The sequence below is a fragment of the Natrix helvetica genome (assembly GCF_964273705.1).
Source record: "Natrix helvetica genome assembly, chromosome: 1".
Taxonomy (NCBI): domain Eukaryota; kingdom Metazoa; phylum Chordata; class Lepidosauria; order Squamata; family Natricidae; genus Natrix; species Natrix helvetica.
Genome location: NC_138548.1, coordinates 349,044,323 through 349,102,754, shown reverse-complemented (window position 1 = coordinate 349,102,754; position 58,432 = coordinate 349,044,323). Strand labels below are relative to the sequence as shown.

General features: G+C 42.3%; 1 protein-coding gene across 1 annotated transcript; it reads right to left on the bottom strand.

Moving 5' to 3' along the window:
* Positions 1 to 3,187: 3,187 nt before the first annotated feature.
* Positions 3,188 to 39,734, bottom strand: LOC309401502 (uncharacterized protein; the record flags this gene model as incomplete). Its single annotated transcript, XM_081970564.1, has 9 exons — positions 3,188 to 4,089; positions 4,530 to 4,656; positions 10,557 to 10,657; positions 11,135 to 11,393; positions 17,390 to 17,656; positions 21,098 to 21,383; positions 36,454 to 36,574; positions 38,958 to 39,147; positions 39,696 to 39,734. The coding sequence occupies 9 exons, from the start codon at positions 39,732 to 39,734 to the stop codon at positions 3,188 to 3,190; spliced, it is 2,292 nt and encodes a 763-aa protein (XP_081826690.1).
* Positions 39,735 to 58,432: the final 18,698 nt, after the last annotated feature.

Below are 58,432 nucleotides of genomic sequence, written 5' to 3'. Positions count from 1 at the left end.
AGGCAATGGGCCATTATAGTTCCTTCTTACTCTGTCTGATGTGGATGAGAGGGCATCTTTCTCTATGGTTAGATCAGAGGTGGTATTCAACCAGTTCAGACCGGTTCAGGCAAACCATTAATTGTGTCCTGCCCACACACCCCGGCTCTATGCCATCCTATTAAGCCACATTTTTTAAGCCATGTGCATGAGCAAAACGCAAGTGTGGAAGTTCGCACACACGTGTGGAAGGCGCACATGCTCACAAAGCGGGCATGCACAAGTGGGGCAAACGGGTGGTAAACTTATGTGAAACTCACCTCTGAGTTATATACTCCAGAATGGTTAACTCCAGATCATGATATATTGAACAACCTATTGGAGACCCCTGTTAAATGTCTTGTGTCTTTCAAAATGCAGAAGACTATCAGTCTTCATGGCTACAAAGAAGATCTAGTGAAAATTCCCTCGGGAATTAAACTGAAAAATAGCTTGTTACTGACTTTTTCATGATGTGGTGATATTTGCTGCCTTTTACATAGGTAATCTAATAGGGAACCAAGAGATGATGCTATAGCAATAAAATACCAAGTTTTCCATCTTGAGAAAGGTAACTCTCTTCTAATTTTCTATTAGCCTGTGGTAGCTTTTGGTCCACTTCGTCCATTCCGCCCCCCCCCTTCATGTGGTTTTTCCAATGTACCCACCATACTTTTTTTGTCTCGTCAGCAGTGACGTGCGGTGAGGTTTATGGCTGGTGAGGCTAGTGACATCATCAGGAAGGCGGAGAATGAGAACACGTGTGCAAGAGGCTGAGGCAGCCTCAGCCTCCTGCACCCGTGGTCCCATTCTCCGCCTTCCTGAGTCAACATGAAGGGGACCGCGGAATGTGAGCTGGCGGAGCGTGCTCCGCAGTCCCCTTCATGTTGACTCAGGAAGGCAGGAAATCGGACCACGTATTGCCTTTTCCTTTTTTTTTCTTTTCATGATGAGAGCAGTGCAGTCGTCAGTTAACCAGAATTCCTTCTGGTATCAGCCAACTGAACATCACATTATATTTAATCAGTTGTGCTGTCAAGAATTGATACTGTCTCCACTGCTCTCCTCTCCTGTCTAACTCTCCTAGGTATTTGTTTTAAAGTCAGAATTTCTCTCCCTTTGTAGTCCATAAGCTCATCTCTTGTTCTTTTCTATAGTTCATCTCTCAGCATCTTCTTGGTAAACCTCACATACACCTCTTTTGGTAATGTTTGCCTTCTTGCATAGTTCGTATGGATTCTGAATATTTTATCTATTTCTCATTGTACTTCTTTTTCTGCAATACTCCAGCCAGCAGATGTATCACCACCTCAACCAGGTCTTCCTTTTTCTCTTCTACAATAATAAGCTGTCTTTTCATCTCAAGAAATATAATTTTCTCTTCTAATTTTCTAATAGCCTGTGGTAGCTTTTGGTCCATTTCTTCCATTTTGTTCTCTGTTTGCTCAGCCCTTATTTCTATTTTCTGTACCTCTGTTCATTCTTCGCTATCATTTGCTGGAAGTTCCCTATCTTTTCATCCATCTTACATACATCCCCTTTCATCTCTCCCATTTAATTTTTGATCTCATCCTGGTTTTTTGACCTAACTTTCTCACTTTTGGTCATTGCTTCTTGGATCGATAGTAGCATCACTTGCATACTCTGCATGGAGCTTGACTTCTTCAGGCCTAACGTGCTTGCTATCAATTGTTGATTAGACTGGCTTGATGCCGCCAATGATGTTGCTGATGAGGATGTACAGTATATATATTTACAAAGTTAACAATTAATATTTAATAATTTGATTAATAAATATTAATAATTAATAATTAATTGTTCATAAATATTAAGAGCAAGCTGTTCCTCCATTTCTTTTTCCTTCAGCAGTCAAATTTATAGTCCACGTTAAATTTATCCACACTGTTACTATTGTGGTACTTTGGAAGTCTTTTTGCAAATTAAACTTCATAATTCACCAAGGCCCCAAAATCCATCAAGTCACTAAGCTTTTCCCAAAATAATATCTAGATAGATGTATAGTTTCCAAGTTCACCAAGATTATTTCTCTTCTTTTTTCACTTTTCCACATTCAAATTGGTTAATATCTTCTCTGAATATCACAAGAGTCTTTATGGAGTATTTATAAATATTGCATCAGTAAGCAATATTAATAAATATTAATAGTAAGCATATTCCTAGTAGTCTTTGCTTTTTAAAAAAGTTCTTTCAAAATAGTTAGTCTAGGCTTTCTTCTAGTTCAATCTCTGTTGTTGTTGTTTTACAGTTGCTCTGTTAATTATTTCTGGATATGTCAATAGCTCGGAAAGCTTAGTTGCTGCTACTCTCGTTGAGTGAAAATCCTGCTCCACCCCTTTTTTGAGTCCCACTTTCAAAGTTTTCTAGTGTTATATCAGGGTTAATTCATTTGCAGAAGATTAGAAAGTTCTCACTTAGTTCTCATTTGCTCTTTGATTTTTATCTTCCTGTCTCTCACCAAGCTGTCACAGCTTCTGATCAGCCATGATGACCATCTTATCTCCAGTTGGCTCCAAGGGGCTTCCCTATGTTCTAGCAGGAGATTATCTTAATCCATGAAGTCTTTGGGGCTTCCCCTCTACCTTTGCTATCACCCCCAGAATTAAAGCTGCTCTATAGTTCATGTTTCATATTTTATCTATTCTTAGTATATGGAATGTAATCTATTTCTCTGTTTTTCTCTTTCTTGATCTCTCTCATTTATCTAACTATGAGTGATCTTACATTATCCAGCCAGAAGAGATCAATCAAATATATACAGTATTTGAAATTAACTATTTTTTAAAACAAAGTCAGAACATCAGCCAGAAAATAATATATAACACCAGCACACCAATCTATATAGTAACAAAAAGCACACACCATCATTAGCCATAGTCTTTGATTTAATATAAAACCTTGTTATAACATCTCTGGTAATTGTTTATCTGGCCTGGTTTCAGAAATTTTTATTAATGTCATTGATGATTGTTATTATGACAATTTAAGGATATGGTATTTCAAATAGATTGAGTTGTTTTACCAATTATTATAATTCAAAATTGACATGGAATGAAGAGAGGTAAACGACAACACATAACACATTACTTCAAAGTATGTGATTTTATGCTGCATGTAAACTGAACAAAAATAAACACCAACATAAGGAGCCTTAATGAGTTTTCATCATCAGATGTTCTTTGGTGTTCAGGGCAGGTCTCAGGATAATAATGTAGCATTTGGGGATAAAGATGCAGCCCAGTAAACCCAGGCTGGAGGCCACAATGGAGAAAATCTGCACAGCTACCATGTATTTCCCTTTAGTGCTCAGGTAGGTGGGGACAAATGAGATCCAAACACTGCAAAAAACCAACATGCTGAAGGTGATCAGTTTGGCTTCATTGAAGGAACCAGGCAGCTTTCGAGCCAGAAATGCCACCAAGAAGCAAATGGCAGCCAGAAAACCCATGTAGCCAAGGGCAGAGTAGAACATGGTGACAGAGCCTTCATTGCATTGCAGCAGGATGTGTTCTGGTTGGGAATGAAAGTCTGAATCTGGGAATGGGGAAAAGATTCCCAGCCATATGATACAGATGCATACTTGAATACCAGAGCAGGATAAAACAATAGAGTTGGCCAGACTCTTCCCCAGCCATTTCCTCATGCTGCTGCCTGGCTTCGTGGCCAAAAATGCAACTACCACCATTACAGTCTTGGCCAACAAGGAAGACACAGCAATTGAGAAAACAATACTGAAAATGGTTTGTCGAAGGAGACAGGTCATTTTCACGGGGCGACCGATGAATAGAAGTGGGGTCAAGAAAGCAAGCAAGAGGGAGATCTGAAGAATGTAGGTGAGGTCCCGGTTGTTAGCTTTGACTATGGGAGTTTGTTGGTATTTAATGAAGATTCCCAGAATAAAGGTTGTGGTTAGGGACAAAGCAATAGCAAAGAAAGCCAGGATGAGTCCCAACCACTCTTCATAGGATAAGAAACTTATATTTTTGGGAACACACTGATCTCGCTTCTTATTGGAATACTGGTCATCTGGACACCTTTCACAATGGGCTGCATCTGGAAAAAATGGTTAGCATGTATCTATTTCTGCAACTATAGGAGCATAAAAACTACATCAGAAATCAATTACTTCATTTTGAAGGAATAACATAACAATTCTGCCCAGGGATATTCATATGACACAACATTAGTTGTATTTATCAACACTCTTTTGAAAGACTGCAGATGAACGTGATTATCAGCTCTCAAAACTTCTTTCCTTAAACCAAGCAAACAAGTCAATAGATATCAGCAATCTTTCATTATTTATTTTAATGCTCACATCAGCATCCAAATTTGCTCATAGTGCCCAATCTTTGAAAAGTTTATGGATGCCTTCAAGAAATGTAATGTTTATCTTGCTTCTTGATTTAATGCCCCTAAGAAACAATAGAGAATTTTAATTGAATCCTGAGTTTGTTTGTTTTTTTTGTTATTTTTGGAGCTACCTACTGTACCTTTTTGCCCAGAGTATGTTCCTTCCATACACAGAGAACAGTCGTAGCAGCAAACTGGGGCTCCCTCTCTCACAAGCTTGGTGTAACCTGGAGAGCAACTTTCTGTACATCTTGAATAAGGCACCATCTAAACATAAATAGAAAGATTATTTTCAGAAGTTCAGGAGCACATTTAGCAAAATCAGTCAAGATGTAGTGGCATGAACTTTAATTAGTCTACTTGCAGGGGGGGAAATGAAAGGCCATTCTCTTTCTCAATCAATCTCCATTGTAGATCCCAAAAGAGACTCATTGCCTTATTCTTTTTTCCAAAGGAAAGTAGCTCCATAGCAAAAGATGTTTCTCCTTAGGGCATGTATGAGAATGCTATAATACCCAGAAATCCATCCCATGGGCAAATCTTCCACTGTCATGCTGGCAGTCCCACCCATCTAGTTCTGGTCAGGTGCAGAGGTGTAGAGAGAAAGGCTGACCTTGGGTTCTAGAAAGGAATTTTATTTTGACAACATCACATTCTACTCCTTACTATTTCCCCTCCCAATTCCCCACTAATGAAATAGCATAGTAGAATAGAATATTACTGTGGCAGGCCAAAGATCCCAAAAGGAACCAGCATACATACATACATACATACATACATACATACATACATACATACACACACACAAACACACACACACACACACACACACCATTTACAGGTATGCAGGTCTTGGTGTATTCGGGTATTTTTCTGTGTAAGATTGAGAGTACCTTGGCAATGTTTCGACGATGTTCCAGCCGTCATTTTCAGGCTGGTGCCTTCAGCTTCGTGCTTGTGCAAGCAAAGCATGATCGGAGCTGTCGTCTTTCTATAAATATTGGTCTGTGTGTGTGGAGTGCTGGCTTTGTTGCTGTAAGTGGATTGGTTGGCTGAGTTGTAACATCTTGATTAGTTGATGGAGTCGATGTTTGCAGATTAGTCGGCTGTTTCATAACATCCTTTGTGGCTGAGGTACTGGCGGTACTCTAACCAAATTAATCTCCAAAACTGAACACTTCAACAAGAGAATAATTATGGAAGCCATCAAAATAGAGAAACACCCCCACAACATGAATAAACGTGACGATACCTCTCACCTACCAGACATCTGGAAACTAGCCGTAGTCAACAAACGAGTCCCAACCACGAAAACCGACACTGGACCCATAACAACACAGGACGCAACCACCAATCACCCTCACCAGATTCAAACCCAAACCCATCCCATAGACCAAATGCAACCACCATCCAGAAGCCAAACCATGGTGGCATCACCAACTGCTGCACCCCCCTTCAACCCCCACAAAAAGCAAACTGACACACACCATGAACATATGGCCAGACCGCAAATTCGGAGCAAACCAAAGCCTGGGATGTTAGACCACAGCCATCTGCTCAGGACATTACATCACAGAACTCAGGAGGTTACAACGCAAAGGCTCAGGATGTTACAATGCAGCAAACCCCCCAGGAGGATGCAGCACAGGACTCAGGATATCACTACAATAGAGCTCAGGATGTCATCACACAGCCCATTATCCAGGTTGTTACAACACAAAAGAACAATAGGCACACAGCCAGTACCTCAGCCACACAGGATGTTATGAAACAGCTGACTAATCTGCAGATATCGACTCCATCAACTAATCAAGATGTTACAACACAGCCAAACAATCCGCTTACAGCAACAAAGCCAGCACTCCACACCCACCCCACCAATAAAGAAAGACGATAGCTCCAATTATGCTTTGTTTGCACAAGCACAAAGACGAAGGCACCAGCCTGAAGATGAGTGGGACCTCTTCGAAACATAGCCAAGATACTCTCAATCTTACATGGGAAAAGAACCGAATACGCCAAGACTTGCATATATATATGGTGTGTTCTAGGGAACCATTGGATTTTTGTAGATTAGGATGTCCAGAAAGAGAAGTTGGTTGTTTGCTTCTATTTCCATAGTGAGTTGTATTTTGGGATGTAGGCTGTTGAAATGTGTGAGGAAGTTGTCCAGTTTTCCTTTCCTGTGTGGCCAAATCACGAAAGAAAACACATCATATGCGGAGTTGAAGTTACACTCACCAAAATCAACCCAGATGAAGCCAATAAAATCAGACTTGCAATCATCAACATCCTTTGTTCCAGTAATCCACCCAGAAGCAACTTACAACAACAAGAAGAAAAAGCACTCACCAACCTGAGGAAAGACAACAAGATAATCATTCTCCCAGGAGACAAAGGTAACGCCACAGTGGTGATGAACACGTCTGACTACCAAGCCAAACTATCTAACCTACTCCAAGACCCCACTTACAAACCTCTAAACACAGACCCCACCACCTACTTGGAGAAAACCACTAAATCCAAAATAAAAGCCTCTCCCATCAGTGAAGAGATCCAGCAAAGAATCATCCCCAGACATAAATCTTCCAGATGCCCCAAACTCTATGGCCTCCCCAAGATACACAAAGAAGGAACACCACTCAGACCCATAGTCAGCTCCATAGGCTCACCTCTACAGAATCTTACCAAATTCCTCGCCAAACAACTCAAAACCTACGCAGAATCCATCACCTCACATGTACAAAACTCATTCCACTTCATAGAAACAATAAAGAAACAAAACCTACAACCCAGTGACCTACTCATGAGTTTTGATGTCATATCCCTCTTCACCCAAGTGCCTATAAAAGAAGCCTTGACAGCTATCCAGAACAAACACAACCCCCCTAAACACATCCTGGACCTGACCAATCACTGCCTAACCAACACATACTTCATCCATAATTGACAAAGATACAAACAGGTAGAAGGAGCACCCATGGGATCACCCCTATCACCCGTCATCGCAAACTTATACATTGTACATTTTGAAACTAACACCTTAGATAAATCTGAACACAAACCCAAACTCTGGCTTAGATATGTTGATGACACTTTCATGATTTGGCTACATGGGAAAGAAAAACTGGACAACTTCCTCACATATCTCAACAGCCTACACCCCAAAATACAATCCACCAAGGAAATAGAAGCAAACAACCAACTTCCCTTTCTGGACGTCCTAATCTAGGACACACCATCTAATGGAAAAAACCACCAACCGCTACTTAAACGCACAATCCCATCACCACCCTGCACAGATCACCTCTGTAGCCAAGACACTTATCTCCAGAATCAAACACCTAGCCGACAAAGACCACTGAAAACTGAATTACACACTCTCACAAACGTATTAATCTCCAACGGATTCCAAAGAAACACAATTGCCAACCTAATCTAAAAGGAGACACCCCCCAAGAACTGAGACACAAAACAGGACAACAGCATCGCCCTCCTCCCTTACATCAAAGGCACCACAGATAAAATCAGCAAAATTCTCCACAAACACAATATCAAGACAGCCTTCAACACTGACCAAAAAATAGCCAACATCTTAAGAAACCCAAAAGACAAAATCCAGCTAGAAAACCAAGGAGTACAAAATACCATGCAAAATCTGCCCAGCCACATACATTGGACAAACTAATAGGAGAATAAATGCACACATCACAGAACACAAGAACACAGTAAAAAAAACACTTCCTAATTTTTCCAGCACCTTAAAGCAACAGGACATGAAATTGATTTTGAAGGAACCAAATTAATCTCAAAAACTGAACACTTCAACAAGAGAATAATTATGGAATCCATCAAAATAGAGAAACACCCCCACAACCAATGTTCCCTCTAATTTTTTTTCAATGTGAGCAGAAAAGTATAGTGTTTGAGCGGCACATTTTCATGCCTGAGCACCTGAATTTTTTTTCACAGATGTCACCTAAGACAACAACGAAATCAGTATTATTTGAAACTCAAAGTTATGTTTCTTCAAGGTACCCGCTTAATTAAAAGTGTTATTTAATATCAGTATCACTTAACAACGCTCCTGCTTAGCAACCAAAATGTTGGCTCAGAAACTCTGGCATTTGAAGCACGCAAGTCTTAAAGCTGTCAAGTTACAAGACTCTTGCACCCCAACCCTTTGGGGGTCTTCAAACCTGACAGCTTTAAGACTTGTGGACTTCAACTCCCAGAATTCCTCCTCCAGTCATGTTGGCTCAGAAACTGGCATTTGAAGTGTGCAAGTCTTAAAGCTGTCAAGTTACAAGACCCTTGCACCCCTAACCCTTTAGAAAAAAACGCAGAGGTCTTCAAACCTGACAGCTTTAAGACTTGTGGACTTCAACTCCCAGAATTCCTCCTCCAGTCATGTTGCAGCGACGTTATCTGCGTGGATCTGCTCCATCTTTGGTTTCTTCATCGTGGGCAGGGCTGCTGCTGAAGATGCTGATGAGCTGCCACCAGAATAACTGCTGCTACCTCCTCCTCCTCCAACAGCACCACCACATTTGTACCTGAGCTCAGCGCCACATTACCCCTGCCCCTCCTCCTCCACCGTGATTTTGAGGAGCCATGAGGCTTTTTTCCCCCTGCTACCCCCCGCCTTACTACTGGCTCCCGCAGCCTCATGGCTCCTCAAAAGCACGGCGGCGAAGGAGGAGGGGGCAGGGGTAACGCGGCGCTGAGCTCAGGTGCTCCGAGTGGGGGGGAGGCACAGCTGCCACGCGCGGGGATGCCGGCTGGAGCTTTGGCGGCTTCACCTCAGCCGCAGCGCCGGGCAGCAAATCCGGCAGTGCTGTTAGAGGAAGAGGAGGTGGTAGCAGTTATTCCAGTGGTGGCGGGGGCTTTGGTGCTTCACAACTACCCTCAGTCACCCCGTGCTCATCAAAGCAAGTCCGGGGAGGTCCTTTGCGGGCAGCCCGTTCTAGCTGCCTGCAAAGTACCTCCCCAGCTTCTGGAGCCTGTGGCAATAGAAATCACTGTGTGGCAGTTGGAAAATGCTGCACGGTGTTTTCTTGCCACGTGCGCGGCCGCGCAGCCGCACACCTTAGAGGGAACATTGCCCACAACATGAATAAATGTGATGATACCTCCCACCTACCAGACATCTGGAAACCAGCCCTAATCCACAAACGAGGCCCACCCACCACCCAGGCCGTTACAACACGAAATAACAATGGACACACAGCCAGTACCAATCAGCACCAATCTACAAATCATGATACAACCACACAACCAATCATTCCACTTACTGAAACAAAGCCAGCCAGCACTACAGCCAGCCCTCTGAGTCTGTGCAAAGAATTGGAAACAGAAATTTAAGTAAGAAATCTGGGCGTGGCTTAGCAGTATTAACAATCTGCTGCTCTGTGAAGTAAACTATCAGTCTGTCTGGGCCTGTCTGCTGATATGAAACTAACTGCTTTTGTTTGCCTGTAACTCTCCTGCCTTGTGTTTACTTGGAAGAACCTCCTGTTGGTATTGTACATTTATTCATCTAGTTTTATGTATATAAAGAAGTTAATGAATCCAGCTGAATCGGTTATCTGTGTGTGCTTTCTGGATTTGAATTTATGCAACAAACTCTGACAATATTAATAAATTAATGAGGCTTTAAGTTCTCTTATTTCGAAGTTATCTCAATTGGCCGCAATAAGAATTATTTCTGAGGAGAAAAAATTCTACATATGGAGAAAAGTAGAAGAGCAAAATCCAAGCAGCTTCAACTACTTTGTTAAATAATGTTGGCCATTGGATGGTATTTTGATTGACAGAAATCTTGACTTCCAAGGAGGCTTGTCTTTCTACATTTTCAATTTTCACGCCTGCATCTGATTTGTTCAAAAGTGATATCCACTGCATGATATCAAAGTCACCAACAGGAACTCCATTTTCTTCAAAAGAAATTCCATCTCTGGAAATATTGTGATGTTGGAAGTCTCTCAGGAACCTATGAAACTGCAGAAACATAGAAAAAAAACATGACAATTTCAGCCTTTATTCAGTATTTTCTTGCTATTATTCTGGATTGGTGGTTCTCTGAATAACTCAACCTCTTCAAATCACTATTACCATCTGAAACAGATTGATTCAGCATCAATTGAACCTCAAAGGAGAAGACTTACCTGCCATGGCTGTACAATCTGGGCTGACTGATGGTATCCAGCCCGCATTCTCCTTTTACTCCATTGGGAGGAAGAGGCAGCATTGAGGACCCAGGCCACAACTTGAATTATTTGGAAGATACTGGAGGAATCCTGAGACAGGATTCTTGCAATCACATCATGGGGTGGGAATTCCCAGTTCTCTTTTTCTCTGCATTTTTTCCAAACCTTCTTAGATAACAGAGGACTTGAATAGGAACATTGGAATGCTTCCTTTCCATATGATATGACCATAGATGCATAAGAATTAAAGTCATAATACTGAGCCCTTCTCTTTGTCTGGATGAGGAAGGAAAACAAAGCATATTTATTTTGGAGATCAACCGAGAGGTCTAAAATACCTACACTTAAAGCTGTCAAAGTTGTTGCAATCCACACCCTTCCCACAGTGGATGTATTAGTCATATCAATTGTTTGTATTATTACTGCTAACATTACTGAGGCTTGAAAGTCCAGTTGACATACTATAATTTTTATTTGACTCTTGATAAGAGAAAAGAACATTGTCCTTTTTTCTTGCATGACAGTTTCTCCAGTACTTGTCTTCATATTTGCTTCTAGGACGGTTCCTGAGAGGACAACGCAAATCCCATTTTTAAGAGCGAGAACTTCGAAGCGTCTTTTGACTTTTTCTCCTCTGTCATTGTCCTGAGAAAGGAGGCCGATCCACGTCCATCGGAAATGCAGGAGAAGCTGGACAATGGCAGAGTAAGGGGGTTCTTGGTTTGGGGTCAGCCGATATGAAAAAGGCAAATGATTATTTTGCTCAGCCATCTGGTTGATGACACTGTAGTTGATCTAAAAATAAAAGAGAAGTAATTGGTAGTTTGTGCCAGTTTTAATGATAAAAGTCAGATGGTAAATCTAAGGGCCTTTCCCCACGGCTGAGAGACGTTTCAAACAATAACTGCATGAATTTTGCTAGTTCCCTTGACATTATGTCCTGTTGTCTTGTATGCTCCCTTTGAAACCATGGAGCTCTGAATTATCTATGGGTAAGTTTCATGGGTGGTCCTCATAGAGCACACCCTCCTGGTCACATTATAATTCACCCATTCACTCCGTCCATTACTCAATCAGAATAGAGCTGGGAAGTCTTATAATAATAATAATAATAATAATAATAATAATAATAATAATAATAATAATAATAATAATAATAATAATAATAATAATAATAAAAAATATTTATTTCTTAGCCGCACTCTCTCCCGAAGGACTCGGGCGGCATACAATAAAACATATGAAATACATATATAGACAAGACATACATATAACAAAGACGTATACCAAGACATGTACAAGGAGGAGGTCAGCTAATGAGTAAAAACAATTAAAATCACAATGTTTAAAAAACCCCTAAATAATTGAATACAATTAAAATACCCAAATAAAAAACCCATCAGGAGCGATATAGTTAGATCAACGTTGAGCCAGGCAAGCTACTTGGAATAGGTGGGTCTTGAGCTTTATACGAAAGGAGCGGAGGTCAGAGGTATTCCTAATATCCGGAGGGAGGTCATTCCACAGGGCTGGGCCCGCCACAGAGAAGGCTCTACTCCTAGGCGCCGCCCCCCGACACTGTCTGGTGGACGGCACCTGGAGGAGGCCCTCTCTGTGCGAGCGGATTGGTCGCAGAGATGTATGGGACAGAATACGATCCCGCAAGTAACTAGGTCCGGAGCCATGGAGCGCTTTAAAGATTGTTATCAAAATCTTGAAACGCACCCGATAGACCACAGGAAGCCAGTGCAGCTCGCGCAGGAACGGTGTCACATGGGAGTACCTAGTACTCCCCATAATTACCCGCGCGGCTGCGTTCTGGACCAACTGTAGCCTCCGGGTGCATTTCAAGGGAAGCCCCATGTAGAGTCAAGCAGGAGACCCTAATCCAAGGGTCTCAACCTCAAGGCCCGGGGGCTGGATCTGACCTGCAGGGTGCTTAGATCTGGCTCGCAGGGCCATCCTGTAAATAACAAAAGACCGGCGCATGGTGCCTCTGCCAGCAAAGAGGGAGCTACAGCATGCCCCCTCAAATTCCATTTTGGCTGGGAAAGTGTTGCAGGAGACCATCGCAGCGGAAAACCAAGTTCCGGAGCCTGGTTTTGCTGGCAGAGCATTTGCGCTACCACAGGTGCCCCCTGACACAAGTGATGACATGCTGGCCACACCCACCTTGGCCACATCTCCCCCCAAGGTCAAACACAACCCTGATGCGGCCCTCAATGAAATCGAGTGACACTTCTGCCCTAGTCCAACCCCCTGCTCAAGGAGACCCAATACCATTTCAGACAAGTGACTCTCCAGTCTCTTCTTAGAAAAACCCAGTGATGAAGCAACCACAACTTCTGGAGGGAAGCTGTTCCACTGGTTAATTGTCCTCAAAGCCTTATTTCCAGGTTTCTTCCCTCCTTGCTTAGTTTCCATCTTTTGTTTCTTGTTCTACCATCTGCTGCTTTGGAAAATAAATTGACCTCCTCCTCCTCTTTGTGGCGGCCTCTCAAACACTAGAATACTACTATACACTCATGGAATATCTTTTTAAACTGACAAACACATTAATTTCTCATAGATTATTCTCATAGACATTGCTTATTTGATTCTTTCATATGTTGGGCTTAAAATATTGTTTGTTATATCCCACCCAGCAATTGTTTAATAATGGTATATTATTTCTTTGTCTTCATTCATATAATTGATTTCAAATATTTCTATATAAACTCTTTAATTGGCTGAATTTCTTTCAGACATTTGAAATGCAGAACTCGGATTAATAACTTCACTTTAAAGCAGACCCAGTGTCTGTGGAGACTCAGGGCAGGATTTGAGGTGTAGGAGCAACTGTGGGGACCCCAACGGATTATTTATTATTATTTATTTTATTCAATTTATAAGTCGCTCCCTCTCCACGAAGGGACTCGGGGCGGCGTACAATTAAATATACAAGCATATGACACAGAGGAGGTATATACATAAAACATTTTTACAATTCATAAATAAAATAGCCATAAAGTTAAAAAGAAATAACAATAAAATTAAAACAATTAAAATACCCTAAAATTTGAAATTTATCATTTAAAATTGCCAGGGGGATTAGAGAATATAGTTCTAATTTAAGCCAGGCCGGTTAGTCGGAACAGGTGGGTCTTGAGTTTCTTGCAGAAGGAGCGGAGATCGGTAGTTGTCCTTATGTCAGGGGGGAGGTCATTCCATAGGGCTGGGCCCATCACAGAGAAGGCCCTACTCCTGGGCGCCGCCCTCTGGCACTGCTTTGTGGACGGCACCCGGAGGAGTCCCTCTCTGTGAGAGCGAATTGGTCGCAGGGATGTATGGGGCAGGATGCGATCCCGCAGGTAACTAGGTCCTGTGCCACGGAGCGCTTTAAAGATGGTAATCAACACCTTGAAACGCACTCGGTAGACTACAGGGAGCCAGTGCAGCTCGCGCAGGAGAGGTGTTACATGGGAGTACCTCGTACTCCCCATAATTGCCCGCGCGGCCACGTTCTGGACCAGCTGCAGTCCCCGGGTGCATCTCAAGGGGAGCCCCATGTAGAGAGCATTGCAGTAGTCCAGATGGGACATCACCAGCGCATGAGTGACTGTGCGAAGGGCATCCCGGTCCAATAGGGGGCGCAATTGGCGCACCAGGTGAACCTGGTGGAACGCCCCCCTTGCCACGGCTGCCACATGGTCATCCATAGACAGCCGGGCATCTAGGAGGACGCCCAGATTGCGCGCCCACTCCATGGGGGCCAGTTGCTCGCCCCCAATGGCCAGCGATGGCATCCACTAGTTGAACCGGGGGGCCGGTAGCCACAGCCACTCCGTCTTGGAGGGGTTGAGTTTAAGTCTGTTGTCTCCCATCCAGACCCGTACGGCTTCCAAACACCGGGACATCATTTCGACGGCCTCGTTGGGGTGGTTCGGGGTGGAGATGTACAGCTGCGTATCGTCAGCGTACAGATGATATCCCACCCCAAAACCACGGATGATCTCACCCAGCAGCTTCATATATGTGTTGAACAGGAGGGGCGAGAGGACCGACCCCTGCGGCACCCCACAAGTGAGCGGCCTCAGGGTCGACCTCTGCTCCCCTGCCAACACACATTGCCTCCGGTCGGAGAGGTAGGAGCAGAACCACCGCAAAACGGTGCCCCTTACCCCCAGCCCCTCCAGCCGGCGCAATAAGATACCATGGTCGATGGTATCAAAAGCCGCTGAGAGGTCTAATAGGACCAGGATAGAGGAACTACCCCTATCTCTGGCCCTCCAGAGATCATCTGCCAACGCGACCAAGGCCGTCTCTGTGCTGTGCCCGGGTCGGAAGCCGGACTGGCACGGGTCTAGATAATCAGTTTCCTCCAGGTGACGTGGGAACTGTTGGGCCACCACACTCTCTACAACCTTCACTAAGAAGGGAAGGTTGGAGACGGGACGATAATTAGCTAGCTCAGTTGGGTCCAGAGAAGGCTTCTTGAGTAAGGGCCTCACAACCGCCTCTTTCAAGGCGGCTGGTAGGAACCCCTCACTCAATGAAGCGTTCACTAGTCCCAAGAGCCAGCCTCTTGTGACCTCCCAGGATGCCAGTACAAGCCAGGAGGGACACTGGTCCAATAAACATGTGGTGGCTCGCAGTCACCCACGCAACCTGTCCATATCTTCAGCAGTAACAGAGTCAAACTCCTCCCAAGATGGTCTCTCAAGACTCGCCTCGGACGTCCCACCTGGATCACTGAGGGGGACCCATTCCCTCCGGATTTGAGCGATTTTATCCTGCAGATATTCCCCAAATTCCTCTGCCCTGCCCTGCAAGGGGGCTTCCCGCGGCCTCTGTGACAGGAGGGAGCGGGTCACCCGAAACAGGGCGGCAGGGTGGTTTTCTGCGGACGCAATAAGAGCGGCACAATATCGGCGTTTGGCCACTCTTAATGCCACAAGGTATGTCCTTAAGTAGGTTCTTACCTGTGTTCAGTCAAATTCGGAACGGGAGGATCTCCATCTGCTCTCTAGGCATCTCTTGTGGCGTTTCATCGCCCTTAGCTCCTCGGTAAACCAATGAGCCAGGGTGGTTCGTTGCCACAGGAGAGGCCGCAAAGGCGCAACCCGGTCTAAGGCCCTGGCGGCCGCACTATTCCATGCGGCTACCAGGTCCTCCATCCGGGAGCGGGTCAGGTCTACAGGAAGTGGCCCAAGCTCTGTCTGGAACCTATCCGGTTCCATCAGGCGCCTGGGGCGGAACCATCTAGGACATTCTGGTTCCGCCTCCCCGCGGTGGGGGGTAGTGCCAGGGAAGTCAAGCCAGAGAAGTGAGTGATCTGACCATGACAGGGGTGTGATGACTAAGTCCCCTATTCCCAGATCACTCGTCCACTGGCCAGAGACAAAAACAAGATCCAGCGTGTGGCCTCCCTTGTGCATGGGGCCCTGAATTAATTGAGTCAGGTCCATGGCTGTCATGGAAGCCATGAACTCCCGAACCACCTCGGATGCTTCTCCCATCGACGGCAGGTTGAAATCCCCCATAACTAAAAGTTTGGGGGTCTCAACCGCCATCTCTGCGATCAGCTCGAGGAGTTCAGGCAGGGCCGCTGATGTATAGCGAGGAGCCAAGTATACAATCAGCAGGCCCAACTGTCTCCCTGGGTCCCATCTCACGCCCAGAGACTCAAACCCGGATGTCTGTGGCACAGTGAACTCTCTCGGTTCCAGACTCTCCCGTATAACCACCGCTACCCAACCACCGCTACCCTGGGCCCGTGGCTGGTGGAATACTCGGTAGCCTGGTGGGCACATTTCCACGAGGGGTAAGCCTCCCTCGTGGCCCAACCAGGTCTCCGTTATTCCTTCGAGGTCTGGCTCCCCCTCTGAAATCAGGTCTTTTATGAGGGGGGCCTTGTTGACAACGGACCTCGCGTTACACAACATCAGCCTCAGGCCCTGGCTCTGTAGATCCTGGCCACCTAGAATGCGGGGGTTGGTACAAGTGACCGGGCGTGTCCAGCGACCATGGTCTCCCAACCGACTGCAAGTTCTTCGTCTGTCCTCGCACCCACCCCTCCCTACGACCGTTGGTATAACGAAGCCCTCTGTTGGAATGTTATTTTCCCTCCTCTCCCCCGCTCCGCTCACTCCCCTCCTGACCACACCTGTTCGCCTGGCTCTAATCCCATTCCTGGCCTGTTTAACCCTCCCCCCCACTCCGGAACCCCTTAAAACTGTTAAAAAGCTTTTTATTAAAAATCCCCTGAGCTTCCGTTTCCTCCACCTCTCTGGGTTAATAAACCCGTCATCAAGGTGGGCCCTTGAAAGGGCAGAGGGCCATACCTGCGAGAGGGGGGACTCTTGCAGCAGCAGCAGGTCTAACCTCGAATAGATCTTGTTCCTATAACTACCACAGGGCCGCATGCGTTTTCGGGTGCTGTAGTTGTTTCCCTGATTTTGTAAGCCGGGATTCCCAACAAAAGGGGATAAATAAATGGTAATTGTCCATCCCTAGGTGGAAAGGATGGGGTGGTGAGTTTGCCAGCTGATCTATGGGTGGAGCTGAGATGCAGTTCGTGGTGGACGGTAAGGGCAAAGCCCATAGTCAGAATGGTAAAGTTGATAAATAAGAATAAGTGAGTGGGAGAGGCAAGTTGTCAGTAAAGAAAACGGCAGGGGAAGAGTCAAACCTTAGGCGTGTGGCCACTCGCTTCTCCAGCGTCTCCCCCTCCACGTCCACGTCCAGCCTTCGTCGCCAGTGGCCCTCCGCCTACTCAGCGACCCAGAGCCGTATTCTGAGGCCCGCAGTACTATTTCGATCTCCTCCACAGTCCTCCTGATGATCTTCCGGCGCCCTCCGGTGCTTCGGGCCTCATTCTCCCTCTCGCGGCCCTCCCTGCTGGTCTGGTGTTTATGGCGACCGAGGAGTTTGGCACTCGGCGTCTCCGACCGCCCCCACCGCCTCTGCCTCCATACAGTCGCCACTGGGCCGCTCGGGTCGTTAGGGTCACCCCCATCGCCGCTCCTGTCCTCGTTATTCATCCGCTCGGGCCATTTGCCGCTCTGTTTCGCTTCGTTCTGCACCGCCCCACTTAGAAACGCTCAAAAACGCCAGCTCAGAATGGTCCTCCCAGCTCCAGCTGGCCCGCTCTCCTTCTTCCATCCGGCTATCCGACCACCCTGGTGGGCCAGCTTGGATCCAGGGCGAAGTCGAGGGTGGTCGCCAACAAATCCCCAGCCCTCGAGGTGGAAACAGGGGCCGGCAGCATCCCTACCCCGTCGGAGAGCCCCCGCGATCCTGCGGAGCTCAGAGGCAAGCCGCCATTTCCCCATTGTATATGAGCATGAGGTATCAGCAGTGGTGTGTTTTAAATAATTCCACCACCGGTTCACGAAAAATGTTAGTGTGTGTCCTTCCATCATGTGCAAAGCTTGGCCGAGCAGCCTTTTGGGGCCTGCTCCCCTCCATCTCTGCTCTCTGGGGCAACAGATGCTTCTCTCTGCACTGTTGAGAGAGCGTCTTGTGCAATTTAGCAGCTGTGAGCTGACTCTTTTCTCTAAGTCCCATCCGAAAAGTGCTGTGGCTGAGAGAAATAGCATTCAACATGGCTGCTGCTTCTCTGTGCCACAGTGCTTTCCGGATGGGAAAAGATGCTGCTCACAGCTGCTAAATTGTACAAGATGCTCTCCCAACAAGAGCAGCAATGGAGAGAAGTAGCTGCCAATCCAAAGAACACATAATAATACAATAGCAGAGTTGGAAGGGACCTTGGAGTTCTTCTAGTCCAACCCCTGTCTAGGCAGGAAACTCTATACCATTTCAGACAAATAGCTATCCAACATCTTCTTAAAGACTTCCAGTGTTGGGGCATTCACAACTTCTGGAGGCAAGCTGTTCCATAGAGCCCAGGAAAATGAAATCGGTCACTACCTCCATTTCTTCCCCATCTATTTGCCAGGAATTGAGAGTGCCGGACGCCATGATCTTAGTTTTCTTAATGTTAGGTTTCAAGGCAACTTTTGCACTCTCCACCTTCACCCGCATCAAGAGGCTCTTTAGTTCCTCTTCACTTTCTGCCATTAGAGTGGTATCATCTGAATATCTGAGGCTGTTGATATTTCTCCCGACAATCTTAATTCCAACTTGTGATTCATTTAGTCCCACCATTCTCATGATGTGTTCCAGTGGTGGATTTCAATTTATTTTACCACCGGTTCACTTGTACATGCTCACATGTGCTCGCATGCGAGGCTTCTGAGCATGCGAAGAAGTGTCTGGGCAGGTAGGCAGAGCTTCCTATCACTGCCACTACCAGTTCGCCTGATTTGGGGCAAACTGGCAAAAATTCACCTCTGCTGTGTTCTGCATATAAGTTACATTGGCAGCGCAACAGTATACAGCCTTGGCTAATTCCTTTCTAAATTTTGAACCAATCAGTGGTTCCGAGTCCAGTTCTCACTGTTGCTTCTTGACCCACATATAGGTTTCTCAAGAGACCAATAATATGGTCTGGTACTCCCATCTCTTTAAGAACTTGCCACAATTTGGTGTGATCCACATACTCAAAGACTTTAGCATAATCAATGAAGCAGAAGATGTTTTTCTGGAACTCGCTAGCTTTCTCTATGATCCAGCCTATTTTGGCAATTTGATCTCCAGTTCCTCTGCCTCTTTGAAATCCTGCCTATACTTCTGGTAGTTCTCGGTCCACATACTGCTGGAGCCTAGCTTGTAGGATTATGAGCACAACTTTGCTAGCATGTAAAATAAGTACATCACCTTTTAGGATTTTGAATAGCTCAGGTGAAATACTATCACCTCCAATAGCTTTGTTGTTTCTCAGACTTCCTAAGACCCATTTGACTTCACAATCCAGAATGTCTGGCTTGAGGTCAGTGATCACCCCATCATGGTTATCAGGGATGTTAAGCTCATTCTTTTATAGTTCTGCTGTGTAATTTTGCCACCTCTTCTTAACCTCTTCTGCTTCTGTTGTGTCCCTGCCATTTTGGTTCTTTATCATGCCCATCTTTGCATGAATTGTTTCCTTAATACCTCCATTTTTTCCAAAAAGTTCTCTGGTCCTCCCCATTCTATTGTTTTCTTTTATATCTTTCCACTGTTTATTTAAGAAGGCATACTTACCTCTTGTAGCTATTCCCTTGAATTTTGTATTCAGTTGGGTGGATCTTCCTTTTTCTCCCTTGCATTTCACTTCCCTTCGTTCTTCTGCTATTTGTAAAGCTTCCTCAGACAGTCATTTTGTTTTCCTGCATTTCTTTTTCTATGGCATGGTTTTAGTTGCTACCTCTTGTACAGTGTTGTGAACCTCCGTCCATAGATTTAAGAAATCAGATCTAATTCCTTAAATTTATTTGTCACCTCTACTGTATGTTCATCAGGGATATGATTGAGTTCATACCTGAGTGGCTTAGTGTTTTTCCCTAACTTCTTCATTTTAAGCCTAAATTTTGCAACAAGAAGCTCATGATCTCAGCTACAGTCAGCTCCTGGTCTTATGTTTCATTTTGTACTCCAAGGCCAAACTTGCCTGTTATTCCAGTTATTTTTGACTTCCTACTTTAGCGTTCCAACTCCCCATGATGATAAGGATATCATTTTGGTGTCAATTTTATAAGGTACTGTAGTGCTTCATAGAACTGGTCAACTTAATCCTCTACAGAACTAGTGGTTGGGGCATGGACTTGGATAACTGTAATGTTGAACGGTTTGCCTTGGATTCAAATTGAGATCATTCTCTCATTTGGGGGATTGTGCTTTTTCTACTCTTTTATTGACTATGAAGGCTACTCCATTTATTCTGAGGGATTCTTGCCCACAGTAGTATACTTGATGGTCATCTGAATTAAATTCACCCATTCATGTCCATTTTAATTCACTAATTCCTAAGATATCGATGTTTAGTCTTGTCATCTCTTGGTTGACCACATCCAACTTGCATTGATTCATGGATCTTATATTCCAGCTTCCTATGGAGTGTTGATCTTTACAGCATCAGACTTTCCTTTCACCAGCAGATACATCCACAGCTGAGCGTCCTTTTGCCTTTGACCCAGCTGCTTCACTCTTTCTGGTGTTACTAGTACTAGTCCTCTGCTGAGTCTGTAGCACTAGTACAAACTGCACCAATTTCAAGCTCTACAGCTTACCGTCTAGGGCAGCGCTGGTAACTAAAACAGCTGAGGCACAGAAATCCACTGTGCTGCTTGAATCAGCTGAGCTGAAACACGCAGAAATTTAGGACAGGATAGGGTGGGGGCAGGTGGGGGGGCAACTGATCACAGGAACTACATAACTACATATGTATGTAAACACACACACAGACACACACACTTCACATACTTTGTGAATTTAAAATCTTTCAGCTCTTCCAATATTTACTCTCTGACTTTCAAATTATTTGGAGAAATTTATTTTGGAGAAATATGTACAAGTGCTGCCTTCTAGGCAAATCTGAACAATTTACAACTTGGAATTAATTCCATTTTCTTTTATACCTGTGGAATTTTATAGATGCTCATGACATTAGATATATGATCAAAGAGTTCAGAATCCATCTCTTCAAGAACTGCAAGCAGGTTCTTTTGTCTTCCACATCTGTAGTTTGGGATGTTCTCCTGCCCTGTAGAGAGCACATCCAGCATGGCCTCATATGTCATTCTTGCACTGAAAAAGTTCTGATAGATGTTGTAGCCCAGGGTGATGTTGGGTAAGAGCCAAGGATTCCGGTTGATTTCATGAACAGCCAACAAGAAGGGCAGAAGGTGGTAGAAGGTGTTCTCACTGCAACGCAAGAAATTTCATCATCTTTTTTTACTCTGTATATCAACGATTTATGTGATCAACTTAAAAGCAATTGTGTTCTTTTTGCCGATGACATAAAATTATTCAATTCTACAGATAATTCTGTTGTTTTGTAAAGTGATTTCGACTATGGATCTGAATGGGGATCTATTTGGCAACTTCAAATTTCAATTAATAAATGCTCTGTCTTACATATTGGTAAACGTAATCAGAATGTCAAGTATAAACTAGGTGGCATTAATCTAGCAGATGACACTCACTTTCTCAAGGACCTAGGTATACTTATCACTGATGATTTAGGCTCCAAAGCTCACTGTTGCTAAAAAAAGCATTAAGAGTGGTAAACTTAATTTTGCAAAGCTTTTTTCTGTAAACATTGTACTGCTAATTGGAGCTTATAAAATTTACGCTAGACCAATTTTAGAGTATTGTTCAACTGTCAACATGTCAAAAGTATATCCCCACCATGTATCTGACATCAGTACAATCGAGCGGGTTCAGAAGTATTTTGCGAGAAAGGTCTTGCATTCTTCTGTACTCTTGCACTCTTCTTTCACTCTTCTGAATAGAATTCCTTATGCTACTAGGCTCAAAAATCTCAGCTTGGATATCTTAGAACTGTGTCGCTTGCAGTCAGACCTAGGTATTGCATACAAAATTTTATGTAGTAATGTTTTACCTGTAAATGATTTTTTCTGTTTTAGTTGCAATAATATAAGTGCAAACGACTGCTTTAAACTCCATGTAAATCGTTCTAAACTTGAATGTAAAAAATATGATTTCTGTAACAGAGTTGTCAAAGTGAGGCATTATTTTACCTGATTCAGTTGTCTAAGCTACAAATTTTCACAGTTTCAGTCACAAATTGACTTCCGTGGACTTTACTTTATACTTAAATGGTCAGTAGAGGGAGTGTGCATAAGTGCACCAACAGGCCTATAGTCCCTGTCATTGTATTTTTTATTCTCTTATTCTTGTTTTTGTTTGACCAATTCCAATAAATAAATAAATAGGCGAAGCCAGAAGCCATGAAAATGGTTGGGGAAAAAGCAGGCTCTGCTGAGCCTTGAGGAAACCCAACCAGAAAAATCACTGTTTGGGGGTCTTCGGACTGAAAACCTGTCCTTGAGGGACAGGGGAGAAGAAGGGACAGCTCTGATGACCTAGAGGAACCGGCAGTTTCTTGGGAGGTCAGAGAAAAAACCTTCAAACTGGCATTGGGGGCAGCAGCCATAATTGAATGACTGCTACAAAGCTGGGGCAACTGGACTAAGTTATTGTGCAGCAGCGGTGCTGGGAACAGAGTGTTGAAACTGAATGAGTGATTGACGAACTCACAGAGAAAGAGAAAAAACTGATCTTATTCTTTAAAAAAGCCCCGGAGTGGAATTAGTGGCTAACTGGTATTCAGGGAATGTTATTGAAAAATTGGAAAAAGAAAGCAGAGGAGGTTAAGCACCAAAGCCTCAGAGGATTTTGTCTTCTGCAATTTGGAAGTGAAGAAAAATTAACAACTAAAATGAAGAGCCCAGGGGGAAGTCTCATTTCTCCTTATCTGATTCTATTCTTTGTGGATTAAAAGCGTTTTTGATGGCTATTGACAGCTAGCTGGGGATTGTATTGCGGTTTGGAGAGAACCATTTATAGGGGAGCAGAAAATAGAAATATAAAATAAAATAAAAATGGAAATATAGTGAATATATGTGGAAAAAGAAATCGAATGTTGTCCCTGTTAAGTAAGTAAGCTCCCCGTTAGGAGAGCGAGTGTGCAGAGAAGCGTAATGAGAGTGGTATGGACGAACACGCACAAACCAGCATACAGGGACACTGAATAGTATAAAATATAGTAGTTTACTATTTGGAAATATAGAGGTATTCAGAGTCCAGTTAACAGTCCAAGTCATACACGGTTCAGTCGTTCAGTTATCAAATAGTCAGTCTAGTACACAAAACAGCTAACACTAGGAAAATACAGTACCCCTCAATACACCGATCAGCGTCTAACAAACAGAGAGCTAACAGTCATTCTGGCTCCCTCTTATGGCTGCTTGAGTTAACAAATCAATTACATCTCTTTAGCATTTAAAGTAACAAATACATTTGTTACAATCATAGCTTATATATACATTGCCAAGCCAAGCCTAGGGTTACATCCCTAATAGTCCCGATTGTAATTGGAGCCCTTGCAGCAATACCTAACAGGCTACCTCACTATTTGGAAATTCTAAATTTATCGGAAGTGAACATTCTGACTCCACAAAAATCCACCCTACTTGGAACAACTTATATCCTCTGACGTTACCTTAACAGTTCCTAGGTCCTTGGTTAGGACTCGAGCTGTTGAGCTACCAACCAGCCCCAAAGGCTGTGAATCTCACCAAAGATTAACCACATAATAATAATAATAATAATAACAACAGGAAGGTAGGCCTCTTTCCTTCCCCATAATTTCTGATTCTTCCTTCATACCACAAAGCAGGAAGGTAGGCCTCTTTCCTCCCCCGGTTCCTGATCCTTCCTTCCTTCCTACCACCAAGCAGGAAGGTAGGCCTCTTTCCTCCCGCCCCCATTCCTGATCCTTCCTTCCTACCATCAAACAAGAAGGTAGGCCTCTTTCCTGCGTGGCTGGGCCTGAACAGCTATCTGGTGCGGTTCCTACAGTTATGATATTATCGTCCTTGAATCAGTAGTGGCTTAGCTCTGAGAACCAACCCAGGCACCTACCATCACTAATGATGAGAAGAAGCCAACAAAATTCCAATTTGGATCGGTCATAGCCCGGGTCAACAAGGACCACGTCAGATGCTATGGCTCCTGGGCATCTGTCAAAAAAAGGGGCTACAGGGTTCAGTTGTTACTGCCGGGGAACCAGGGCGAACAACTGCAAAGCTACTGGAACCAATGAGCAAAACTTGGAAAACCGAAGAAAATCGATAAATCCTCAAATATTACTACCAGGCAGAACCAACAGCCAGGGGATTTCAAAAAAGAATGATGCAACTGTGGAAGGAACAACACACAGAAAGTGACATAACTGAACAAAGATTAATGGATCAAAGACGCTTCATCATCCGTAATAAAGTTTTCACAGAAGTGGAAATGCAACATCTAGAAATATTAGCTAAAAAGAAAACAACAAGTGATGATGAACAAGCTGAAGAAATTGCTCCAACACCTGAACGCTGACAGCAAACCGTATCAACCATTAGCCCCAGTCACTGGTATTTGTAATGCACTTTTGAATGTTCAGTTGGCTGAGTTTCAATAGTAAAAATAATAATAATAATAATAATAATAATAATAATAATAATAATAATAATAATAACAACAACAACAACAACAACAACAACAACAACAACAACAACAACAATTCTAAATTTATCTGACTTGAACATTCTGACTCCACAAAAATCCACCCTACTTGGAACAACTTATATCCTCCGACGTTACCTTAACAGTTCCTAGGTCCTTGGTTAGGAGACAAGCTGTTGAGCTACCAACCAGCCCCAAAGTCTGTGAATCTCACCAAAGATTAACCAAATAATGATAATGATAATGATAATGATGATGATGATGATGATGATGATGATGATGATAATAATAATAATAATAATAATAATAATAACAACAACAACAACAACAACAACAACATCAAATGGAAGATGCTGAAAGAGCACATTTGCCGGAGCTGAACCAAGTGAACCGGAAAGAATTGGGAAATGTATTAAAAACAGTCAATGAGACTGTGCAAACCATTGAAACCATTACATTAGCTGAAGCAGACCAGCTGATGTATGCAACAGCCTTCATGACTACCAAAGAATTGGGTTTGAAAATACAAAAGAACCAAAGAGGTAAGAAGGGGAAGCCCAAGTGGAAAATTCGGATGGAATTGAAGATCAAAAAATTTCGAGAGACTTGGGCAACTTGAAAAACCTAAGGCAAGGTCAGCTAAAGAACAAGCAGGTCAAAAGCAGCCTGGAAGCAAGATACGATTTGGAGAACAAGGAGATTGCAGGACTAATTGAAGAGCTGAAGCAGAGGTTTGTTGCCATTGCTGAAAAGATTAAACGATATGAAAATCCAGTAACTCAGTTCAAGGAAAACTCACAGTTCAGATCAAATCAGCACCAGTTTTATAAGGGCTTAGAAAGTGGAGATGGAGTAACAACAAATGAAAAGCCTGATAAAGAGAAAGCTCTGAAATTCTGGAAGAACTTGTGGGAAAACAACAAGAAGCACAACAGAAATGCAAAATGGATCAAGCAGGTTGAGGATTCTATTAAAGTGCATAAAATGGAAAATGTGAAAATAACAAAAGAAATGGAGCAAAGGCAGTCAAGAAAAGTGAAGAATTGGAGTGTAACTGGACCAGATGAGCTACATGGTTTCTGGCTAAAGGCACTTACATATGTGAATGAGAGATTGGCAGCCCAAATGAACCAGATCTTAAACACACCTGAAAATGATGAATGGATGACAACTAGAAGGACATTTTTGATCCAGAAAGATAAAGAAAGAGGAAAGGATCCTGGAAATCATAGGCCAATCACCTGCTTGCCAACAACACACAAGCTCCTTACTCGCATCACTGCAAATCAAATTTAGGGATACTTGAAAAGAAATGACTTGCTTCCTGTAGAACAGAAAGGATGCTGCTAAAATTCAAAGGGAACAAAGGACCAACTGCTGATTGACAAGTTAATCCTAAAGAATTCAAAGAAAAGACGAACCAACATGTTCATGGCTTGGATAGAATATAAGAAAGCATTTGATTCATTTCCCCACAGCTGGATCAAGAAATGCCTGAAAATCTTTGGCATCAGCAGAGACATACAAAAATTCATGGAAACTTCAATGAACTTCTGGAAAACGAAGAAGACCTCCAAGGTCCCTTCCAACTCTGCTACTCTAACATATCCCTTTTATTTAAGCCAAAAGGAACAGGAAAGCCACAAAAGTGGCAAAAGTGTTAAAGTGTGGAAAGAAAGAGCGGAGTGGGTGGTAGGAATTATAGAATAAATGTAAGGAGGGGGAAGAAACAGTGGGGAGAAAATACACGAGATCTCCCTCTATTCTCAGGTATTCGTTCAATCACTTTATTAGGAGTTAATGTTTAACTATTGTTAATAAATAAATAAAATAAATATGAATAAACAGGTTGCTGACTCTCCACAGTCTCAAGGTAATCGTTCTGAAAGCAGACAGAACCCCATCCAGGTAAGGGTCATTGTGGGACAGTGTTGGCAGTGCCCAGTGTTGAGACTGACACTTGTGGAAGAACTTAAAAGGAACTTTTACAAAATCATCATGTTCCCCAGGAGCCTTTCCTCTAAAGGAAATTGGGAAAAGCAATAATGAATTTGCCTTTCTCAAGGTGAGGAATCAGGGAATGGAAATCATTTCTAGAAAAGATATTGGAGCAGGTAAATTCAATCACCAGAATCCTGGACATGTTGACAATTACCTTTTCAGTTGGTGGGTTGGAGACTTGGAGAACGAAAATTCATACAATCGAGCTACGATTCCAGACATTATTCCAGTAATCCAGTAGTCTCCTGGTTGGTAGTAATGGAACCATTCCTTTTCTTATATTATCACCTTAAATGGACATTTCACCAGCATACAGGCACAGGGAATTTGAGACAGAAGCTGAAGCAGAAAAAGCTGTATATGCAGCACCCGCAACATTTGACATACACTGCAAGAGATCCTTCCTATAGTTCTTTCTTCAGCACAGAGTTAAATCTCAGAGACTACAATGAAAGCAAAGAAGGTCCAGTTTGCCCCCAGATTTGGAAGTTTTATCTGCAATTTCAGATTGCTACAGTATTTGCCCAGCTTTACCCCAACCTATGCTCTCATCACAGAAGGAGGCTGTTACAAATCAGAGTATCAGGTGCTGTTTATCCCATTTGTTGTCACATTGATTGGCAACTAATTGTGGTGGTGGAAATTCCAAAGGAGAATAAATAATACATGCTTGTAAAAATTAGAAGGGGAATTGGGAATGAGCATTGTCACAAAAGTGTGCAGTTGGAGAAAAAAGTTTTGTTTGACTCAGGAGAATAATCCTAATTTGAGAATCAAGAAAGGAACAATTCAGGGAAGTTTGATTGTTTTCTTAGTCTGAAAATTTATTATTGAGATTCTAAAGCTTCAAATGTGGAAAAACAGTTCAATGTTCTTAAAGTAGACAATGAGCCTGTGAAGTTCCCAGAGGACGGCCTAATTAATTTACGAGCCTCCAGACATAGCTCAAAGGAAATCCAATCATTTATTAGGATCAACATTCTGGCGTGGACTCTGGTGGAGCCAAAACTGCTTTCGCTTAATTGCATTTGAACTTTACCCCTGTAATCCCCTCCCTTTTGTCCTGCATCATAATTCATATTCTCCAACTAGGGTCTAGACATGAGATCCGACTCCAGCTGAAGGCATGCATGGAATTTCCCCCCGCCCATGCCAGCCTGATAATAGTCATGGCAACGCTTTAGAAGTTGATGTCCAGCTCCCCTCACTTTCCAAAAGTGACCTGTGTGACACAAAGACAATTTGAGTACAGGTATATAACTTAAGGATGTGTCCCTCCCCCAGGCTTGCTTGGATTTTCTGCATGGAATTTTGCAATGAGGCAATCAGCCTGGATATTTGTACTTTTCACCCAAGATGCCTCTGATAATGGGTAGCCCTTCCACTTGATTAAGTATTGGAGTTGTCTCCTGTGCCACCTTGAATCGAGGATTCATTGAACTTCATAATGGGTTTGGCCCCTTATGACCATACGGCCCGGGGGCTCCCGGGGTAGTGGTCTCAAAAGTGGATCCGATCACAGGTTTTAAGAGGCTACTATGAAACACTGGGTGTATCCTCCCCAACAATCGAGATAGTTTCAATTGCACTGTGACTGGGTTGAATATCTTTACTATGGGGAATGGTCCCATAAACTTTGGCCCCAGTTTCTTGCTAGGCAGTTTTAATCTCAAATATTTTGTGGAGAGGTAAACCTTCTCTCCTACCCAGAATGGCCGTTGTGGAGCCCAGTGTTTATCTGCCTGTTTCTTATAGGTTTGTGCCTCTTTAGCCAGTGCCTTTTTGACATTTTCCCAGGTTGATTTCAGCATCGACATCCAATCAGTCAGGCTGACTGAGGAGGGGGGAATCCCTTGGATACTTAGGCATTGAGACGAAATCCATACCGCTCACTATTTTGAATGGTGTGAGTCCTGTGCTACTGTGAACAGCATTATTGTATGCGACCTCAGCAAAAGATAAAAGGTCTGCCCAATTGGACTGCTGATAGTTCACGTAACACCTCAGGTACTGCTCTATCATGGCATTCAGTCTCTCTGCTGCCCCATTGGTGCTTGGATGAAAAGCTGAACTAAGACCCTGAGATGACCCAATGGACTGCAGGAACTCCCTCCAGAACTTAGCCGTGAACTGGACCCCTCTGTCTGAGATAATTCTTTGAGGTACTCCATGCAGTCAGTACAGTAGATATGCTTCACGAACAGTTTTAGCCAGCTTGTGAGCCGAGGGGTTTCCTCCACTTTTGGCAACTCTACTATAAAGTCCATTGCGATCTCCCATGGCCTCATTGGCTCTGCTACTGTTTGTGGCAGTCCGGGCAGGTTTCCTGGTCATCTCTTCATTGTGGCGCAGATGGTGCAACTTTTCACGTAATTATCCACATCTTTGTTTATGCAGGCCACCAGAATTGCCTCCAGGCTGAGTGTAAAGTCTTTAGGAACCCAGAGTGGCCTGCCAATTTGGTAAACTAGGATACGTAGGGATTCTGGGATGTAGAGTTTCATTCCCTTCCTTGCAAGGTCATCTCTTTTCATCAAGATGTGTCGGTTGTTTTGGAACCAGGGGTCTGCTAGCAGTTCAGTTTTGAGTCTCATGGTTAGGTTGCTTGCGCGTTGGTTTTGCCGGTCACGGCATTGCTGCCTGGTGGTTACTTGGGCAGCTGTTTGAGTAGAGGGAATGATGGCATCCACTATGTGCTCCCGTTCGCATTTGTACTGAGGCATGCGGGAGAGAGCGTCAGCTAGAAAGTTCCTCCTGCCTGGAATGTGCTTTAAGACGAAATCAAAATGGTTGAAATATTGAGCCCATTGGACTTGTTTGGGTGATAGTTTCTGTGGCGTCCTAAGCGTCTCCAGATTTTTGTGGTCGGTCCAGACTTCGAATCGTTTCTGGCTTCCTTCCAACAGGTGTCTCCAGGTTAGCAGTGCCCGTCTCACTGTGAAAGCCTCCTTTTCCCATGCGGCCCATCGTCTCTCTGTGTCTGTGAGCTTGCGGGAGGTATAGGCACAGGGTTGTAAGTTTCCTTGGTTGTTTCTTTGGAGTAGCACCACTCCCACTGACACATCACTGGTGTCTGCCTGGATCACGAAAGGTTGCTTGGGGTCAGGATGCTTCAGCACTGGCTCCTTTGCAAACATTTCTCTTAGTGTCTTGAATGCCTCTTGGCAGGTTAGGTCCCATGGTAGGGGTTGTCCCGGATGAGGTTTCGTTCCTGGGCTCCCTGTCTTCAGGAGGTCTGTCAGGGGTTTGGCAATCTTCGCAAAGGAGGGGATGAATTGCCTGTAGAATTTCGCAAACCCTAGGAAGTTTTGTAGCTGTCTGCGGGTGCGAGGGGGACGCCAGCTTAGGACGGCTTGCACTTTTTCTGGGTCCATCTCTATTCCCTCATTTGACACTCAGTAACCCAGGTAGTCTAACCGTGCATGGTGGAATTCGCATTTTGATACCTTGACGTACAGGTTGGCTGCCAGAAGTTTCTCCAGTACTTGGCAGATCAGGGGTACGTGGTCATCCATGGTCTCTGTGTAGATAAGGATGTCATCTAGGTAGACGAGGACCCCCTTGTAGAGGTGCTCATGCAGCACCTAGTTTATTAACTGCATGAATACCGCTGGGTCCTCCTGCAGCCCGAAGGCATCACTTTGAATTGAAAGCTCCCTAGGGGGCAGTTGAATGCTGTTCTCCACTCATCTCCCTCTCTGATTCGTCCTCGGTAGTATGCTTCTCTGATGTCTAGTTTGGTGAAGACTTTTCTCTTGGCAAGATGAGACAGCATGTCCTTCATGAGGGGGAGGGGGTATAGGTTGTGTACGCACACCCCATTTATCCCTTGAAAGTCCACACATAATCTCATGGTGCCATCTTTTTTTTCTTTGAAGAGGACTGGTGCTGCGACCCGTGGCTTGGCTGGCTCAATGAATCCCCTTGCTAGGTTTTTGTCTATGTATTTGCGCATCTCTTGCATTTCCTGGGGTGTCATGGCATACAGTTTGGGCTTGGATAGTTTTGCCCCAGAGATGATTTCGATGGCACAGTCTGTCTCCCGGTGGGGAGGCAGAACATGGCACTCGGCCTCGCTGAATACTTCTGCAAGGTCCTGATATTCTATTGGAATCAGTTCAGCCTCTGGGGTTTTGTCAGATGTGGTTGCCAGTTGTTCTTGTGGACTCTCTTGGGGGGTTTCCAGCATGGGTTGTGCTTCTGCTTGCTGGTGTGGGAGGAGTTGGGGGCCCCTTGATATCCTAAGTCTGTGGGTACCCCCTTGCCACCAGATAGTTGGTCCCCACTTGTCTAGCTAGGAAAGTCCCAGTATGACTGTGTCTGTTATTTTGGGGGCTATTATGAATCGAATTACTTCCCAGTGATCTGCTAGCTCTAGCCTCACTGGTTCAGTCAGGTGGGTGGCATAGACTCCTCCCATTAGGGACCCGTTGACCTGCTCGATCCGGATTGGGTGGGCCAGTCTTTTTGCTCTGATCCCCAGTTTCAGGACTGTGCTTAGATTGATCAAGCACCTTGTGCAACCTGAGTCTATTAGGGCTTGAAAATCCCCCTGGTTTCCTGTTTTTGGGGCTGTGAGCCATATTGGAAAAAGGAAAGGGTGAATTGATTCCCTCACCATTGGGCCATTTTCTCTCTTGTCCTCACTGTCATATGATTCAGGTGACTGGGTGTCGTTGCCTGGGGTTCCATCACTTTTTCCTGAGGGTGAAGGGGCCTTTGCAGCCTGGAGGGCTTTCCTTTGGTGGTCTGTTTGGGCCCTTGCTCTGGTCGTGCGCTGGGCAGGGGGTCTGGCCTTGGTTTTGGGGCTAGGGTTAGGCAAGCAGCTGCCATGTGGCCCATCCCCCCACATCTGTAGCATTTCAGCGGACTTCGAGGGAGGGCTGGTCTCAGAGCCAGCTGTGGTTCCCTGCTTGCTGGGTGGTTTCAGGTCGGGTTGACCTCTCTCTTGTGTGTCCGGTTGCTTTGTCATGTCATGGGTGAGCAGCCCGCTATCGACTTTTGTTGCTACTCGGAACCACTCAGAGAGTTGATTTGGGATGTCGCAGTATGCAGTTACTTGGACAATTTGCTTGTCCAGGCTTGTTCTGAAAAAATGCACCAGCAGCTGCTCTGGTAAAGGGGGTAGCCTTCCTATAATCATCCTAAATTCATGGATGTGCTCTTTGATGGGGCGGCCCCTCTGCTTTAGGTTGCTGAGTTCCTCTTCTGCATATGGGTCCTCCTCCTCCACCTCCTCAAATCTGGCCTCTAGCAGTTGCAGGAAGTCATCTATGTCTTGCAGTTGGGGGGCTCTCCTCTTGTGGAGGGCTGCTAGCCATTCCCTTGCTTCTCCCTCTAGACCCTCTGTGATGGCATTCACCATGGCTCTGGGGGATGGGTAGAGGTGCCCGTAGCATTCTAGGTGGATATCAGCTGAATCAAGGAATACGGCTAGCTGGTCTGAGTCTCCATCAAACTTTCCCCTGAATTGGCAGCCTTAGCATGCTTGCACCTGATATGGCTGATCATCTTCACTCCTAGTTCGGAGAGAGGGAGGGGGTTGCCTGCTCTTGGCAACCTGCCTGCTGCATGGGAGAGGCACTGGTTGCCGTTTTGGGCTCCTTCTCCGTCTATCGAGAGGGGGAGAGGGGTTGTGCTCCAGTCTGCATCTCCTCCCTTCAACAGGATCAGATGTCCCTCCCCTCTCTTTTGGGCAGCATGATGGTCCCTCATCATGAAGGGTGGCTTGGTAAAAATTCTCCCTCTGTTGCTCTTTTGCACTCCCTCGGAATTCCATCTGGGGCTTTGGGAGCCTGACTGGTTTCCAGTCCCACCTCCAGTCCACCCTTGCCAGCTTGATTGAGACCCTTCCCTGTATCTGGAGACTAGGGCAAGGGAATTTCCACCAGTACTTATCTTCTCTTGCTTCTGCTTCTTAGAAGGGAACCACTGCTTGGCATTGAAGCATACCTCCAGCTGCAATCAATCTCTTGTTGCCTGATTTTCCCTCCAAGCAGTCCAAACATTAGGGGAGTGCTCAGAGAGCCTGGGCTTCAGGAAACCCATAATTTTTTTAAATAAATATTTTTTTTAAATCTTAATATATAGAATGTTATATGTCTCTTTGTTTTTCTCTGTCTCGATCTCTCCCTCTATCTATCTCATTTATCAATGAGTGATCTTACATTATCCAGCCAGAAGAGATCAATCAAATATATATTTGAAATTAACTATTTTCTTAAAAAGTCAAAACATCATTCCAGAAAATAAAATATAACATCAACCTACATAGCAACAAAAACACACATCAACATTAGCCATAGCCTTTAATTTAGTCTAAAACCATACCAGAATTTTATTAATGTCATTGATGATAGTTATGATTTAACATGAATTCAGATTGTGACAAATGAAGGGTATGGTTAATTCAAATAGTTTGAGTTGTTTAAGAAATTTTACTATTCAATTATTATAATTCAAAATTCACATGGAATGAAGAAAGATAAGCTACAACACATAAAATATTACTTCAAAGTATGTGATTTATACTGCATGTAAACTATGCAAAAATAGACACCAACATAAGGAGCCTTAATGTTATTTTAGCATCAGATGTCCTTTGGTGTTCATGGCAGGTCTCAGGATAATAATGTAGCATTTGGGGATAAAGATGCAGGCAAGTAAACCCAGGCTGGAGGCCAGGATGGAGAAGATCTGCACAGCCACCATGTATTTCCCTTTGGTGCTCAGGTAGGTGGGGACAAAGGAGATCCAAACACTACAAAAAACTAACATGCTGAAGGTGATCGGTTTGGCTTCATTGAAGGCTCCTGGCAGATTTCGAGCCAGAAATGCCACCAAGAAGCAGATTGCAGCCAGGAAACCCATGTAGCCAAGGGCAGAGTAGAACATGGTGACAGAGCCTTCATTGCATTGCAGCAGGATGTGTTCTGGTTGGGAATGAAAGTCAGAATCTGGGAATGGGGGAAAGATTCCCAGCCAAATGATACAGATGCATACTTGAATACCAGAGCAGGATAAAACAATAAAATTGGGCAGAGCCTTCCCCAGCCATTTCCTCATGCTGCTGCCTGGCTTTGTGGCCAAAAATGCAACTACCACCATTACAGTCTTGGCCAGCAAGGAAGACACAGCAATTGAGAAAACAATACTGAAAATGGTTTGTCGAAGGAGACAGGTCATTTTCATGGGGTGACCGATGAATAGAAGGGAGGTCAAGAAAGAAAGCAGGAGTGAAACCAGGAGGAGGTAGGTGAGGTCCCGGTTGTTAGCTTTGACTATGGGAGTTTCTCGGTATTTAATGAAGATTCCCAGAATAAAGCCTGTCATTAGGGACAAAGCAAAGGCAAAGAAAGCCAGGATGAATCCCAACAATTCTTCATAGGATAAGAAGCTTATATTTTTGGGGACACATTGATCTCGATTCTTATTGGAATACTGGTCATATGGACACTTTTCACAATGGGCTGCATCTGGAAAAAAATTGGTTAGCATGTATCTGTTTCTGCAACTGTAGGAGCATGAAAACCACATCAGAAATCAACTACTTCATTTTCAAGAAATAACAATAATTCTGCCCAGGGATATAACATTATACAACATTAGTTAAAATAATCAACACTATTTTTAAAGGCTGAAGATGAATGTGATTATCAGCTCTCAAAACTTCTTTCCTAAAACCAAGCAAGGAAGTCAATAGAAATCAGCAATCTTCCATTATTTATTTTAATGCTCACATCATCATCCAAATTTGCTGATAGTGCCCAATATGTGAAAAGTTTGTGAATGCCTTCAAAAAATGTAATGTTTTTCTTGCTTCGAATACTCCCAAAAAGCAATAGAGAATTTTGACTGAATTCTGTTTTTGTTTTTTTTGTTATTTTTGGAGCCACCTACTGTACCTTCTTGCCCAGAGTATGTTCCTTCCATACACAGAGAACAGTCGTAGCAGCAAACTGGGGCTCCCTCTCTCACAATCTTGGTGTAACCCGGGGAGCAACTTGCTGTACATCTTGAATAAGGTACCATCTAAACATAAATAGAAAGATTATTTCAGGATTTACTGAAATCAACTGGCTTCCAGAAACCCAGGAGCACCTTGAGCAAAATCAGTCAAGTGTAATGGCATGAACTTTAATTACTCTACTTGCAAAGAGCAAATGAAAGGGCATTCTCTTTCTCTATCAATCTTCATTTTAGATCCAAAACAGACTCATTTCCTTGTTCTTTCTTCCAAAGGAAAGCAGCTCCATTGCAAAAGGTGTTTCTCCTTAGAGCAGGTATGATAATGCTATACCATATATAGATATAGATATATATTGTCTCCATCTTTGCTTTCTCAGGAAACCTCCAACAACTAGGTTTCTCTAGAGTCCCCATCTTTCTCTTGTACAACTGATCATTGTATTATCATATGTAAATCAGAGGTGGTATTCAGCCGGTTCAGACCAGTTCAGCCTAACCAGTAGTGGAAATCGCCCCAGTTCTATGCCATCTTATTTAGGCACATTTTTTGGGCCCGGGAGCTAGCGCACAGCTAACCCTCAAGGCAGGACGCATGCCTGGAAGGGCACCCACGAAGCAAGCGGACACAGGAAGGGAAATGGTGATAATAAAATGTGAAACCCAACCACTGATGTTAATGACTTTTTTAGCTGCCCTCATTTCCCTCACCACATTCTTAATCATATCTTTCTCTTATGCAATTCAGTGGACTAAACCCTTCATATTCTGGATATTCTCCCAGATAGCTGATCTTTCTTTTCCCTTGAAGACATTTCGTGCAAAGAATTGGAAACAGAAACTTAAGTAAGAAGTCTGGGCGTGGCTTAGCAGTATTAAGCAATCTGCTGCTCTGTGAAGTAAACTATCAGTCTATCTGGGCTTGTCTGCTGATATGAAACTAACTGGTTGTGTTTGCCTGTAACTCTCCTGCCTTGTCTTTACTTGGAAGAACCACCTGTTGGTATTGTACATTTATTCATCTATTCTTATGTGTATAAAGAAATTAATGAATCCAGCTGAATCATCATCATGGATTTCACTTTGTGCAACAAACTGACAATATCTACTAAATTAATGAGGCTCTAAGTTCTCTTATTTGGAAGTTATTTCAATTTGCCTCAAGAAGTTTTATTTCTTACTGAGCAGAAACAATTCCACATGTAGAGATAAATAGAAGAGCAAAATCCCAGCAGCCTCAACTACTTTGTTAAATAATGTTGGCCATTGGATGGTAGTTTGATTGACAGAAATCTTGACTTCCGAGGAGGCTCGTCTTTCTACATTCCCAATTTTCACTCCCGCATCTGATTTGTTCAAAAGTGATGTCCACTGCATGATATCAAAGTCACCAACAGGAACTCCATTTTCTTCAAAAGAAATCCCATCTCTGGAAATATTGTGATGTTGGAAGTTTCTTAGGAACCTATGAAGCTGCAGAAACAAAAAAAACCATGACCATTTGAGCCTTTATTCAATGTTTTTCTTGCTATTATTCAGGATTGGAGGTTCTCTGAATAATTCAACCTCTTCAAATCACCACTGCCGTCTGAAACATTGATACAGTATTTCATGGGAAGTTTCTTTCAGTCATTCCCCAGGAATTTACAGCTCTTTTTCAAAAATTTCACTCACATGGTCAAGCTCGCCCTATAAAGTGACCTTAACCATGTTTCAGAATGCTCTCGCATTTGGCAACTCTAAATCTCAACTAACAAATGCTGTGTCCTACACATTGGCAATAAAAATCAGAGCACCAAATACAACTTGGGCGGAAACAATCTCGCACACGACTCTCATTCCATCAAAGACCAAGGAGAACTCATCTCTAACGATCCAAGCCCCAGAGCTCACTGTAACAGCATTACCAAAAAGGTGTTAAGAGTTGTTAACCTAATTTTGTGAAGCTTCATCTCCGGTAACAATGTACTGCAAACTAGGACATACAAATCGTTTGCCAGACCAATTCTCAAATACAGCTCATCTGCCTGGAATCCACTCTGTATATCAGACATTAATATGATTGAGCGGGTCCAAAGGTATTTTACGACAAGAGTACTCTACTCATCTACTCATAATAGAATCCCTAGAATAGGCTTAAAATTTTGGACTAGGACAATCTGGAGCTGCACTGCCTGCAGTCTGAGCTAAGCATGGTACACAAAATTGTTGGCTTAAACATCTTACCTGTCAATGACTTCTTCGGCTTCAACCTCAATAATACACTGTCAAGCAATTGATACAAACTCAAGGTAAATTGCTCCAAAGTCGATTGCAGAAAGTATGACTTCAGCAACAGAATGGTCAATGCCTGGAATGCCCTACCCAACTCCGTTGTTACATTCTTCACAGTTTGTTACTCAAAGCTTCACAGCTTAAATCTTAAACTGTCTACCATGGACTTCACCCCATTCCTAAGAGGTCCGCAAAGGGGGCGTGCATAAGCGCACCAGTGTGTCTACCATCCCTGTCCTACTGTCCCTATTTATCTGCATTCATTCCCTTTGTTCATGTCAATGTTCGTATTTATACCTGCTATTTTTTACATGTTTGACAATAATAAACAAACAAACAACATTCTTGAAAACATGGAATAGATAACACCACCATCAGGTGCCTTTGTAACTGGTTGACAAATTATATTCAACTTATTATATTCGAATTATATAGTCCTCTGGGGAGCCTCATCCACATGGAGGGAAATAAGCAATGGGGTACCCCAAGCTTCCATTTTAGGTCCAGCACTCTTCAATATCTTCAAAAAAGATCTAGGCGAGAGAATTGAAGGAGAACTCATCAAATTTGCAGATGATATTAACCTGGCAGGAATAGACAACACTCCAGAAGACAAGCTCAAGATCCAAAAATAATATTAAAATATATACTGAAATACTGAATAATTAAATAATGGAAGATTATAACCTAACATAAATATGTCTATTATTATTAGAACTATATAAGTTTTTGAAATGTTAACAAATACAGTTATCAACATTCTATTGATAGTACAAGGAATTACACCCAGAACATAATAATTGGCATAAAAATAGCATACTGAAATATTAAATAATTAAATAAGGAATAATATGCCTGTACCAAACAGGACACTGAGGCAAGCAGGTTCCTCAAATATCAGTTTTATTGGACATATCATATTAGCATATAGACTGGTGAAAACTGACTCTAAATGTTTCCACAGTTTTCACCTAATTAAAATTAAAAGTTTTCCTCTCCTTTCCAAACAATCAGTCACATGATCAAATGAAGGTGTCATCCGGTTGCCTGGTGATTTCACACCCTCCCTCCAGCCATCGGCGGGAATGTTCTTGGTCCCCAGCAGAAAATATTTTGTTTTGGCTACAAACCCCCAGATATAACTATTCCTCTCCTCCTTATCCCTCGACTCCAGTGTGGCAACACTGAACCTTCAAAATGGCCTTAGTGAGGCCAGCTTCAGGGTTGACACTCCCTCTCAAATACCACAAATTGAGCAACTGCTCTTTGGAATATCTCACCCCTTTCTACATCTAATTTAATATTGCGGAATTGGAAGGGGAGAATCAAAGGAAGCTCAAAGGAGGAGACTTACCTGCCATGGCTTTACAATCTGGGGTGATTGATGGTATCCAACTTGCATTCTCCTCTTACTCCGTTGGGAGGAAGAGGCAGCACTGAGGACCCAGGCCACAACTTGAATTATTTGGGAAATACTGGAGGAATCCTGAGACAGGATTCTTGCAATCACATCATGAGGTGGGAATTCCCAGTTCTCTTTTTCTCTACATTTTTTCCAAACTTTCTTAGATAACAGAGGGCTTGAATAGGAACATTGGAATGCTTCCTTTCCATACGATGTGACCATAGATGCATAAGATTTAAAGTCATAATACTGAGTCCTTCTCTTTGTCTGGATGAGGAAGGAAAACAAAGCATGTTTATTTTGGAGATCAACCGAGAGGTCAAAAATATTTACACTTAAAGCTGTCAAAGTTGTTGCAATCCACACCCTTCCCACAATAGAAGTATTAGTCATATCAGTTATTTGTATTATTATTGTTAACATTCCAAAGGCCTGAAAATCCAGTTGGCATACTATAATTTTTATTTGACTTTCAATCAAAGAACGAAACATTTTCCTTTTTTCTTGCATGAGAGTTTCTCCACCACTTGTCTGCATATTTGCTTCTGGGACAGTTCCTGAGAGGACAATACAAATCCCATTTTTTAGAGCGAGACCTTCAAAGCGTCTTTTGAATTTTTCTCCTCTTTCATTGTCCTGAGAAAGGAGGCCAATCCACGTCCATCGGAAATGCAGGAGCAGCTGGACAACGGCTGAGTAAGGAGGTTCTTGGTTTGGGGTCAACCGATATGAAAAAGGCAAATGATTATTTTGCTCAGCCATCTGGTTGATGACACTGTAGTTGATCTAAAGATAAAAGAGAAGGTATTGGTAGTTTTTGCCAGTTTTGATGATAAATGTCAGATGGTAAATCTAAGGGCCTTTCCCCATGGCTGAGAGAAGTTTCAAACAATAACTGCATGGATTTTGCTAGTTCCCATGACATTCTGTCCTGTTGTCTTGTATGCTCCCTTTGAAACCAGGGAGCTCTGAATTATCTGTGGGTAAGGTTCATGGGTGGTCCTCATAGAGCACACCCTCCTGGTCACATTATAACTCACCCATCCACTCAGCCCATTAGTGAATCAGAATAGAGCTGGAAAGTCTTCTAGTCAAGCAGGAGACCTTAGTCCAGGGGTATCAAACTCGAGGCCCGGATCCGCCCTGCAGGGTGCTTAAATGTGTCTCATGGGGCTGCCCTGAAAATAGCCCACAGTGCCTCTGCCATCGAAAAGGGAGTTAGAACATGAGTTCCGTCCCCCCCCCCCCCCGAGCTCTGTTTTCACTGGCAGAGGCTTGCAGGAAGCTGTCTCAGCTGAAAACGGAGCTCTTTGCTGGTAGAGCATTTGGGCTACCCCAGGAGCCCCTGACACAAGTGACATCATGGTGGCCATGTCCACCTTGGCCGCACCTCCCCCCAAGGTCAAACAGAACCCTGATGCAGCCCTCAATGAAATCGAGTGACAGCCCTGCCCTAGTCCTCCTCTTTATGGCGGCCTCTCAAACACTGGAATACTAGTATACACTCATGGGATATCTTTTAAAACTGACAAACACATTGATTTCTCATAGATTATTCTCACAGATATTGCTTTTTTTATTCTTTCATATGTTGAGCTTGAAATATTGTTATATCTCCCATCCAGCAATTGTTTAATATTGGTATTGTCAGCGTCCTAAATACCATGTATGAAATCAATCAGAGACCAAGGCAGAATCATCCTTAAAGTTCCAATTTAATCATACAGGCAAGTTAGCACGTCTATGGAATTTCAATTCTGATCTTCTTCCTGGAATTCCACCCAGTTGAAAGTTCATGATCTATCCCCACACCCACAAATCCATCACATGTTCCAATCATCATCTTCCACGCTGGCATCTACACCCCTCTGCTTCTGGTTAGGTGTCGAGGTGCGGAGACAAAAGATGACCTTGAGCTTCTATAATAGAATGACAACAAAACATTCCACAATTCTACTCCTTTCTACTCCCCTCCTCCCAACTACTACACTAATGAAACAGCATAAGAAATAAGAAAGTGTGGCAGGCCAAAGATCCTAAAAAGAACATAACTACAGGCCTGACAGGTATATTATTTCATTGTCTTCATTCATATAATTGATTTCAAATATTTCTATATAAACTCTTTAATTGGCTGAATTTCTTTCAGACATTTGAAATGCAGAAGTTGGTTTAATAACCACACTTTAAAGCAGATTCAGTGCCTGTCGAGACTCAGGGTAGTATGTGGGTGGGGAAAGAACTATGGGGACCACAACGGATTCTAAATGAGGATGAGGTATCGGCAGTGATGGGTTTCAAATAATTCCACCACTGGTTCACCAAAAATGTAAACGAGCAGTCTTTTGTGGCCTACTCCACTCCATGTCTGCTCTGCAGGACATCGGCTGCTTCTTTCTGCACTGTTGGGAGAGCGTCTTGTGTAATTTAGCAGCTGTGAGCCGCTGCTTTCCTCTAAGTCCCATCCGGAAAGCGCTGCGGCGGAGAGAAAGAACATTCAACATGGCTGCTTCTTCTCTGTGCTGCAGTGCTTTCTGGATGGGACTTAGAGAAAAGAGGTGGCTCACAGCTGCTAATTTGTACAAGATGCTCTCCCAGCAAGAGCAGCAATGGAGAAAAGCAGCTGCTGACTTGGAGAACACATACAGCCCAGGAAAATAAAATTTATCACTATCTCCATTTCTTCCCCATCTCTTTGCCAGGAATTGATAGGGCCGGATGCCATGATCTTAGTTTTCTTAATGTTGAGTTTCAAGCCAACTTGTGCACTCTCCTCCTTCACCCGCATCAAGAGGCTCTTTAGTTCCACCTCACTTTTTGCCATTAGAGTTGTATCATCTGCGAATCTGAGGCTGATGATATTTCTCCCGGCAATCTTAATTCCAATTTGTGATTCATCTAGCCCCACCATTCTCATGAAGTGTTCCAGTGGTGGGTTTCAATTTATTTTACTACCGGTTCACTTGTACATGTGCACATGTGCTCACACGTGAGGCTTCTGAGCATGCAAAGAAGTGTCCAGGCAGGTAGGCAGAGCTTCCTGCCCCTGCCACTACCAGTTTGCCTGATTTGGGGCGAACTGGCAAAAATTCATCTCTGCTGAGTTCTGCATATAAGTTAAATAGACAGAGAGACTTTAATAAGCCTTTTTAATTTCGAACTAATCAGTGGTTCCATGTCCAGTTCTCACTGTTGCTTCTCGACCCACATATAGGTCTCTCAAGAGACAAATAAGATGGTCGGGTACTCCCATTTCTTTAAGAACTTGCCACAATTTGTTGTGAGCCACACAATCAAAGACTTTAGCATAGTGAATGAAGCAGAAGAAGATGTTTTTTCTGGAACTAACAAGCTTTCTCTATGATCCAGCCGATATTGGCAATTTGATCTCTAGTTCCTCTGCCTCTTTGAAATCCTGCCTATACTTCTGGTAGTTCTCAGTCCACATACTGCTGGAGCCTAACGTGTAGGATTGTTGAGCATAACTTTGCTAGCATGTGAAATGAGTGCAATGGTGGAGTAGATTGAATATTCTTTGGCATTGCCTTCTTTGGAATTGGAATGTAAAATGATCTTTTCCAGTCCTGTGGCCACTGTTGAGTTTTCAAATTTGCTGGCAGAATGAGTGTAGCATTTTTACTGCATCACCTTTTGAGATATTGAATACCTCAGCTGGAATACTATCACCTCCACTAGCTTTGTTGTTGCTCAGACTTCCTAAGACGCATTTGAGTTCACATTCCAGAATGTCTGGCTCGAGGTCAGTGATCACTCCATTGTGGTTATAAGGGATGTTAAGCTCATTCTTGTATAGCTCTTCTGTGTAATTTTGCCACCTCTTCTTAACCTCTTCTGCCTCTGTTAGGTCCCTACCTTTTTGGTTCTTTATCATGCCCATCTTTGCATAAAACCTTCACTTCATATCTCCAATTTTCTTGAAGAGACCGCTAGTCCTCCCTATTCTATTGCTTTCTTCTATTTCTTTCCACTGTTCATTTAATAAGGCATTCTTATCTCTTCTAGCTATTCTCTTGAATTTTGTATTCAATTGGGTGTATCTTCCCATTTCTCCCTTGCCTTTCACTTCCCTTTTTTCCTCAGCTATTTGTAAAGCTTCCTCAGACATCCATTTTGCTTTCTTGCATTTTTTTGGGATCATTTTAGTTGCTACCTCTTGTACAATGTTGTGAACCTCTATTCATAGATCTAAGGAATCAGATCTAATTCCTTAATTCCTTAAATCTATATGTCACCACTACTGTATATGCATCAGGGATGTGATTTAGTTCTTACCCTTGTGTTTTCCCCTAACTTCTTCAATTTAAGCCTACATTTTTCAATGAGAAGCTCATGATCTGAGCTACAGACAGCTCCTGGTCTTATGTTTACTGACTGTATAGTGCCGTGATGGCGAACCTATGGCACGCGTGCCACAAGTGGCACGCGGAGCCATTTGTCAGGGCACGCGAGGCGCTGCCCTGTCAGCTGGCCAGCGCGCATGTGTGCGCTGGCCAGCTGAGTTCACCTTTTTAAAAGCTATTTTTCGCCTTCCCCAGGCTCCAGAGGCTTTATAGGAGCCTGGGGAGAGCGAAAAGAGCCTCCCCGCCCCCCCCCGGAGGCTTCAGGGACCGTCCCTGAAGCCTTCAGAACGCTTAAAACCACCCTCCGAGCAAACCGGAAGTGACTTCCGGGTTGCTTGGAGGGTCATTTTAAGCGTTCCGAAGGCTTCAGGGACCGTCCGAGGCTTCCCTGATGCCTTCGGAGCGCTTAAAATGACCCTCCGAGCAACCTGGAAGTGACTGAAGCCTCCGGAGGGCCTCCGGGGGGTCGGGGGAGGCCCTTTTCGCCCTCCCCAGGCTCCTATAAAGCCTCTGGAGCCTGGGGAGGGCAAAAAAATGTAAAAATGGGGGGGTCGCGCGTTGTGCGCGCATGCGCACTGGGGGCATCACATGTTGCATTATGGTTGCAGCACGCCCACACTCGACCCCCCTGCGCTCCCCCCACTTGTGGCACGCGAGCCAAAAAAGGTTCGCCATCACTGGTATAGTGCTTCACCATCTCTGGCTGCAGAGCACATAGTCCATCTGATTTCTGTGCTGACCGTCTGGTGATGTCCATATGTAGAATCATCTCTTGGGTTGTTGGAAAAGAGTGTTTGCTATGACCATTGTATTTTCTTGACAAAATTCTACCACCCTGCTTCCATTTTTACTCCAAGGCCAAACTTGACTGTTATTCCAGTTATCTTTTGCCTTCCTACTTTAGCATTCCAATCCCGTATGATGATAAGGACATCATTTTTTGATGTTAATTCTATAAGATGTTGTAGTGCTTCATAGAACTGGTCAAATTCATCCTCTTCAGCAACAGTGATTGGGGCATAGACTTGGACAACTGTGATGTTGAATGGTTTCTCTTGGATTTGAACTGAGATCATTCTGTCATTTTGGAGATTGTATCCCATTACTGCTTTTCCTACTCTTTTATTGACTCTGAAGGCTACTCCATTTCTTCTGAGGGATTCTTGCCCACAGTAGTATACCTGATGGTCATCTAAATTAAATTCACCCATTTGTGTCCATTTTAGTTCCCTGATTCCTAAGATTTTGATGTTTAGTCTTATCATCTCTTGCTTGACCACATCCAGCTTGCCTTAATTCATAGATCTTACATTCCAGGTTCCCATGGAGTATAGATCTTTACAGCATCGGACTTTTCTTTCACCACCAGATACATCCACAGCTGAACATCCTTTCGGCTTTGACCCAGCCACTTCACTCTTTCTGGCACTACTAGAATTAGCCCTTTGGTCTTCCCCAGTAGCATATTGGACACCTTCTGACCTGAGGGGTTCATCTTCTAGAGTCATATCTTTTTGCCTTTTGGTATGGTCCATGGTGTTTTCATGGCAAAGATAGTGGAGTGGATTGCCATTTCCTTCTCCAGTGGATCAGATTTTGTCAGATCTCTCTGCTATGACTGTCTGTCTTGGGTGGCCCTGCACGGCATATCTCATAGCTTCATTGAGCTACACATGCCCCTTCGTCACGATAAGGCAATAATCCATGAAGGGGATATATGTATATACATATGGATTTACAGTGTGTGTGTGTGTGTGTGTGTGTGTATGTGTACATACAGTAGTGAGCTGCAACCAGTTTATCAATCATTTCTGTGAGCGTGTGCTTTGCGTGCATGTGCCGCATTCAAAATACACCAATTCCAAGCTCTACAGCTTATTTTCTAGGGTAGCCCCAGTAAGTAAATCTGCTGAAGCACAGAAATCCACTTTGCTATGTGAATTAGCTGAGCTGAAAAACTCAGAAATATAGGACAGGATGGGCGGGGTCAATTGATCGCCAGAATTGCATAACTACATTTGTATGCGCGTGCACGCGCGCACACACACACACAGACTTAACATACTTTGTGAATTAAAAATTCTCTCAGCCCTTCCAATATTTACACTCTGACTTTCAATTTATTTGGAGAAATATGGACAAGTGCTGCCTTCTAGGCAAATCTGAACAATTTACAACTTGGAATTAATTCCCTTTGCCTTTATACCTGTGGAATTTTATAGATGCTCATGACATTAGATATATGATCAAAGAGTTCGGAATCCATCTCTTCAAGAACTGCCAGCAGGTTCTTTTGTCTTCCACATCTGTAATTTGGGACGTTCTCCTGCCCTGTAGACAGCACATCCAGCATGGCCTCATAGGTCATTCTTGCACTGAAAAAGTTTTGATAGATGTTGTAGCCCAGGGTGATGTTGGGTAAGAGCCAAGGATTCTGGTTGACTTCATGAACAGCCAACAAGAAGGGCAGAAGGTGGTAGAAGGTGTTCTCACTGCAACGCAAGAAATTTCAACATCTTTTTTTTTGCTCTATATCAACAATTTATGTGATCAACTTAAAAGCAGTTGCATTGTTTTTGCCAATCACATAAAAATTTTCAATTTTGTTGTTTTGCAAAGTGATCTCAACTATGTGTCTGAATGGTCATCTATTTGGCAACTTCGAATTTTGTTTAATAAATATTTTTGCAACTTTGAATTTTGATTAATAAATGCTCTGTCTTACATATTGGTAAACGTAATCAGAATGTCAAGTATAAGCTAAGTGGCATTGATCTAGCAGATTATGGTCACTTTGTCAAGGACCTAGGTGTACTTATCACTGACGATTTATGCTCCAAAGCTCACTATAACAGCATTGCTAAAAAAAGAATTAAGAGTTGTAAACTTAATTTGCAAAGCTTTTTTCTGTAAACATTGTACTGCTAATTAGAGCTTATAAAATTTACGCTAGACCAATTTTAGAATATTGTTCAACTGTTTGGAAACCCCACCATGTATCTGACATCAGTACAATCGAGCGGGTTCAGAAGTACTTTGCGAGAAAAGTCTTGCACTCTTCTGTGCTCTTGCACTTCTTACACTCTTCTCTACACAATAGAATTCCTTATGCTACTAGGCTCAAAATTATCAGCTTGGATAACTTAGAACTGCATTGCTTGCAGTGAGACCTAGGTATTGCATACAAAATTTTATGTAGTAATGTTTTACCTGTAAATGACTTTTTCTGTTTTAATTGCAATAATATGAATGCGAACAACCGCTTTAAACTCCATGTAAATCGTTCTAAACTTGAATGTAAAAAATACGATTTCTGTAATAGAGTTGTCAAAGTCTGGCATGCTCTACCTGATTCAATTGTCTCAGCTACAAATTTTCACACTTTCAGTAACAATTTGACTTCCGTGGACCTTACTTCATACTTAAATGGTCAGTAGAGGGAGTGTGCATAATTGCACCAACAGGCCTATAGTCCCTGTCATTGTATTTTTTATTCTCTTATTCTTGTTCTTGTTTTTGTTTGACCAATTCCAATAAATAAATAGGTGAAGCCAGAAGCCACGAGACCGACTGGGAAAAAAGCAGGCTCTGCTGAGTTTGTGGAAACCCAGCCCGACAAATCGCAGTTGGGGGGGTCTTCGGATCAATTTTAGAGTATTGTTCAACTGTCATCATGTCAAAAGTATATCCCCACTATGTATCTGACGTCAGTACAATCGAGCGGGTTCAAAAGTACTTCACGAGAAAAGTCTTGCAAAACTTCTGTAATCTTGCACTCTTCTTGCATCCTTCTCTACACAATAGAACTCCTTATCCTACTTGCTCGAAATTCTCAGTTTGGATAACTTAGAACTGTGTCGCTTGTGGTCAGACCTAGGTATTGCATACAAAATTATATGTAGTAATGTTTTACCTGTAAATGACTTTTTCTGTTTTAATCGCAATAATATGCGTGTGAACAGCTGCTTTAAACTCCATATAAATCGTTCTAAACTTGAATGTAAAAAAATATGATTTCTGTAATAGAGTTGTCAAAGTCTGGAATGCCCTACCTGACTCAGTTGTCTCAGCTACAAATGTTCACAGTTTCAGTCACAAATTGACTTATAGTTCAGTAGTCAGGTGAGGAAAATGGCTACAATAGTAAGAAACCACCACACCTTCTTTTACTCAAAAGGTTTCTGACTATTGTAACTGTTTCAATCTGATTAGAATAAACTTTTGCACAACCAAAGCATTTATTTTATTTACTTACCTATTTGCAAAGCTAATATATCACTCATGTCAATTCACCACAATCCATAAAATGTAATTAAACCCAAACCCTTTCTCCCAGGCACCGGACTAGATATGCTCATAGCTCTCAACCTCCATCCTAGCCCTATGTTTGGTAGAAGATCTATATCTGTGATGGTGAACCTATGGCACGTGTGTCACAGGTGGCACATGGAACCCTCTCAGTGGTCACACAAGCTGCTGCCCAGCTGAGCTCCACCATGCATATGTGTGTGCCTCCTGCCATGCCCCGTTTTTGGTTCCAGGAGTTTTCAGGGAGGCCTGCTAGGCCCAAAATGGGCTATGGAGGGCACATGTGTGGGAGAGCATGGGGGTGTGCGGGCATGTGCAGGCACATTGCATTATGGGTGTGGGCACGTGATTTTGACACGTGAAGACAAAAAGGTTAGCTATAACTGATCTATATCTTCCCAAACTTCCAGAATGTCAATAAGGGATACTATCAAATGTATATTGTACACATTGTGTGATTATATTATATGATTTCTTCCTGTTATATCACCCTGGATAGGACTAACTGTTGGATTCAAGTGCTAGATTAGTGGTATAAAGTGGTATTACCTATCTGAAAATGGATATCTCTTCAACAAGCCTTTTTCAGACCTAGAAATTTGCTGCAAAATATTCGTGGATTCAGAGTTGTTGTCCTATATTTACAGTTAACTGCAATTAATGTGATCCACTATGATTAAATATTATTTTATCACATAAAATCTCTCCCCTCCTTGAATTTGGTTTTTAAAAGATATTAAACTGTGTATGTTTAGTTGAATGCAAAGAAGGACTAGGGGAGACATGATAGCAGTGTTCCAATATCTCAGGGGTTGCCACAAAGAAGAGGGAGTCAAACTATTCTCCAAGGCACCTGAGGGTAGAACAAGAAGGAATGGGTGGAAACTAATCAAGGAGAGAAGCAACTTAGAACTGAGGAGAAATTTCCTGACAGTTAGAACAATGAATCAGTGGAACAGCTTGCCTCCAGAAGTTGTGAATGTTCCAACAGTGGAAGTTTTTAAGAAGATGTTGGATAACCATTTGTCTGAATTGGTGTAAGGTTTCCTGCCTACGCAGGTGGTTGGACTAGAATAACTCCAAGGTCCCTTCCAACTATGTTACTCTAAGATATCCCTTTTATATAAACCAAAAGCAACAGAGAAGTCATAAAAGTAGCAAAAGTGTTAAAGGGTGCAAAGAAAGAGTGGAGAGGGTGGTAGGAATTATAGAGTAAATGTAAGGAAGGGGAAGAAATGGTGGGGAGAAAATATAAGAGATCTCACTCTGTTCTAAGGTATCTTTATTGGGAGTTAATGTTTAACAATTGTTCATAAATAAATAAAATAAATATGAATAAACAAGCTGCTGACTCTCCACCGTACCAAGGTAATCATTTTGAAAACAGGCAGAACCCCATCAAGGCAAGAGTCATTGTGGGACAGTATTGGCAGTGCCCAGTGTTGCCCAGTGTTGAGGCTGACACTTGTGGAAGAACTTAAAAGGAACTTTTACAAAATTACCATGTTCCCCAGGAGCCTTTCCTCTAAAGGAAATTGGGAGAAGCAATAATGAATTTGCCTTTCTCAAGGTGAGGAATAGGAGAAATGAAATCATTCCTAGAAAAGACATTGGAGCAGATAAACTCAATGACCAGAATCCTGGATGTGCTGACAATTACCTTTTCAGTTGGTGGGTTGGAGGCTTGGAGAATGAAATTTGGTACGATCGAGCTCCGATTCCTGACATTATTCCAGTAATCCAGTAGTCTCCTGGCTTGTAGTAATGGAACCATTCCTTTTCTTCTATTATCACCGTAAATGGGCATTTCACCAGCATACAGGCACAGGGAATTTGAGACAGAAGCTGAAGCAGAAAGAGCTGTATATGCATCAGCAAAAACATTTGAGATGCACTCCAAGAGATCCTTCCTATAGTTCTTTCTTCAGCACAGAGTTAAATCTCAGGGTCTACAATTACAGGGAAGATGGTCCAGTTTGTCCCCAGATTTGGAAGTTTTATTTGCAATTTCAGATTGCTACAGTATTTGCCCAGCTTTACCCCAACCTCTGCTCTCATCACAGAAGGAGGCTGTTACAAATCAGAGTATCAGGTGCTGTCTATCCCATTTGTCGTCACATTGATGGGCAACTAATTGTGGTGGTGGAAATTCCAAAGGAGAATAAATAATACATACTTGTAAAAATTAGAAGGGGAATTGGGAATGAGCATTGCCACAAAAGTGTGCAGTTGGAGAAAAGAGTTTTGTTTGACTCAGGAGAATAATCCTAATTTGAGAATCAAGAAAGGAACAATTCAGGGAAGTTTGATTGTTTTCTTCGTCTGAAAACTTATTCTTGAGATTCTAAATCTTCAAATGTGGAAAAACAGTTCAATATTCTTAAACTAGGCAATGAACCATTATATTTCCTTCTTATTCTGCCTGATGTGGAAGAGGCCATCTTTCTCAATGGTTAGATCAGAAGTGGTATTCAGCTGGTTCAGACCAGTTTAGGCAAACCGTTAATGGTGACCTGTGGGTGGGCCCCTCCCACACACCCTGGCTGTATGCCGTCCTATTTAGCCACATTTTCTAAGCCACGTGCATGAGCAAAGCACATGTGTGGAAGGTGCACATGCTCACAAAGTGAGCATGCATGCGCGGGGCGATCCGGTGGTAAACTTATGTGAAACTCACCTCTGAGTTAGATACTCCAGAACGGTTAACTCCAGATCATGACATATTGAACAACATATTGGGGGCCCCTGTTAAATGTTTTATATCTTTCAGAATGTCGAAGACTATCAGTCTTCATGGTTACAAAGAAGATCTAGTCAAAATTCCCTGGGGCATTGAACTGAAAAATAGCTTGTTACTGACTTCTTCATGATGTGGTGATATTTGCTATCTCTTACATAGGTGATCTAATAGGGAATCAAGAGATGATGCGATAGCAGTACAATATCACAATGGCTGAAGGTGAAGGACTTCACCTGAGGAGCTGAGCCCAGGGCCATTGCTATGCAATGTGCAGGTATGAGTTCTTCTGCTATCTGAGACCTCTCTCCTTTGCACCCTCAAAAACCATTTAAGGGAGTATGCATTAATTAGTTACATATATTACCTGGAAAATCAGTTGCTTCAAGGATGAACATTAATATGAACCTCTGCTCCAAAGGTGTAGACTCCAAAGTATGGACTCCAAAGATCTGGGCCAGCAGTGGATCCTGACAGAATCCATTGGTGATCCCTGTGCTATGAGACTTCTGCCAGGTTGGAAGACAGGTGTCATCCAAAACTGATAGAAAACCATGCGTGCCATGACAAAATCATACCCACAATTATTACAACAATTGACTACCAGTCTCATATTGTGTTAGACTGTGTACTTTGGAAGGCCACCATCACCACCATTACAGTCTAGGTTAGCAAGAAAGACACGGCAACTGAAAAAACAACACTGAAAATGGTTTGTCGAAGGAGAGAGGCCATTTTCATGGGGTGACCAATAAAGAGAAGGGAGTTCAAGAAAGAAAGCAGGAGTGAAACCAGGAGGATGTAGGTGAGTTTCTGATTGTTTGCTTTTTCAATGGGAGTTTCTTGTTATTTAATGAATATTCCCAGAATAAAGGCAGTAATTTTGGTTGTGGATAAAGCAATGACAAAGTGAGTCAGGATGATACCCAGAATTTCTTTATAAGATAAGAAAATTATAATTTTAGAGACATGTTTATTTTGCTTCTTATTGGGAATACGGAACATCTGGACACTTTTCACAATGGTCTGCATCTGAAAAACACAAGCAACCCACAAATCCCACAATTTTGTAGTGTGGTATAAATATAACCTTAAAGATTTATTTTAAAGGTTGTCTCATTGTAATACTGCCTGGTCTTTTCTTTCTTTTTTAAAATATATTTATATTATGCATTTTTTTATTATGCATCATATTTCCATTTCTGCAACAATAGTGTACCATCTGTATCAAGTCTTTTTAAAGTATATATAGTATTATACACTCTAATTATAATCATTGTTCTCATAGTCATACAATATAGCAGTGATGGTAAACCTTTTTTGGCTCGCGTGCCACAAGTGGGGGGAGCGCAGGGGGGTCATGTGCAGGCGTGCTGTACCCATAATGCAATGCGCGACTCCCCAGTGCTTATGCGTGCACAACAGGCGCTCCCCCCCATTTTTACATGCTTTTTTCACCCTCCCCAGACTCCAGAGGCTTTATAGGAGTCACTTCCAGTTTGCTCGGAGGGTCGTTTTAAGCGTTCCGAAGGCTTCAGGGACTGTCCGGCGGCTTCCCTGACGCCTTCGGAGCGCTTAAAATGATTCTCTGATCAAACCGGAGGTCTGGTTTGCTCGGAGGGTCGTTTTGAGCATTCCAAAGGCTTCAGGGACCATCTGGAGGCTTCAGGGACCATCCGGAGGCTTCCCTGATGACTTTGGAGCACTCAAAACGACCCTCCGAGCAAACCGGAAGTCAGAGAGTCGTTTGGAGTGCTCCGAAGGCTTCAGGGACCGTCCGGAGGCTATAAAGCCTCTGGAGCCTTGGGGGGAGGGGGGCAAAAATGGCTTTTAAAAACGGTGAACTCAGCTGGCCAGCTCTCTTTTTTGAGTCCCACTTTCACAGTCTTCTAGCCCTATATCAGGGTAAAATTCATTTGTAGAAGATTAGAGAGTTCGCAGCCATGTTGCTCTTTGTTTTTTTTGGAAACAAAGGTTTTTTTTTAATTTTTTGTTACATATTTTAACTTCTTTTATAAACTAAGTGTTGTTTGGGTTTTCTCCCTTTATATCTTCTCTTATACTTTGTTCATTTAACCTCATATTTCCATTTCAAATTTCAGTCATCTTATTTTCTTTCCAAATTTTCCAAATTAACTTTGATTTCTTCTTAATATATAAACGATATCATTATTTGGCCCTTCAAGTTAATAAAATTTAACATTTCATTTCCATCTATTCTTCTGTTTTACTATCGATAGCATATATCCTCAAAATTTAATTTTGTATAGTAAACATTTCACTTAGTTAATTATCCACAATTAATGGTATTAATCTGTTTTCCTCACATCATATTAGCTATATATCATTGGCAATATTACCATATTGCACTCTATTCTACTAGTAAATCCTTTTCCTTCTTTCCTCCTTTCAACCATTTTCTCTTAGTCTCTCATGAACTCCACTTCTCTCATATTCTATTTTTTCCCACCCATTCGCCTAGCTTTTTTTCTTTTTCTTGTCTTTGTAATTTCTATATTTTTTCTTCCCATTCCTTTTCCTCCCCTTTAGTTCTATTGTTTTAGTAACTTTCCCCAGCCCCCCCACAAGTCTTTCTCCAATATTCCCATTTTTGCTGTTTAATTTTCCCTTTTGGGGGCCACTTCCCCCTTGTCTCCTTTGGTGTGTCACTGTAAATCCCAATACAATCATTTGAGTATTTTTCTTTTTCAATGTCTTTTTCTTCTGTAGTATCTTCTTGTTCTTCATTTAGTCCCTTTTCTATCTCCTTTTCTCCTCCACCTTGTTCTAAGTGTTCCCTCTGAGTTTCCACTTTTTCTTTACCATTTAGCATTTCACATGCATTTTTAAACATATCAAGTACTTCATTGTACATCCAGAATTCCATAGTGTCTGCTTAGTTGATTTAACAAATTGTCTAAACTTTTTCTACTATATCACATTTACTTCAACTTAAAGTTCATTAATTGATTTTTTTCTTACTTGTTTCCAAATTCTAAAGTCCAGTCCCAATTTTATTTTGTTTTCATTCTTCCACCACAATAGTAAATCCAATCTGGCATGGAGGAGCCAATGTTGCAACAATATGGACGTGCGGTCTTGATGATCCGAGACAGCAGCCGATACTTTTGCCGCTGGGTGGTTCAATCGGACCTAAACCATCCTGAAGAGACAGTGAACAGGAAGAATATGTCTTGCTGACCTCAGGGACATTGCAAAGTCCCTGATCGATGCAAGAGAAGTTCTTCAAGCCGGTGACAAAAAATCCAGCCCAGGCTGATGAAGTCGGGGAGGCTCCAAAATGGAAGGATATGGAAAGAGAAAGTGTTTCCAGCTGGTGAGGAACTTTTACCGTTTAAAAAGAGACTGCCTATTAAAAAACTTAATAATTAATTTAAATTGAAGAACAGAAAAAATAAGCAGCGGAATTAAATTTGGAATGGTTTTGGACAGGGGGTTATCTTACTTTTTAAATGCTATCTTCATGGATTAAGTTTTCTTCTTCTATTTTTCTTTTCTTTTATTATTCTCTGTAACCTATGGACTAAAATTTTCCTTTCATTATTGTGGATGTTCTTCTAACTCATTTAAGAATCGGACTTTTTTTAAAAAAAACTTGAAATACAAAAAAAGATACAAAAAGAAACAAAGAAAATTGCAACATAATACTGCTACTCAGAGGCTGGAAGGTTTGTGTATTGGAAACAAAACATTCTTTTTTCTCTCACTGATTATTCTGGTTTAGCACTACAAGGTCTCACTGTTTGGTTATAGAGAGTGATAAGAAGGAGAGCACACAGATGTCCCTTTGAAGTATATCTTTAACCAGAAAAAAGTAAAAACAAAACGTTATTGTGAATCTATGCTTAATTTTATTAACCTTCCAAGCCAGAGCAGCTGTGTTTGTTAGTTGGAGATAATGGCACAATTTCAACAGCAGAAAGAAATAAGTCTGCAAAAGATATTCTCAGAAATACAGAAACTATCAAATACATATGAGAGGATAGAAAAGAAGCTTGAAGACATAGAGCATCTAACAGCAAAATATGATAAAGAAGTTGAGGATGCTTATCAAATGGAAAACGTGGTGGTTAAATCCCAAAAAAATTGGAGTGGAAAATGAATATAAAGAAATTAAATTTGCTGATATTTATGGTGATTGGTTTGTCTCTGAAAATGGAAAGAGTGGAATACTGAAAGAGGAATGAAATGGAGGGGAAATTTATCCCAGATGACAAGATACAGAAGAAGAATATACAAAAGAATGTATGGACTTAAAGAGAGAAATTTTATTAGCAATATCATTGATAACACCACTGACAATCAAAGATAAGGTGATTAAGGAAACAGAAGAAGGGCATCGAGATCACATGAGAGATTTTATAAGCAAGGAGCTGCTAAGAGGAGTCCATACAAAGTTGATTAAGGAGATGATTAGAGGACTGATACCACAAATGGCAGAAGATATGAGACTGTTTTGCTACTGGAAAGATACAGGTTGATAGATGGAAGAGTATAATTTAAAACTAGTTAAACTTAGTGAATTTAGTGACAATAGATATAGTTAAATAAATAAATGATAATGATAATAATGTATACAGTGTGTAGTGTTATGATGAGTAATAAGTGGATATGAATACTAAATGATACCCATGAAAGGAAGATTAGAAATCCCTTCGGATTATATATGCTACTCCCTGCGGCCAATCCGCTCTCACAGGGAGGGCCTTCTCCAGGTGCCGTCCACTAGGCAATGCCAGTGGGCGGCGCCAAGGAGTAGAGCCTTCTCTGTGATGGGCCCAACCCTCTAGAATGACCTCCCCCCCGACATTAGAACCACCTTGGACTTCCGCTCCTTCCGACAAAAATTGAAGACTCACCTGTTCCGATTAGCTGGCCTGGCATAATTATAAATGTTACAACTATGAACTCCTGGTAGTATACTCTCATCTGGTTATTTTAAGGGTAATGTTTTAATTTTTAATTGTTTTTAGGGCTTTTAGACCCATATTTATTCTTCTGTACAGTACTCTTAATTTTAACCTCCTCCACATATATACGTATATTTATAGTTATATTTATATTTGTATTTTATCTGTTATTTGTTGTGTGGACTGTACACCGCCCCGAGTCCCTTTTTGGGAGAGGGGGCGGTTTAGAAATGCGAAGAATAAATAAAATAAATAAATATAAAGGTTAACAAAAAAAACCTAAGTTAGATACAGTTAAAGCTTTGATTATTAGGGGGAAAATGTTATGACACAGGATATAGTTAAATAAAGGAGGGATAAGGATAATGATGTAGAACATAAGGAAACTGGATGTAAATTGTAAACAGTGATTTGGAAAGGAGGATTAAAATTTTTTGTTATTAAATATTATGGATGTTTAGCTAGAATAGGACATAAGGATTCAGCATCAATGGAGGATTTTAGAAATAGTAAATGAAAGGCCAGTATGTGTTTATGTATTAAATCTTGGTATATTTTATGATGAAGGATGTTTAGATAATTAAAGTCAAATGAAAATGGAGATATGATGATGGTAATATATATAAATATCTGAGTTAAAATACTTGAGTTAATATGAATTATGTTTGTTGACTGTGGGAGAGATGCACGAAAGTCTTTTTGTAACCAACTGATACACTTTCTACAACATGTAAAAAAGGATATTTGTTTTGAAAATAAAAAATAATTTTTTTTATAAAAAAAAATAGTAAATCCAATCCACAGCACTGTAATGAAAACAAATCCTCCTTGTTGTTTCCCACCACATCAAAATATCTTCAGCTGTATTTTCTGTTATTTTCTATTGAGTCTTGTGGTATCCTCTTCTCACCAGTAGATGTCTCCCTCTCCTCAGTACGCAGTATGCTCCAATCAGCTGTCTGTCAAAGGCTGTCAAAATCCATATTTAATTCACAAAAAAATCAAAAAGGTAGAAAAAGAAAGAAAGGAATATTCTTCCTGAGTCCTTTTATAATTTTTAATGTTTCCAAATCCCAATTCTAGGGCTTTCTGTTTTAGTCTCTGACTTTTCTTTTTTCCCCTGTTAAATCCCCTGATGCCAATTAGCTGCTAATTTCCGCTCCAGGTATCTTTTTTTTGATCCAATTTTAAAGTTTCTTTATCTTGGGTTGATCACTCTTTCACCCAGGTCCAACGCTTTGTTCCAGAACCATTCCTGCTCAAATAGATTGATCCAGTTGCCCTGACTTTGAAGCGGCCATTTGCATGGTTGCTGCCACTTCCGCTGTCAGTTTGGAGAACTTTATCTCCAACCCTTCAAGGTTGCTGTCAGCTCCTCTTTGGTTGTTGAGATGTTTCTCCTTTATTCCCAGTTCCTCCAGAACAGTTCTGACCCAAAGGTCCCTGGCAGCAATTTATCCGGTTGGGTGTTCACGGAGCCCGTCAGAGTTCCACTATACCCCAACCGGTCTCATCATTGCGCTTCTGGCTTCTCCCGTTGCTTGTAGGTTTTCAAAAATCCATCAAGCAGTGGTGTACAAAATGTCTGTCTGCCTTCCACAGAGTTTATTTGGCTTTTATACAGTTTTAACAAGCAAAGCACAGAAAGCAACAGTATTGTTTTTGGTTTACTCCCTCATTTTCCCCTTGTGAATCCAGAAGGCTTTCCCAGCCAAGGTTGAATCTCACATAACTCTCTGATATGGCCTGTCTTTGCTCAGGGAGATAATGGGCTAAAAGATAAATGGCTACTTGAGATCATGGCTGTAATGCGCATTTCTGTACGTAACCTTTCCTTTATTCCCACATCTGGTTCTGCTAATTAGGTGAGCTTGTAGGTATCCAAGATAACCAGCTACTGAGATCATGGTAGCTTCCCATGCATGTCTTTACGTAAGGTTACCTCTCATTCCTTCAGTTGCTCTTTGATTTTTATCTTTTATCTGATTCTAACCAAGCTGTCACAGGTTTGGATCGGCCTGGATGACCATATTCTCTCCAGTTGGCTCCAAAGGTTTTCCCTTTGTTCTAGTAGAAGATTACCTTTCCCCATGCAGTCTTCGGGGCTTCTGCTCTACCTTCACTAACTCCTCTGAGGTTAAAGCTGCTCTAATGTTCATGTTCATATTTTATCTATTCTTAATATGTAGAATGTTGTCTGTTTCTCTGTTTTTCTCTTACTTGATCTTTTCTACTTATCTATCTATCTATCTATCATCTATCTATCTATCTATCTATCTATCTATCTATCTATCTATCATCTATCTATCATCTATCTATCTATCTATCTATCTATCTATCTATCTATCTATCTATCTATCTATCATCTATCTATCTCATTTATTTAACTGAGAGTGATCTTACATTATCCAGCCAGAAGAGATCGATCAAATATACACAGTATTTGAAATTAACTACTTTTTTAAACGAAGTTTGAACATCACCCCTGAAAATAATATACAATACCAGCACAGCAACCTATATAATAATAATAACACACACCATCATTAGCCATAGACTTTGATTTAATATACAACCATATCAGAATATCTCTGGCAACAGTTTATCTGGTTTGAGAAATTTTATTAATCTCAATGATGATTGTTATGATTTAATATGAATTCAGATTATGACCATTGAATGATATGGTTATTTCAAATGTTTTGAGTTGTTTTAGCAACTTTTTATGTGATTTATGTTGCATGTAAACTGAACAATTCTCAACTGAACAAAACTCAATTATTGTAATTCAAAATTCATATGGAATGAAGAAAGATAAGCAACAACACATAAAACATTACTTCAAACTACATATGTGATTTAATGCTGGATGTAAACTGAACACAAATAAACACCAACATAAGGAGCCTTAATGAGTTTTCATCATCAGTTGTTCTTTGGTGTTCAGGGCAGGTCTCAGGATTATAACGTAACATTTGGGGATAAAAATGCAGCCCAGTAAACCTAGGCTGGAGGCCAGGATGGAGAAGATCTGCACAGCCACCATGTATTTCCCCTTGGTGCTCAAGTATGTGGGGACAAAGGAGATCCAAACACTGCAAAAAACCAACATGCTGAAGGTGATCAGTTTGGCTTCATTGAAGGAACCGGGCAGCTTTCGAGCCAGAAATGCCACAAAGAAGCAAATGAGAGCCAGGAAACCCATGTAGCCAAGGGCAGAGTAGAACATGGTGACAGAGCCTTCATTGCATTGCAGCAGGATGTTTTCTCGTTGGGAATAAAAGTCAAAATCTGGGAATGGGGCAAAGATTGCCAGCCACATGATACAGATGCATACTTGAAAACCAGAGCAGGATAAAACAATAGAGTTGGCCAGACCCTTCCCTAGCCATTTTCTCATCCTGCTTCCTGGCTTCGTGGCCAAAAATGCAACTACCACCATAATCGTCTTTGCCAGCAAGGAAGAGATGGCAACTGAGAAAACGAAACTGAAGGTGACTTGCCGAAGAAGGCAAGTCACTTTCTTGGGATGACCAATAAACAGAAGGGGGGTCAAGAAGGCAAGCAAGAGGGAGATCAGAAGAATGTAGGTGAGGTCCCTGTTGTTAGCTTTGACTATGGGAGTTTCTCGGTATTTAATGAAGATCCCCAGAATAAAGGAGGTGGTGAGGGACAAAGCAATGGAAAAGAAAGCCAGGAAGAATCCCAACAATTCTTCAAAGGATAAGAAGCTT